At 33.9% G+C, this 72089-nt stretch overlaps 6 protein-coding genes and 1 non-coding gene across 9 annotated transcripts; 4 read left to right on the top strand and 3 right to left on the bottom strand.

Moving 5' to 3' along the window:
• Window positions 1-3759: 3759 nt before the first annotated feature.
• On the top strand, window positions 3760-6089 carry LOC145117359 (AUGMIN subunit 2-like). Its single transcript, XM_079053651.1, has 6 exons — window positions 3760-4039; window positions 4732-4854; window positions 4972-5076; window positions 5161-5229; window positions 5308-5421; window positions 5569-6089. Exons 1-6 carry the CDS (start codon window positions 3761-3763, stop codon window positions 5914-5916), a joined length of 1038 nt encoding a protein of 345 aa, XP_078909777.1. The 5' UTR covers window position 3760; the 3' UTR covers window positions 5917-6089.
• A 12315-nt stretch (window positions 6090-18404) lies between these two features.
• Window positions 18405-21739, top strand: LOC145111611 (uncharacterized). 2 transcript variants are annotated; one of them, XM_079047873.1, is made up of 9 exons: window positions 18405-18807; window positions 18907-18981; window positions 19186-19327; window positions 19423-19725; window positions 19811-20630; window positions 20698-20936; window positions 21030-21103; window positions 21209-21320; window positions 21436-21739. In XM_079047873.1, exons 2-9 carry the CDS (start codon window positions 18926-18928, stop codon window positions 21490-21492), a joined length of 1803 nt encoding a protein of 600 aa, XP_078903999.1. In that variant the 5' UTR covers window positions 18405-18807; window positions 18907-18925; the 3' UTR covers window positions 21493-21739. The 2 variants fall into 2 exon arrangements, with proteins under 2 accessions (XP_078903999.1, XP_078904000.1); XM_079047874.1 differs by lacking the exon at window positions 18907-18981 and having other exon boundaries at window positions 18406-18807.
• A 21897-nt stretch (window positions 21740-43636) lies between these two features.
• LOC145116057 (glucan endo-1,3-beta-glucosidase 4-like) lies at window positions 43637-46229 on the top strand. Its single transcript, XM_079052422.1, has 3 exons — window positions 43637-43773; window positions 44324-45652; window positions 45983-46229. Exons 1-3 carry the CDS (start codon window positions 43713-43715, stop codon window positions 46015-46017), a joined length of 1425 nt encoding a protein of 474 aa, XP_078908548.1. The 5' UTR covers window positions 43637-43712; the 3' UTR covers window positions 46018-46229.
• A 3901-nt stretch (window positions 46230-50130) lies between these two features.
• Window positions 50131-51986, bottom strand: LOC145116055 (large ribosomal subunit protein uL30w). Of its 2 annotated transcripts, none has more exons than XM_079052420.1 (7): window positions 51882-51986; window positions 51333-51524; window positions 51148-51245; window positions 50977-51034; window positions 50778-50857; window positions 50594-50696; window positions 50131-50514 (listed from the first exon to the last, which is right to left on the bottom strand). In XM_079052420.1, exons 2-7 carry the CDS (start codon window positions 51513-51515, stop codon window positions 50299-50301), a joined length of 738 nt encoding a protein of 245 aa, XP_078908546.1. In that variant the 5' UTR covers window positions 51516-51524; window positions 51882-51986; the 3' UTR covers window positions 50131-50298. The 2 variants fall into 2 exon arrangements, with proteins under 2 accessions (XP_078908546.1, XP_078908545.1); XM_079052419.1 differs by having other exon boundaries at window positions 51333-51535; window positions 51882-51981.
• Window positions 51987-53664: 1678 nt separating this feature from the next.
• LOC145113350 (uncharacterized) lies at window positions 53665-54168 on the bottom strand. Its single transcript, XM_079049451.1, has one exon. It carries the CDS (start codon window positions 54166-54168, stop codon window positions 53665-53667), a length of 504 nt encoding a protein of 167 aa, XP_078905577.1.
• Window positions 54169-54364: 196 nt separating this feature from the next.
• On the bottom strand, window positions 54365-64805 carry LOC145113349 (uncharacterized). The gene is made up of 6 exons (XM_079049450.1): window positions 64782-64805; window positions 64535-64666; window positions 64201-64269; window positions 64095-64104; window positions 54848-55597; window positions 54365-54714 (listed from the first exon to the last, which is right to left on the bottom strand). Exons 1-6 carry the CDS (start codon window positions 64803-64805, stop codon window positions 54365-54367), a joined length of 1335 nt encoding a protein of 444 aa, XP_078905576.1.
• Window positions 64806-69861: 5056 nt separating this feature from the next.
• Window positions 69862-70058, top strand: LOC145118227 (U2 spliceosomal RNA). Its single transcript, XR_013713192.1, has one exon. It is a non-coding gene; the product is annotated as a U2 spliceosomal RNA (small nuclear RNA).
• Window positions 70059-72089: the final 2031 nt, after the last annotated feature.

Raw genomic sequence — 72089 nt, 5'->3', positions numbered from 1 at the left:
TTTATGAGTTATTATCATAATAATATCGTGAGATTGAAAACCATAGGTGTCTCAACAGTTTCCTGACCCACTCAAATTATATGCATCACAGGTAGTGGTGCTAAGACTATTGGAACTTGATTAGGATGTCGAGTGAATAAGAGACAATCTACAATAGTATTTAGCACTGATATGTCTTTACGATGTAACTCATGTTGTGTATTGATTATGACATCCTTAGGGTTTTGTTATTCTAAAACAACATGTGTACTCAAAATATTTTAATAAACTGATATTTTCCGCAAACAAAGACAACATCCTTATGGTTTTATTATTCTGAAACAACATATGTCACACTTATGGGTATCTGAGCCTACTTATTCTACTAAGATGGCATATGCACCAAGTTCAACTTCATTAAGAGATAAAGGAAACGGTGTTGTTGGAACCTCGGATCGTAGAGGGGCCTCTGGTTGATTTAACTTGATTGATAAAGAAATAGAATAAGATATTGGATTTTCTGAAGATGGCGAGGAGGAGGGAGTACTTAGTATTGATGTTGCCGATGATGAGTTTTAGGCATTTTGGTTATTGATGATTTTTGTTATGTTTTGTATTTGTCTTTTTGAGATATGACATTGGTGTTTTTGCTTCTTAAGTTAATTATTAAATTGTACATATCATGCTCATATATAAAACAATCACTAATTTAGAGATAAAATGAATCAATGATCCGTGTGTGAAATGTACTTTGTGACTTATGCACATTTAGTGAGTAAAACTGGTAACTCACATTGGCCTTGACGAATCATTTGTTAACTCCAAGTTTCGGTCTCCCTTTAAGTTGTTAAGACCTCACCTAAACACATATATCATCAAGTTATTAAGTGCATTCAAAGTCTACAAGTTTAGCTCAACATACTTCAAATTTTATATTGTATTTCTTTATACTTCAAGCCATGACCATTGTTCAGTGTTTTGGTGATAAAACAGAATCTATAGCTCTAATTGGGATGAGATTAGACTTTCTGGAAACTAGACTCGATTTCCTAGAACGTCATGAGATTGGAGCATCATCAATTCTGCCCAGATTAGCAGCTATAGCTCTCGCAAGATGGGGCAAAGTTGTTGTGCAGAATTCCAACATTCACCAAAAATCACCATATGCTTTAAGACTTTAGATAAAGGATTAAAGTCACTCCATTTTACACACAAAAGGATTGAATGATAGTATTAAGACATCAATTGGGTACTTTATGAGAATATCAAATAGATGACACAAAAATGTTGAGAGTAGAATGCCTAAACATATAGACGAACGTTTAGAACAAAGTTCCAGATTTTGACCCGCAACAGCAACCTGTTCAAGGCCATTTCAGCACCACCAAGTCCTGCAAAATATACAGTATTTTTGTATATTCCAGTATTTTAAACTTTTATATTTTCAGGGAGTGCCCGCACAAGTCCATGCGATTTTTTTACTATTTTATATGGATTTTGCAAAATAGGATATCAATGAAGTTACTTTCTGACCAGTCAGTGAAAAAGACGATTTTCACCTTGGCTAGGGACAATATCAGGTCTTGGGAAAAATCATAGACAAACTAGACTCAAAATTAAAATGTAGAGAGTTTACGGATCACTAATACGATTTCCGATGATTTTTCTAGATTTTTTTTCAAAACAGGGGCAGAATAGTAAATTTTCAGAATTTCCTGGCAATGCATTTTAAAGGATTAATTGACAACTTAATCCATTAAGCCATAGCCAAAATCAACTAAAAAGATGAAAATTGAGTTCTTAACAGTAGCAACATGTCAATGAGTCAAAACGACAATTTAATTCTCAACCATGACTCAAAGTACATTGATTTAAAGGGGAGACAAAGTACATTGCTCGGATAGAAAACACCATTAAGGGCTTGAGTTTCCTCCACCATTAAGACACATATAAAGACCTTTAGGTATTGTTTTGAAGACCTTTTGGATGGTTCAAAATATGGTATTTTTTACACAAAAATACCCCATGAAAAATCATTAGAATTGAAATAGAAGGAATCATGAAATCTAGCAACAAAGGAAGGCATCGATTTCATAGTTTTGAGCAATTCATGAACATGATTAACAACACATTTGAGAATGTTATTAACATGATTTTGACAGCCATAAATCATCAAAACACAATCAAATATGCTTGGAGTTTGATTACATAAAAATCATAAGATTGAAGGTAGAAAGAAGTATGATCAATAACACCAAATTGACTCACCAACTCAACCAATTATCAAGAAATTGAGATGAAAACATGAGAAGAAGAAGAAGTAGAGTGTTTTACCAAGATTGGGATTGATTTCACAGCTCCAAACTTCCTTGAAAAGTCGACAATGACAGCCTCTTTCTTCCCTCCCTTCTTTCTCAATTCGATGCCTACTCCCCTCTCCGAACGATTGCTTTTTTCCTTCTTGTCAATCAACGAGCAACAGCAAAACCCAATAATGATTGGGATCGTTCCTTGATATGAGCGTATAGGACATGAAGGAGTAAAAAAACGTTCGAACCCGCATAACTCACCATAAACCGGTCGATTAAAACCCTTGGGAGTTTTAATTCGATTTTTACCTTCTAATCCCTAAAGTCTCAATCTTGTGATCCTTTTACCCTAATCCTAGATGTCATAACATTATAGGTTTCTTTTAATGACATTTCAGCCCCTCAACATCAATTTCACAATTCAAATGAATTACACTTAACCTAGTTTCCACAAAATCAATTTATTGAATTACATTCCTCTTATTTATTGGTTAATTCTTTTAGATATTAAATAATATTATTTTTATTTAATTCATTTTATTATATAACCTTAAAACCAAAATAATCCTATGAAATTAAATATGTGTCTAACGGAAGCTAAAATCATAAACGGAAACAAATTCGGGTCGTTACAAACGAGGAGGGAGAGGGGATCACATTCCAGGCGGTGTTTAAGATGGTTTTCAGGGGCTGATTTGGTGGCGGTTCTAGGCGATTTTGGTGAAGGTAAAGTTCAAAAATTAGGGGGATGGAGATGGTTAGCTTCGAGGGTGGTATAAGGCATATGGTAGTTGCTGTTTGGAGGCAATGGACAGATGATGTTCGAATGCTGCAGGTTGTACGAAGGTGGTTCTGACTGAAGTAGGTTTTTTCTAGTTTTGAAGGTAAGGTTTAAAGTAGGTTTGGTTGCGGTTTTCAATGATGAACATGGGTGCAACAAGGGTATACCTGTGGTGATGTAACCCAACAAAGGAGGAGGTAGGAAGCTGGTGGTAGGTTTTAAGGTGGTATAAGGTATTTGATTGAGGAAGAAGGGTGAAATTGGGAAGGTGGTGATGGAAGTATGGCGTTTGAGAGATGCAGGTGGTGTTCATCTGATGATTTGTTGGGGTGGGGGTATGAAGTGGGGCTCTATTGTTTTTTCTTTTATTTTTAAATTAAAAATAATAATTATAACATTAAATTAAATGGAAAAGAAATACAAAAGGGCATAATAGTCATTTTATGTCTCGTAAGAAATGAGGCGTGCAAATTTAAACTAACGAGGGATGAAGTGTGCAACTATTAACAAAACGATGGGCGGTCTGAGTTAATTTTTGAAAATAAAAACTAAACACGCATTTTGACATATGCACGAGAGACGATTGGTGTAATTTACCTAAAGTTAAAATATTGGAGGACGAAGATGGAGGGTGAGTGATAGTCAAGGGAGTGGACTGCACCATTATATTTAATAGTGCGGTTTAGCCTGGATGTTCGATTCTCAACGACCACTTCTCCTTTTCCAATTTCAAAATTCACGGAGAGCCGGCCGAAGTGACATCCACGACGATCAGGAAAACAGAGTGTTCATCAAGTGCTCGATCCAAAAAATCGGTGGAGTAAGAACGATTACTATTGAAATGACGTCGATTCAAGGAAGCGATAGTAGTTGGGTGGGAAGAAAACCTCTCAGACGACTTGGTGGCATGTCAGATGCCCTCTCAATCGCTGCCGACCTTGGTTTCTCTGTAGCTCCTCCTCCTTCCCAGGTCAATTTTCTTATCTGTGATCTTACACACATTCGCCTTAAATACATGTTGAATTTGTGAATTTAGGGTTCTAGCCTTCTAGGTGTCTGCAATCTCCAAACGAGGTGAAATTAGGGATTATTGTTTGTTAGTTATGTTACTTTGCTTATGGCTGTCAAGTTACAAAATTATTTAAGATTTAGGTTTACCTATTTGAAGATTTTGATCGGGGGTTTTGACGATAATTTATTGTGCGTGACATGTTTTTATATACAATCACTGTATGAAAACTGGAAGGGGCTCCTTTAGTATATTGTTAGATTTCCTGAATCTCTTTTATATGATATTTGGGAAATGTGTGAAAGATAGTCACTTATCAAATATTTGTAACATGTAGGTCTACTATGCAATGAAGAATATTAGCGTACTTGTGCTTCAACCATACTGATAGATTGGAAAATGTTTGTGTTTTCTTTATATTTCAAAAGAAAGAAATTAAGACTTACTGGTTGCCATCTGATTACTTGCAAATTGTGCATCAGGATACATTGTGGTCCTTTTCGCTAAAAGCAATCACTCAGATGCTTTTATGAGCATCTATGTGCTTATCTTTGAAGTTAGAGAAGCAGTAATTTATCATCACTGGTTACTTATATTGTCAAAATATTAGACTGCTTGCATTTCCCTTGATTTTTTTTTGTGTTCTTGTTTAGGAAGACTTGCAGAATTTATCAGGTGGAGGTGAAAAAGGCGATGACTTGATACGAGTCTTGAGGGAACTTACCTCTGTACAAAGAAAAATTGCAGATTTGCAAGTGGAACTTCAAGGTCGCAAGGTGAAGTCATCAATCTTTCTATATTGATTCTAGAATTTTATTTTGGGTAAAAAAACAACAGAAAAAAAAAACCCAACTTTCATTTAGCGAATGCCGATTTCTTTTTTGCACTTTCAGGAAGATAAAAATGTGGCACACTTGACACATGTAAGTGAAATGGAGAAAAAGATAGAAACTTTATCAAGAATCACTACTATATTAAAAGATGTTATCCAGAATAAGGTAATACATTTTCTGCCTTGTCTCAAATCTTTTTATTCAACACTTTTTTTGAGATTTCTCATTTGTACTTTATTCAACTTTCAGGACCGAATTATAGCCCGTCTTCAACAGCCATATTCTTTAGACTGCATTCCTGTGGAAGCAGAATATCAAGTGAATCTTTTAATACTTGCAATATTTTATTTTCATATCAAGAAAACTTTTATGTTTAACATTTTCAAAATTTTACAGAAACAATTCTCTGAACTATTGATGAAGGCTGCTAGTGATTATGGTGCTCTAACAGCATCTGTTGCAGATTTCCAGTGGACTCAAAACTTTAAAGAACCACCATCCGTTTGGGGGGTATGTCTATTACAATCTTTCTAGGGCTTTTTGTTATGATGAGGACATTTATGTCTTTTGAGTCACTGACATCAAATGTACTAGTAAAGCTGTTTTGTTCTGTACTGTTCTGTTTTGTACTGTATTGACACAGACAGTGTGATGCAGGAGATGCTACGGCCAATCCCTGTGGCGTTGGCATCATGTACGAGGTTTTTTGAAGCGATGACTGCCATGAGAGAATCTTTTGCGACGCTTCAAAAACTTAGGTTAGGACCCTCTGAGTCCGGAATGACGATAATTCCCTTGGGAAGTAACGATGTTTCTCAAAGAACAACATCAATGGATTCCAATTTTATGACTCCACCTCCATGGGAAAAGGAATCGAGTTTTGATGATTTGGGTCTTGGAAGCTCGAAAAGGCAAGAGCAAGAAGAGATTGGAAACAATAGTGATTTAGATGGAATGAGTAACCGAAGATTATCTTGGCCTTTGGGAAAGGCAACTGGTTTATGATAAAATTGATTTGAGTTTGTTTGTTGGTTTTATTGTGTATGTGTGTGTATTTTCACCATGTTTGATGAGAAGAAAGTGTTTGATTTTGCATATAAGATTGATTTATAGATATGCATGCATTGGTGTTGTAAAATTTACAAGAAGTATAATTTTGATTGATTATGGATGTCAAAGATTGATATGTGTATATAACATTTTAACAAACATCATTAATCATAACTATTTTATTCTTACCGGACTTAACAAGAAAATAAACAACAAATTAACACCCAGAAAAATCAACACCAAGGTCACTTAATGTTGATCATTTAAAAATTTTGCACTTCAAAAGTAGTTGACCAATGTTTAAATCACATATTTTAGCTTTGGGGTTTTCTTTCAATCTTAAGAAAAAAAAAGGTGAACATTATAAAATCACGGACGTTATTGGGAGATTGAGATAAGCATCTAGCTTTTGTGATATCAATTTTTTTTTTCATCTATGTAACGTACTTTTGTATACCAAATTTGTAGTTTCATATGAAATATTATATACAATAAAAAAATGATAAATCATCATCTGAAAAGTCCATGTCAATACGTCAAAAAAATCTACATGAGGTCAATCGTAAAACACTATTAATATTTGGATGTATCAGAGTCATTGGACAAAATTTTCATTCCTTAACTACTACTAGACTCCCACAAGGATAGTTTTATATGCAATAATAACCAATGTTGCAAAAATTGATTAAGAAAAGTATTAAGTTTGTTACACCTACATGGTTAAATCTTTATAAAAAGATAAAATTATAGTTTACTATATTAAACAGTTACTTAAAGATATTACTTAGGCTTGGGGGTGCGGTCTCACCACAGTGGCAGCGGAACACCGCCTTCTAGATGCGGTTTGGGTGCGGTCTCGGCCGCAGTGTGTCAGAAATTCGCCGTGTTTTTTGATTGGCTGGGGACAAATGGACTGTTGGAACGATCATTTTTTCAATTTCAAGTTTTTAGTTTTTTTAAGAAAAAACATCATAAATGGTACCTGTGGTTTCCCAAAATCTGAAGTTTAGTCCCCATGGTTTAAAAACATCATAGATGATGGTCCTTGTGTTTTCAAAACTTTTGACGATTGATCCTTATTGCTAACTCCGTTAAGTTTTGTCCGTTAACTGAAGGGCAGTTTCGTCATTTCACTACCACAGAGACCATTTATGATGTTTTCTCTTATTTTTTTAAAAAAGAAAAAATAAACTCTCTCTCTGTCCCGTCTCCACTTCCTTTCTTCCTTTGGATGCAACAATCTCTACCCAATCATGATCCCTAACCTTTGAAGCTTCATCTACCACCTAATCCTCCAAAAATGAAACCCACCTTCTTCGTCTTCTCCATCAAGGTCTGCTACCAGGCGCTAATCGCTGCTCCTTTTCCTCTCTATTACAACTGAATGATCCAAAGAGGTCTTTCTTTGAATTAGGTTTAAGAAACTTGAAGATCGCCATGGATGATGAAGAAAAATGGTCAACGACTCGAGGTTAAGCAAGATAATCTCAAATAAAACTGTCGATGACTACAACCCTAAACACGACCATCGACGCACACTTACACCCATGCTTTATCACTAAAATTCGTACCTGCCACCATCACACCATCACCGGTTGATGGAGATAGTATAGGAAACTCAGGAGGTGAGTAAAAAGGGAGAGTCTATCAAGGAGGAAACGAGTAGTTGGCTGGGAAATGGTGAGGGAGCGGAGGAAAAGAAAAGAAGGAACATGAAAGAGGTTCTTCATGACGACTGTGAACTGATTCTGAAATTGGAGCAGAAGAGAGGTGATCAACACCTCTGTTTTCCGGATGCAATCAATAAAAGCCCTATATAACCCATCTTCCAACTGGATTCATGGTTCATTTCTCAACCCAAGAAGAGATTTGTGTTGTCTGGGGGATCTTCATGATTACTATAAACTCCAACTTCTCTAAGAGATCAACACAATTACCATTAGGAAGACTCCAATGGTAATACCAAATCAAATTCGCAACAAAATATTCCAAATGAAGCATAGCCAAATCAAAATCCTAGGCAAAACTGCAGCAACATCAGCAGTCAAATTAGGAGAAGAATGAGTAAATTCGATAAAAAGAGGGAGGTAGAGTGGTGTTTACGGGGCAATGAGACTTGAGGGTGATCGATTTCAAGGGAATGCGGTCGGTGGGTGAGGGTCAGCAGTTGGTATTTGGGTTTGCTGACTTGAGGGTTCTGATTGCTGCCACGGTGGATAGCAAAACACGGAGGTGGAGAATGGTGGTTTGAAAGTGATGTTGAACAGGGGCTGTGCTACTGGGTGGTTAAATAATTATATTTAATTTTTCCTTTTTTAAAAAGAAATAAGATCCAACATCATAAATGGTCCCTGTGGTAGTGAAATGACGAAAATGCTCTTCAGTTAACGGACAAAACTTAACAGAGTTAGTAATAAGGACCAATCGTCAAAAGTTTTGAAAGCATAGGGACAGCTATGACGTTTCTAAACCACGGGTACTAAACTTCAGATTTTAGGAAACCATAGGGACCCTTTATGATGTTTTTTCTTTTTTTAATAAGTCTATATATACATATATTTTTTACCTAACCTTACTCACATTTCTTAATATTTTACTATCTTTTTTTTTATCAAACCACAATTCGACGCAAATTTTAATCCGTTTGATTTTGTTAAAAAAAACGTTATGTTAATCGTTTTTAATTTCTAGTTTTCTCTAAGTTTTTAATCGTTTGATGTGTGTGTAATTTTTAAGTTGTAGGTTTAAGATTTCTAGTTTACTTTTCTAAGTTTTTAAGTTTTTTTTTAAATGTGATGTTATGTTTTTCTCAAATAATACAATGTAATGGAGTTTTATTTTTATTTTTAAATTAATGAAATATTATGTTTTTTTTAAACTAAAGCTTTTATTTATTAAAAAAAAAAAAGACAAGTATGACACCATTCTTTAGGTGTGTCAAAAAACCATATTTTTATAGTAAAATATGATGTAACGCCTACGTGACAGTGTGTTAAAACGAGAGAGTGTGGCATAATTCTCTCCGGACTTAAAGATACCATTTATAAATAAAATATTATGGCAATATGGCCTATGCAACTATGCTAGTATGCTGCACGTTCTACTTCTATTTATCAACTAGGTGTAAAACTCATGTATTACATGAGTTTATTTGAAAGAAAAAATTAAACATAAAATTCTAAACATTTGAGAAGTTTGAATTTATAAGAAGTTTGAATTTATAAGAAAAGTGAGAAAAATATTGAATTATAAAAATTAAAGTGTTTTTTTCCCTTTTTTAAATTTAAACTAATAATTTAAATAAATAAATAATAAAAATTAATGAATCTTTAATTTAGTAATTTTAAAATTAGAAGTAAAGTTTATTAATGAAATTGATATGCATTTATTATTGCATTTAAATACTATTTGGATTTAATAAAATGAAAAAACCATAAAATGACATGTAGAATAAAAATTAATTTAAAATAACCACAAAATTACATGTGGCAAAATAAGTGAGAATGTGACATGTGGCAAAAATATCTTTATTTATTAGGGAGGATGGTTCAAAATATATCCTCACGAATTTTAGATTATACTTCAATTTTATTGCACAATAGATTTTAGTCTAACAACATTGTCTTTTTTTTCTTTTTTTTTTTGAGATCGAACGTTCAAATCCTGTTTAAGAAATTAAGAGTAGTTTAAAAACATATCAGATTTGTGGTTTGGGGCATAAGATGGAACTAAGAGTAGTTTAGACCATCTCCAACTCACTTCCATTTTTCCCTTCTATTTTTCCCTCCAAAATAGAGTAAAAAATAGGGTAAATAGTGTTTCTTCTTCAACCATACTCTATTTTTTACCCCATTTTTACCCCCAATAAATATATTCAATTCTTCTAACTTATAGGAATTGTCAAACGCACCCCTTCTATTAATTTGGTTTTAACAAAAATATAATCTATATTTTTTCATTACAATAATATTAAATAAATAAGATTATATTTATAATACGTAATTATAAGCTTTTGTAAAATCCGTTATTATGTTTTAAAATTTTAAATATGTATTTAAATTTTAATATGAATTTGTTAAACAAAAAACAAACTTTATATTTATAATTAATCAATATAATTTAATATATAACACAATATTATAAGTATTAAATATTACATTTAAATAATAATTAGTAAATAAAAAAACCAAAAACGTATAAATATATAAAACGAGGGAGTAAAACCGACAACTCAAAGTTCATCCCCATTTTGGAGGAAATGAATAGTACAACACCAAATATGGTGTTATACTATTTATTTCCCCCCAAAATGGGGGAATAAATAGAGTAGGGTTGGAGAGGAATAGGGGAAGAAATGGAGGAAAAAATGGAGAATGAAAATGGGTTAGATATGCTCTTAGATTAGTCGTTTGAGACATAAAATGAAGGGCTTTTGACACTATAGCACATCAATGTTTGGTCAATTTGCACATTTAGTCACTAACGTTTTTTTGTGCTCAATTGATTCTTAATGTTAGTAAATACCAGCCAATTAAAGGAATGGGATAAAATGTTACCGGTTTAGGGGTCACTGTTGACGCGTATTGGCTTATGTAGACAACCATTTGACCATGTCATCTTATAACGTGTAAACCCTCCTTAAATGAACCCTCATTCGAACCATCGACGATACATTGTTACCCCAAATTAGGTCAGTGCCTCTCTCCCGATACGCTACATTCAATCGATATAACCAGAGCAATATCTGCCTCCTCCAGTCGATCGATCAACCTCCTGCGTGTCGAAAACCTCTGTGATGATGAACCGTGTCCACCTTGCGATTGTAAAGACGCAATAAGCATGGAAAGGACTGCCTGGACCGACGATGATGTAGCTCGCAGGTTTTGGAACTGCAAAAACTCTTTGGTGAGTATTCCTTTTGTTTACTTACACCATATTTGTTATTTTGAGCTGGAAATGTACACATTTTTGTTAATCGTAACCCTATTCCTAATTCTGGTCTTCCCTTTTAATCAGGCAGCTGAAGGTCCAAAATGCAAGTTTTTTTTATGTGGAAAGACAAAGAAATGGATAAGGGTTACTACAAAGACCAGCTTCGCAAGATGAGGTTTGAGTTGAAAAGGAAAGAAGACTTCAGTGAAGTTTCGAAGGTTCAAAAGAAGTTGGTTAAGCTGCAACAAGCTATGGAAGTATATAAGCAAGTATTTGAGACACAATTGACGGAGTTGATGAAGCAAAACAATGCGCTGAAGTGGGGGATCTTTGTTATGGTCATTATAGTCATTGTCATGTGGTTAAAGTGCCCTTGAAAAGTGCAGCTGATCAAACATGTATTCATGGTTGATGGTATATAATTCCAACCTGATTTTTGGAAAGTGTATAGGTGGATGTAGAAAGTTGTTTGCTTTTTTGGGAAGTGTATGGGTACATGGTCATGGTTAGATCCTAGTTGTAATGTATAGTCAGGTTTTTGGTTGAATGCTTGTTTGATCAGTGTATGTATGGGATGGTAGATGTAATGGGATGACAGTACATAAGAATAATTGTAATGACTTTTTGTAGATTCAGTGAATGGTATGAAAGATCCTACTTGTTATATACCTTGCTAAATTTAATGATATGCATGTGCTCCTTTTAAAAGTTGAAGTGTGGGTACCACATTGTCGGCCATAAGGACCTCACTTGGTCCATTTAAAAGTGCATTGTGTTTAGAGTCCTGTGCAGGGGTCCTTTTTGTGCAAAAGTAAAGGCATATGGACCACACGTGGTATATAAGGACATAACAATGACAATTTAAAAGTAGCTATATGTGGAAATATATTCCCTTTCCATGCAGTTTAACCACACAAGTCCTTGCCATGTATGCGACTTCAAAATAACACAACAAAAAACTCAAATTAACAACCAACTTAGTTAATACAAAATACACATCACATAAACCAACATAGTTTCATACAAACAACCACAGTTGATAGCAGTTTCATAAAAATAGCAACAATACACCAAAACACATAATTTCACACTACATACCATGTTCATATCACACAAACCAACACTTAAACTTATTCTAGAGTAAGAGGTTTAGCTTCTGAATTCCCAGGTGCATCTGCATCACCAACTATCTTGCCCAGCTTCAACTTGACAATCCTTTCAGATTTCTTCTTCCTGATTTTCTTCAAACGGGCTGTAATTGGTGTTTCTCTAGCCTCCTGCTGTTGCACATTAACCTGACTAGGTTCTCCATTTCCTGATGCATCAAACTATAAAGGAGTGAGTTCCACCTCATCACAGTGTTGTTGCACATGCACCTCATTGACTGCTTCTCCACCATCATTTACTGCTCCTCCATCATCATTGACTGCTTGATCACCCTCATTCACTTTATCACCTTCATTCATTGCATTACCTTGATTACCTTCATTCATTGCATTACCTTGATTACCTTCATTCATTTCATTACCTTCATCACCTTCATTCACTTCATCAACCTCATTGACTGCTTGAGCACCACCCTGATTGATCAATATGAAACATTATTAGAAATTAAGAAAGAAATTGTAAAGAATTAACCATTTAAATACTTATTTACATGTTTTGTTTTTCTTCTAGCTTTGATTTTAGGAGGCCTTGTCAGAGTACAAGCTCTTTTGTTGTGTCCTTCAATCTTACAAAGACTACATTTTTGTTTTTTCCCAGCCTTTGGATACCTTTACCTGCTGCTTACCTTTGTTTTATGTTTGGGTACTCTTCTTTGATTTTTTTACTTGTCTGGTTTTCTGTTGCATCTCTTTTCCTTTTAGTTGCAGGTCTCCCACGCATAGTTCTACGAACAGGAGGTAAAGGTGGGGTATAATCAGTTGTAGGCCACAAGTTACTTCCATTCATAGGTGTTAACCTAAACTTGTATGCCTTCATGTAAGTGATGCTACTAAACATTTGTGTACATATGACTCTACATCCCTATTCATATAACTAATAACTGCAACAAAATGGAGACAACCCATTCCATTAAGCTGTCAAAGCCTGCACAAGCAAGTTCTTCCTTCAAGAACCACCTCATAAGCATTTGTAGTTCCTCTTACTTCAAACTGATTTAGTCCAACTGATTTAGTCCACTGGGTAACACTTGGTAATGTCTTTGAGATTTCTTAATCTCATTCACTAATTCTCTAATTGTTGGACAATTTTGGTTGCCCCATCCTTGACCCTTGGATTTCTTCTTGAACACCCTATCCATCATATACATCCTCAACTCCTCTATCATGTTGATAATTGGCTTCTTCCCAGCATCAACAATCACAACATTAAAACTTTCATACATTCCATTCTCCACAGCATCACAACATCTTCCTGGTTCGAAGTAGGCCCTTGACCATGTTTTGGGGTCTTTGTCTCTGTTGTTGCTTTACATGCCTTCCAGAATATGCTTTTATATTGGGCACCACTATACCTTTTCCTAAGGTTTTGGCTAATATGTTTGGCACACTGTCTGTACTCTACATATGGAAGGAGTTTTTTTTACAGCCTCAGTCAAACCATGTTAACAAATGGAAAGTATAGTGAATAAGGATGCAAATAGATAGGGAAATTAATTACAAACAATTAAATTACCTTGTGTTGATCCGATATTACATTGTATCCATAGCCTAAGTTAAGTCCCAAGTCATCAATGAGTAAATCCAAAAACCACCTCCAATTTTCCTTATTCTCCACACATACTACTACCCATGCAATAGGATAAATCTCATTGTTTGCATCCCTTCCAACATCACACAATAACTCCCCTTTACAGATCCCTTTAAGGAAACAACCATCTAAAAACCTATTATCTTCCTGCACCCCTCCTTCCACCCCTTCTTCAATGCATCAAAGCAAACATAGAACTTACTAATAAAGTAGTTCTTCCCATATGGCATACGATTTACATCAAGCTTCATAGTGGTACATGGGTTTGATCTCCTAATCTCTTATGCATACGACCATAACTTTGCATAATGTTCAACTAGAGTACCATCTATTAGTTGGAGTGCATATTTCTTAGCTCTCCTGCATTGACCAATACTTACATGAATACCAAACTTCTGTGACACAGCTGTTCTAAGCTTTCTAATACTCATTTTTTTTGTCTAAGTAAGAACTCTCTTGTATAATGACTCCCTATCCAAGCATAAGTGACCATGGACCCTAACTTGTAGTTCCTTATACATTTGTGGTATGGCTTTAAAGACTTAATTTGGAAGCTTGATTCATACTCATCCAAGATGCCCACAACCTGAATGTGAACTCACCCTTGCAACACTTAACCAACAATCTTTTCCTATCATTTTTCTCAAAGCAAAGTTGGTACCCATTTGCAAAAGCATATTTGCATAACATTGATTTTAATTGAGCTGGATCTTTAAACCTCATACCAAGTATTGGGAACTGCTTTTTCCATGGAACTAACTCATTAAAAATGGAATGTTGTTGAGTTACATTGGCATCCTCCTCACGCCCATCATCATCATCTATGTTGTGGGATGGTTAACTGCTCACTGACTTCAATCGGAGAAAACGACTTCGAAACCTAGGTTTAGTGCTTCGTAATCATTGAGAGATGAAAAAAAGGAAGAACGAAGAAGGAGTGCAGCTGTGGGTAAATAAACGTATTTATTTTGACTTCTAAATCTTACGTGGATAAAATAAATGAAATATATAATTTAAACTTATTCCACGTAAGCAATACCACCAGTTGTTCCGTTTACCGGGTGCATAAGGGGGTAATTAGCCGGTATTTACTAACATTAAAGATCAATTGAGCACAAAAAAACGTTAGTGACTAAATATGCAAATTGTCCAAACATTGATGTGCTACGGTGTCAAAAACCCTAAAATGAAATTAAGAGCATTTTGAAATAAATTAGATTTGTTGTTCTAAAAAAATAATATGAAAGCTTACATTATGTTGACCTTGACATATAAACTAATAAATATCGATAGAATCTATCAAATTCTTCTTAATAATACAAAATAAAAAAACTATTTGCATCAAGCTTCTCTTGTGTAGGACTTGAATCGTACTGAAAAATAATGATACCCACAAGTTGAAAGTCCTCCTTCACTAATCTTGAAGGTAATGTAAATTTCATGATCTATAAAAAAAAAACTTTCAAAGCATCGAAGACCTAATATTTGTTTAAAAACTACAATCTGAAAATAGATAATAACTATTAAGAAACAAATAAAAAAATACAAATCATGAAATTACGCATAAAAACTAGTGATTTATATAAGCAACTATTACAAAACAAATAAAAACTGACAAATCATAAAAAATTATGTATAAAAATAAAGATGTAAAAAATTATAATAAAAACGATCACTTAAAAAGCTATTTTTGTAAAAATGAATTCGTTGAAAATAAATTTGTAAAAAATGTTAGGAAAGTTGATTTTTTTTTTATAAAAAATATTAATTTAAAAAAAACATAAAAAGCTAGAAACTAAAAAGAAGGATAATTTAAATAAAGTTGTAATATGTATAAATGATGAAATTTTAAGGATTAAACTTGTAACTTTACAAAACCCAAAAACTTTAAAAGAAATAAGTATTTGCTATTTATAAATAAAAAATGAAAATGTAGGACCATTTCTACAACTCTAAACTCTGATATCAATTTTGTTCAAATACAAAAGCTGAAGTCGTAAAGAGGCATTGGTCCTTAAGTTGTTGGTTTTGATTCGAATGTGTGGATATGGTCTTTTTGGTTCCTACAAATAACATCCGTATTTGGTATGTTAAATGATTGTTCAATTACCATATACCCTAAATTTCAAACTTTTAATAAACTTCTATTTATTTGTTATTATTTTATTATTAATAATTTATTATTTAACCTAAAAACAACAATGAGGAGGAGTCTCCCATCCCCAATGCGTCCATAGGGTTAGGGAGGTGAGTGTTGGGACAATAAGGGCAAAGTGATCATTCTATCAAATTTAACAGACCAAAACAAACATGTTAAATCTAAAAACCCAATCCATGGTTAAAATGATCAATTATGTAAATTTGAAAGTCATTGTAGTGTATCAAAAGAAATCATCAAACCCCATAGACCGAATTTGAAATACGCTCTATTTATAAATTTGTGTTTTGTATGACATACTTTTTTATATATTTATAAATTTATAAATAATAGAATATAAGTATTAGTTGTAGCTATAAATTAATATTTAAATTCGAATCCTATGTATAAATAATAAGAAAGTAAGTGGGAAACATGGGGTTGATTTGTTTTGTTTTTCAAAAATAATTCACAATCACACCACATGCTTTCACAATTATTTCACTTCTTCATCGCCTATTAAAAAATTTAGAAACTATACGAGTCAGAAATTAATCAAAGAAGAAAGATGTTCTATTGAAAAGAAAAGGTAAATTTCACGTAAGGAATATATATTTAATTAACTTTTATCTTAGGAAGAGCAAATTTAAAGTGAACTTTTATTTGCCGATATCATAAATTTATAATTAAATAAATGATTTAGTTAGTTAAAATAGTTTTTAACTTACAGGTAACTAGATCCGTGTCCATATTTAACCCTAAACTTACAAGATTATTTTGTATAAAAAAATGTTTTGTGTAATATAAATTGATTAAGATGTACAAATGGTCCTAAAAAGTGGTTTAAAATTACACATTTTAGGAAAATTAATAGAAGGATAAAATTAAAAAGTGAAGAAAACAAAGACATTTAAATAAAGTGTGGGAACGGATTTTTCGTTGTATATTTAGTATTGAATTTAACAGTTTGTTCTTCATAATAAAACCATGCTAAATATGATGAAATATGAACATCCATGCATATATGTAATGTTATTTGTTTATTTAACACCATGAAATCGACAACTCAGATTCTTTAATTAATGATATTTATTTAGAATATATTTTTATGCAGGCTAGGCTCATTATTAATAAGAATATTGCAAACAAAAATTCGCAGCAATGTTTTTGATACCCAAGAAAGTTATATCACATTAAATGGACTTTGACATGTTGTAAATGTCATTAATAAACGACCTACCTAACGGTTCATTTACTATTGTACTTAGATAAATTTAAATGAAAGTTAAAAACTAGTAATTGATAGTAATTGGTAGTTGGTACTGATAGTATAAATTTTATTTGTTATATGAATGATTCTATATGTAAACCTTTGAAATGTATACAATTTTATAAAAGAACATTATTTAAAAATAGATAAATATATTTTGAAGGTAATTCTAAAAATTTTGTAAAAAAACTAAATAGTTTTTCTTATACGCTACAAGCTTTTAAGTTTTTTATTTAAAATAAAAATTAAATGTTCATACTTTTAAACAAAACTTTTATTAAAAGCTACAAAACTAGAAGATCTTAAATGTTTACTACCAAACAACAACGTACTTTTAAAGTATAGTAGATCTTAAATGTTTACTACCAAACAACAACGTACTTTTAAAGTATAGTGTTTAAGGAAAAGTTTTGTTTCTAAAATAAAATTTATATCATTTATTTTAGAAAAATTAAATTACCTTCTACCTTTTATGCCTACAATTATTCCTTTAATTTCTCTTTATTTTATAATTGATTATCTTAAAACATTTGACAAGACTTATATACAAATAAAAATATATAAATACAACTCTTCAAATGGGATGCATGATAAGGCATTCATAATTCAACATAATATATGTATTTGTAATTTGCTGCACGTGAGAAAATTCTCATACCAAATTATATATTATCTCCATTCTCCACAAACGCTATGTTTATGTCTAATTTTAATCATATAGATATATCTCTAATGATTTTAAAATCGAAAAGTAATTAGTTTGTTATCATCTTAACAAGTTGTTTTTTGAACCAACCAATAAAAACTGTTATATTTTTAAACTTTAGACGATCAGTTTAAAACAAAATTACAAAATAAATAAATAAAGAAAGAAAAAGTTTTTACAACTATTTAGCCGGGTAATTCCATAAGATACGAGTCCATAACGATGTAAACTCAAAATTGAACTAATAACAAATCTAGAAGGCAATTAACATGAATAAAGAGATAATGTCAGCTACTTCCCTTTGATTTGATAAAAAAAAAAAAAGAAGCCAAATTTAGGGTGTGTCTATTAAAATAAATATTAAAATAAGAGTGTATATTAGTAACCACAACGTGTTATGTATCGGAAAACCTATAGATGGGCAAAAAGGATGTCGATATGAACAATACAAAAATAAAAATACAAACTTTGAGAACTTATTACTTAAAATCCAAAAATACTAGTATTATTTTACGTAGCGTGGGCGCGGGTCCAGTATTATCCAGTGGGTAGTTCTTTATGCTAACATTTCTTCCTTATCCACGTCATCACACTTGATCCTATAACTCTATCCTACAGGCAGGAACAGGTCTCCGATCCCTAGGCTATATTTACTCTTCTGCCCCTATATCTTCGTAACAGTAAGCTTCTACCCATTTCCATTAATGCCCCTGTCGTCCTCTCGAAACTGCTTTCGTCTTCTACGTGTCGTCGCCGGAAAACGCCACCTCAGCCTTAGCGACGAAGTTATCCGAATTCGTCACTTCTAAATTTAGAGAGAGAGAGAGAAAGATAGAGATCGCACACAGACGTGTGCGTTGATTCATGAACGACTATGAATTTCAAAAATGTAATATCATATGTGCTGTATTTAATAATGGTTGCTCTGATAAGCATGGAGTGATCCATTCCATTGTTATGAAGTTCGACGGTGTTTTTGTTTTGCCGCTCTCTTCTTCTTCTTCTTCGCAGTTCTTATGCATTGTTCGCTTGATTGATCTCCATCAGGTTCCGATTCCTTTGATACTGTTTTATTGTTAATTTGCGAGCATTGGATTTATAGTTTAGGACGTTTGAGCTTGTTTTTTTGTGTTTTGAGCTAAGCAGAGCTTCGATTGCTATTTAAATGGCGAAATGCAGCACTGCTCGACACTTTTTTAGGTTAACCAGTCTTCAGATTGGGTATGAATCTTCGCGTCAAGCATACCTGATTTATTAATTTTAGGTTTTCACAATTATTTTCACTTGGTGCAACTTGTGAATTAAGATTTTGCTGCAAATTTGAGATCTATTAATTGTTCTATTTGTGGTATTGACGAAAGATTTTGCAACTTGAATTCATATCACGGAGTTAATTCTATGGTATCATCTTTTTGTTTCTTGCAGAGACTTGCAATCGTATCTTTCAGATCTTAGCCTCTTCTTAGCACCTGATAGCAAGACATTCTATGTATTGGTAGATAACAGACCATGGCTGCAAGACTTAGTATCACGTCCTGCACACCTGTGGCAATTAATGGTTACCAAGGTCTCTAAAAAAATCTAAAACATCATATTATTTCTCCACCTGTTATACGTCAAACAATCATATCATCATTATACTCTTCTTGATTATGTTTTCAGTCTCGGATGTCCCCTTTCGCGATCAGAAGAGCAAGAAACGCTAGGAAAGACGCCACCCAAAATTTCAATGAGTTGAAGTTCTCTTCTGAAACTTCAACTTCAACCCCATCTGAAAATCTGAGACGATGGTTCCTGGTGATTGATGCTGCAATTCTCTCAAGAAAGAGGGCCCTGCTACCTGTTGAGAAACTTAGAACTTCCTTGCTTGCAAGTAGCAAATTGCATAGAACCTTATATGGATTTATCGTTTTTGAAGTCGCCTGGAAAGATGTACGTGGCATTAATTACTTGAATGAACTTCAGGTATTTAAATCTCTCATCTTATTTCTTTATATATATCTTTCTGGTTGATTCATGATTTAAATGGGCTTACTTATTCTTTGAACAGACTGATACTTGTCTTGCTATAGAAGCAAAACATATGAGAAGATGGGAATTCGATAGTATATCTCAAGCTGCTAAAGGCATAACTTCATGGTTTCCAGGGACACCAAGTGAGTGTTCTCTTTTAAAACAGCAACTCAACTCCATGAATGTTGAGACTGATTCTCAAAGCGACTCATGTGAAGAGGTAGATGAAGCTACTGAATACATGGACGCATTACTTATATTTCGTTTCAATGATCATGATCTTCCTTTCGAATTACAAGACATAATTATGCCAGACTTGCGATTGCTTACTTTATTAGAAGCTGGACTTCCATCTTGGGTTATCTTCTTTCAATCTTACCCAGTATTCTGCCATATATATCGGCCATGGATGTGCCCTTTAGCAAGATTTTTATACGTGGCGATTTCAATTGTTACAGTTGTGATTGGCTTCTATGATTTGTACAAAAACATCCCTCTTCTTAAAGCAACCGCATCGCGTTTATGTGGGCCACTTTTTGGGTGGATAGAAACATGGGAGATGGTGTCGAGAATCAAGTATTTGGGGACTATGTTGTTTTTGCATAACTCTGAGAAAGCAGTTAAGTGGTTCTTGATGATGACGTGTACTCTACAATCACATGTTTCATTTCTGACTCGGCCATTAATGGTGGTTTTGGAGGTCCTTCTTCCCATTTGGAATATATTCATACAGACAGGGGATTATTTTTGCTCTTTCGTTTGGATTCTGATGACAACATTTTGGAATACATTTGAGAATCTAATCGATATCATATTGCTTCCTGTTTATTTCATCGCATCCATCATTTGGATTATTGGTAAGTTGATAACTTTATTTCAGGGTCTTGATAGTTTGAAAACTTATTTAAAATTTTAATATTGCAGCAACAGCAATCTTGTACCCGGTATTTTGGTTTGTTTGGGGGATACTCTGTGCTCCAGTTCACCTTGTTGTTGGGGTATCGAATTTTGTGGGATTTATGTTTAACCATATGTATAATTTGAGTGGAGTTATATGGATTTTTGTGAGCGGTATATTTAAGGTGGCTTCGAATACTGAAACAGCTGCTAGCGCTTATCAAGTTTCCATGTGGCGTGCTCTTTGGAATGATCTTTTCTCTCAGGTACATATACATATGGATGTATCATGTCATCAAGTTTCATATATTGTTTATGTGGTTAATAAATTAGTTTGTATATAATTTGCTTTTTTGTAGATTTTCCGTGCTGTTCGGAGCATTTTGAATGGGTTTGTTGCATTTTTCACAGCTTGCAATAGGCATCGACTAAGGTGCACTATTTGGATTAAAAAAAAAAAAAACAGAATTCTCCGATATTTATAGAAATTGATACAAATATTTATATTATATGGATGATGAGTATTTGCAATTTGCAGCATATATAATCATGTACAAGAGTTGATTAGAAGACTTGATCAGCCAATTACAGGGAGGTCACGCCTCTTGAATTCCATACAAAGAGTGAAGAAGTCAGGAAGCAAGACACTGGTACGTTTTCTTGTTAGTTTGTGTCAAAGTTTCCTACTTAATTAAAAATTGTATATGATATGATGGTTTGACCTTGAACGCGAATTTGTTATATATATATGGATATTTATAATAGGTGGAAAGCATGGATCGAAGGAGGGGATTGGTTGCTAAAAACATAAAACAGTGTTGACAAGTAACTAAATGTTGTATACAAAAAAACACCATTGGTATAAGATCGAGGAGTTTTGTTATGAAAGACGAAATTGGTAAAGACAATATCAGGCAGCTTGTTGTGATGAATATTTGTGGGCAACAACAAGAAGGCGTGATTTTGGAGATGATGAATTACAAGGTTTTGGAGCAGTAAATATACATATACATACATGTATATAATAATATCAAATAACTTATTAATGAATACACTGTTTTTGTTTTTATGATTTGCGTGTTATTTTTACTTAATTTTTGAAGAGATGCCTATTACCTAGTTCAAAGCTTTTGCTAAACTTGGAGCTAGATAATATTATGATGAATGGGTTAATCTGCAAAGAGCTAAATATTGGTGTTTGACTTTTTAAATATGATTTCCTTTTAATAAACTGACTTATCTACATAACGTTCGGAAAGTACCAAATTATCTTTAAAACCTTGATTTGGAAATACTTGACGGTACATATTTTCGAGGGAAATAGACTTATGAAAGTAATTAACTTTTCGGTTTGTTCACATTTGGGTAACTATCTTTTTTTTTTACACATCTAGGTAACAAACTTTTTTGAAGTGTTCACATTATGACCGGCTATAACAGGTTACATCCGGTTATAATGGTCATATGTGAACAATTCCAAAAAGTTCGTTATTTAGATGTGTACAAAAAAAAGATAGTTACCCAGATGTGAACAAAGCGAAAAGGTAATAGTAAATTACACGAATGGTCCCTATGGTTTGGGTAATTTCTGCGTTTGGTCGCTAACTTATTTTTTAACTCAGATGATCCCTACTATTTATTTTTGATATGTGTTTGGTATCTGTCTTACCTCAAAAGACTATTGTGCCCTTTTTAATTTATTTTTTAAATAATTTTCTTATTTATGTATTTATTTTTTATATATTTAAAAAAATTAATAGATCACACATAATTGTATCTCATCACTTTAAACCTGAAACCACATTTGAGAAATTTAAGCAGGTCCCATCAGTCACCATCTCATCTCTTATCCTCCTCAACTTTTATTTCTTTTCCATCTTTAGTGACATCGATGTCTTCACCATCCCTTCTTTTTCCGGTCCTTCAATTCAGACGAACCAACACCACAACTCACTGTCTATCTTCATTGAATTTTCCACCACCACAACCCAATAGAAGGGTTGTGTTGTTGGTTCGTCGGAGTTGAAGGACCGAAAAAAGAATGGATGGTGAAAACGTCGATGTCACTAAAGATGGAAATGAAATAGAAGTTGAGGAGGATGAGAGATGAGATGATGATTGGTGGGACCCAGCTTAAATTTCTCAAATGTGGTTTCAGGTTTAAGGTGAGAAAAAATACATATATATTGGGTCTATTAATTTTTTTAAATATATAAAAAATAAATACATAAATAAGAAAATTAATTAAAAAGGGCACAGTAGTCTTTTGAGGTAAGACATGGATCAAACGCACAACAAAAATAAATAGTAGGGATCATCCGAGTTAAAAAATAAGTTAGGGACCAAACACAAATTACCCAAACCACATGCACCATTCGTGTGATATACTCTTAACTTTTCGGTTTGTTCACATCTGGGTAACTAATTTTTTTTTTTTATACACATCTAGGTAACAAATTTTTTGGAAATGTTCACATATGACCATTATGACCGGGTGTAACCTGCTACAGTCGGTCATAATGGTAATATGTGAACACTTCCAAAAAGTTGTTACCTAAATGTGTACAGAAAAAAAGATAGTTATCCAGATATGAACACACCGAAAAATTAATTAACTTAATAAGTATATTTCCTTATTTTTTAAAAAGGAAAGTGATATTTCCTTTCCATACGGTACAACACATTTCAGTTATTTATGAAAAATAGTTGTTATATAATTTTTATTCTTAATTAAAAAGTTAAAAATATCTTTTAGTGGAAAAGGATAACAACAGCAAATCTACCAATTATTGGAAAAAGAAACATGTTTAACTAGTTATTATAAAGCTTTTTAAAGAATTTAGATAAAAAAAAGGTTTTTTTGAAAATAATCAGTACGTTGTAAATTTACCCTTTTGAAATATAAAAAATGATGTCGTTTTAATTTTTTTTACAGGTTTGATCTTTGAAAACACCAAGAAAAATAAAATAGTAGTAAAATTGTTTGCATCATGATTATTTTTTAAATATTTTTAAAGTTTTTTTGGTAGGAATATTTAAGACCATTTTCACATTAAAGATCGTTTTATATAATGTAAAATTGAAGTTTTTTTCTTTCTTTTTAAATCGTAGTATTTACCTATGCAAATTTTAAAAATCGTAGGTCAGTGATTCCTATTCATCTACAAAATCATGGTGTTTTTTTAGTCAAAAATAACATTTTTTGTGTTAGGAATTTTTAAAGGTTATTTTCAAAGAATCAACAGTTATTATACCAAAAAATATGATTTAACAATGAATAAAAATGTGAAAATAATGCATTATACATCACGGACTATTTAGGGCCCATTTAGACAATTTTGAAGCCATTAAGGCAGTAACCCATTTCACATACCATTTTTTAGACCTGCACAAAAGACCGGTCTCAGACCGGACCCGAAAAAAGATCAAAGTCAGACCGGTTTAAAATGAGACCGGACAGAAAAAAGACCAGTCCTAAAATAGACCGCACCGAAAAAAGACTGGCTCGAGACCGTCCAAGACCGGTCCGAGAAAAAACCGACCGTTCTCATATGGGTCCCAAAAAAACCTGACCGTTCCAAGATTGATAGGGGTGTAAGTGAGCCGAGCTACTCGTGAGCTACTCGGGATCGACTCGTTAAAAGCTCGACTCGAGAACGAATTAAACGAGCCTGAGCCGAGCTCGAGCCTAAATACGAGGCTCGTTTATTAAACGAGCTCGAGCCGAGCTTCAATTCATGGGCTCGCGAGCCTATATACACACACACACACACACACACATATATATATATATATATATATATATATATATATATATATATATATTTAGTTGATCTGAAATAGTTAAAAGAGTTTCATTCGAATAATTATTTTGATAAATAATATTTTGAAAACATTTTTCATTTGTTATCTGACTTGGAACTTTAACTAAAGGAGTTGCAATAATATATATATATATATATATATATATATATATATATATATATATATATATATATATACACACACACACACACACACATAGAGGCTCGTTTAGGCTCGATTAGGCTCGCGAGCCCACTAAATTGTTCACGAGCCGAACTCGAGCTTCATTTTAAGGCTCGAATCGAGCTCGAGCTCGAGCTTGAGCTTCCTCAAAATTAAACGAGCCGAGCTCGAGCTTGGTCAGGCTCGGGCTCGACTCGGCTCCTTTACACCCCTAAAGATTGACACAACACATATAGTCTGAGATCGACCCGAAACCGGTCTAAGACCAACCCGAGACCGGTCTGAGACTTCTCAAAAAAGACCGAAAGCCAATGTTTGTAAATATATCATTTTTGTGTTAATTACACAATTTTTAATCACACACTATCTAACTTCATTTCTTTTTTTCTTTTATTAAACTTTAGTTTATTATTTTAATAAAGTTTATTCTATTATTTTTGTGTTAATCGCACATTTATTAAGGAAAAAATCGAAACCGAAACTAGAAAAACCAACAAATACCGAAACCGGGTCAAAAAAACGCAAAAACCAAACTGAGCAAAGCGCACGGAAAGACCGTGAGACCGGACCGAAAAAGACCAAGACCGGTCCCAAAAAAGATCGGATCGAAAAAGACTGGTCTGAAAAAAGACCAAACCGAAAAAAGATCGGCTCGAGACCGGGCGAGACCGGTCCTAAAAAAATCGAACCGCTTCGAGACCAACCACAAAAAAACTGGACCATTTCGAGACCAACCCAAGACCGGTCCGCGACCGCACCATTTGCTAATTTTGTAGTGGATCCTATGAAATTAGTTGTTAATTTTGTAAAACCCTTAATTTCTGTCTAAGGGGGTGTTTGAGATTGCTTTTTAGCATAAAAAGTCTTTTTCAACAAAATGATTTTTTGTCTTATAGCTTTTTGCAAAAGAAGGTTTTAAAATGTGTTTGAATTATCTTTTGAGGGAGCAAATGCTAAAAAGCCAAAAGTCACAAAAAATTACAACTTTCTCGCTTTTAAAATTACCCCTTTTTCTTCTTACCAAAAAGTCATTCTAAAATAACTTTTAGAATTGCCAAATACCTTTTCAAACTTTTAATTTACTAAAAGTTCAAAAAGTCTTTTTGAAAAGTAATCTCAAACACCCACTAAAAATTCAGAAAAACAAATTATAATGAGCGTTTGGTTCGAAAAGTACTTCTATAATAAAAAGAAATTTACTTTGCATTGTTGTTTGGTTGACAAAGAATACAATGTGTTAGTTGGACCAAAATAACATTTTATTGATTTTTTAAAATTTATTATTATTTTTAATAAAAATGATAAATAATTTATTTATTAAACTCTTATCCGCTTAAAAGCAATGTTGTTAGTTGGCATGAGCGTAGGTGAGTGGGTCTGGGGTAGGCGTGAACGTTGTTTTGTACGTGTGGGTGTGGGTTGGGTAGGGCGGAATGTGCACATGTGTATATAGGTGTGGGGTAGGGTGGGATAAAATGTGGTAGAGATAATGATAATATTTTTTGATTCCATGAAAGATGGTTAAAATAAAGAGGATGTGGGAAGAACTTTTATTTTTGTAATAAAACATAAATAATGTAATCTAAAATCATTTCATTTAGCTAAATAATGGTAAATTTATTCCACACAAAATTTAATGGAATTTAAAGAGTTTAAATTCCCTTGATTTTGTCGACAAAAACAATTTTTTACTATAAGTTACACTAGGTTATAACCCGTATTACACGGTTGGCAATAAAAAAACTTATATTATAAGAAAAATCATATCATTACAAACAATTATATGTATATAATAGACAAAATTACAAAAATGGTCCCTGTGGTTTGCCAAAAGTAACAAAGTTAGTCCCTATTAATTTTTTTTTGATGCAAATGGCTCCTGTGGTTTGCAAAACTTGCACATATGACCAAAATAAGGGGTGGAGGATTCAAACTTGAGACCTCCTTCCCCACTCCTTATTTAGCCAAAGCTCTAACCAACTAGGCTAGAGGCAAACTTACTATATATTTCGGAAAATTAATTAATATTATATAAAAGCGTAAATAATTAATAATAAAAAAATAAAAAAATATTTAAAAAAAATTAATAAAACAAAATATATTTTTAACGTATTGTAAAAAAATATTTTTTACAAAAAATTTACTTGTTTTTTTTTACGTATTTGTTTTACATAAAATATTTTTTTAATGTATTTAAAAAAATACGTTTTCAAATACTATGTTATTACATTGCTATGATCTTAAAACATATTTTTACGTTTTCATATAAAAATACGTTTTTCTCTTTCACATAGAAAAAAAAGTTTTTTTACCTATAAAATATGTTTTTTATATATTTCAAAAATACATTTTCGTATAAAAAGTTTTTAAGTAAAAACATTAAGAACGTGATAACATAACGTAAAAATATGTTTTAAGATAAAATCAAAACGGCTTATATTTTTTACGTAAAGAAAACGTAAAAATGCGTTTTCATATAATATGTTATCACGTTAACGTTTTTAAGTAAAAAAATGTTACATGGGTGAGGGACCAATCACCCATACGTAAAAACGTCTTTAGTTTGCTTTACGTAAAAATATATTTTTACGTAAAAAAATGCATTTTTACGTAAAAAAAACGCATTTTTACGTTAAAAAAAACGCATTTTTACGTTATGTTAACGTCTTTACTTTGCTTTACGTAAAAAATATAAGTCGTTTTGATTTAATCTTAAAACATATTTTTACGTTATGTTATCACGTTCGTAATGTTTTTATGTAAAAACATTTTATACGAAAATGTATTTTTTAAATATATTAAAAACATATTTTATACGTAAAAAAACTTTTTTTTCTATGTGAAAGAAAAAAAGCGTATTTTTATATGAAATCAAAAAAATATGTTTTAGGATCATAGCAATGTAATAACATAGTATTCGAAAACGTATTTTGTCTTTGTTTTATAATTTTTTTGTAAAAAATATTTTTTTAAATATATTTTGTCTTTCTTTTATTAATTTTTTTTTCTAAATATATTTTTTTATTTTTTTATTATTAATTATTTACGCTTTTATATAATATTAATTAATTTTCAGAATTATATAACAGGTTTGGCTCTAGCTTAGTTGGTTAGAGTTTTGGCTGAGTAAGGAGGGGGGAAGGAGGTCCCACGTTCTAATCCTCCTCCCCTCATTTTTTATCATTCTTATCATTTTAAGACAGAATTACAAAAATGGTCCTTATGGTTTACTTAAAGTTGCGAATCCAGTCCCTTTATACTTGGAAAGACGAAAATACCATTGCTAATTCAGCCCCTAACGGATGAATCCTCCCCTCATTTTTTATCATTCTTATCATTTTAAGACAGAATTACAAAAATGGTCCCTATGGTTTACCTAAAGTTGCGAATCCAGTCCCTTTATACTTGGAAAGACGAAAATACCATTGCTAATTCAGCCCCTAACGGATGAATACTAACGGCGTTAGTAAAAAGGGTCATTTGTGCAAGTTTTGCAAACCATAGGGGCCATTTGCATCAAAAAAAATTAATAGGGACTAACTTTGTTACTTTTGGCAAACCACAGGGACCATTTTTGTAATTTTGTCTATATAATAATTGATCTATTGATAAATGTAAGATTGTCTTCTTAATAATTATCTAAAATTGTTACAAAAATTAAATAATATTATATAAATCATTATTAATGAGAAAAACATAACGGTGTAATATGAAACTTTTAAATTTAATATACTTAATATGAAAAAAAAAGTTATATATGATAGAACAATATAAAAATGAAACTCAAGTTATCACTATTCTCATTCATGTTAAAAACATGTGTAGTGTTTGGATTTTGAACAATTGATTGTAGTATAAATATTTTTGGATTTTCTATTATCCCTATATAATATTCTAAATTTGTTAATCCCTTTAAAATGAAGATGACATACAGTTAGTTATTTAAAGCAAAACATTTTGTAAGCATCAAGTTTATATGTTTGTGTAGCAAACGAAATACGTAGAAGCAACAGAAGTTCTTGTTGATCGATTCTATGGGCTGATGGTATATATAAGAAGAAATTTTAATATGATTTTGAAGAAAAAAATAAGATGAGTCCGTTTTTAATCCTTAATTTATGGGATAAAGCATAATTTTAGGTTATTTAAATTAGAATGTTTAATTAGATATCAATGAATTCGAACTTTAATTTAGGATATGATTTATATCAAACAATATTTCGGAAATTTAAGATACTATTTATTTTAAAAAAAGAATTCAAAATTCAAAATTAGGATATAATTTTTTTTCCTTTCAAAATTTGAACGTAAATTTGAAATTATAACAAAAATTAGTGGAATACAATTAATAAGAGCGGGAAGAACTTAGAATGGTGTCATGTGGCAAATAAGGATGCTAGAAAATGGACATGTGGCAAACTTAGGATTTGTTTATTAGAAGAGGTAGATTCCAATTTTGACTGGATTAACCAAATTTGTTTTATCGGTCAACAAAGTTTACAACTTGTTTACGTAATACAAATTATCATTGGATATTGCCAATGCTTTTTTTAACAAGATGGATGTATAAATCTTCATGTTATCTAAAAGCAAAATAATATCGAGACACATTTTCACTTTCATTTTATGTTTGCAAACGAAAAGCCGAAAGAAAATTCGAAAATAATGTCCAAGGAAAATATCTTTTACAGAATGGCGGTACCAAATAGAAGAACTGGTCAACGAATAAATTAAGAGATTTGTTAGTTTTGAACCGAAAGTATAGACATTGGGATATTAGAGTTGCTGATTAACAATTTGGGTAACCAAAAGGTGTTAGTAGAATTAAGACACACTTCCTATGTTACATGCACAGCAACAATATTTTACTAAAAATTGCTACTTGGCATTGGCGGAACCGGTAGGTGTCCTGGGGTCCCGGGCCATACTTGATTTCGTTTGTGAAGAGTAATTTTTTTTTTGTATTATTATGCAACATAAAAATAATTGTACAACTACTATTAGGTCCCACATAAATAAATATCAAAAAAAATTTGTCCCACTACTCAGTGGCGGAGCGTCTATAGGGCCAGATGGCCCCCCTGATTTTTTAATTATTAATGTCTGCATTATATATGCGTAAGATTACTTTGATTTTTCAGTAAGTTTATGGCCCCCCATCATCCGCAAATATATATATATATATATATATATATATATATATATATATATATATATATATATATATATATATGTGTGTGTAAATCATGGATCTAATAAGTAATTAACGGGAATCGTGATAATTGCTGAAAAAAAATCTAAATAAAACCCAATAAATTAGGAAAGTAAACTCTATGAACCACAAAAAGATTCTAATCTACAATTTATAAACTCAAATCTTTGAGAAACTATAAACCCTAAACTAAAGAATTATGCCGCCATAAAAAAAAACCTTGCTCACGAGATCATACCACCACTACTGCGGCTGTCGGAATGCTCAACAGTCCCTCTCTCTCCGCTTTATCTTCATCACCTACATGCGGTGTCTGTCACTCGTCTCCGCCGTTTGCCGACTGCTACTCTAACCAACGACCTCAGCAGCTGGTGCTTCCTCTTCGATAGATTTGTGCTGACCTTTGTTTGCTTGTTGTTTCCCTTCTCCGACATCTTCTCATCACCGGGCTTAACAGTAAGTCTTTCTCACTTTTCTCTTTCTAATTTCTTTTATCTTTCTCTTTTTTCTATCTCTCTTTCTAGATGTGATATAATTATTGAAACTAACTAGGCAACTGTAAAAGTAATAAAAAAGCTGCAATAATGGTTTATTATTTTTTAATGTTGGTCAAGTTATAAGTTATTGAATTGTTAAAACAAACGACTAGTATAAAAATCTTACCAAAATGCAAACATGAATTAGGATATTTTTGTTTTTTAAATGTATATGTTAATTGTTAGATTCTGTATATTTTTTACTGTTAATTATTTTTGTATTTTCATTAAATTATAATAATGACTTTTGTAGGTAAATCAAAATAGTTAGTTGTTTGAAGTTTGAACAAAAAAAATTTGTTTATATGTTTTTCTCTTGAAGTTTGGTTCCGGCCCCCTCACTTTTGATGCCTGTGTTCCGCCCCTGCCACTACTATTGAATGTTTCTCGTTCCGTTACTGCTAGTTGGTCTTCATCCTTAATATTTGACGTTTTTTATCTCTAAAATCAATATTAATGGTCTTTGCATCATACATCCCGTTATACCATCCCCATGTGGAATATACATGAGGGTAACACGCACGCATACACACACACACACACACTCTCTCTCTCTCTCATTATAATAATTAATATCACAAAATTACTTTTTATCTGTCAGCACTCAGCTATATCATTTCTGATTTCTCCCATAAAATCTTTGTCATCCATTAAAAAATCTCTTCATCACCAATTGATCTAAAGTGCGAATCATATTCACTAATCCAAACCCAAATCTATAGTGTTATGTTTTTTTTTTTTTTGTAAAAACAATGGTAGTGTTATCGAAGTTGAGAGCTACGATGGTTGGCATTAATCTCCATGAAGGATATGTTGCATTGTTTTGAAGTTTAATATGTCACTAATGAAGGATTTTGAACATTAATACACATATAATGAATCTTTAAAAGAAACATGTAACACTCGATTCCGAATTTGCTTCCTTATTCGAGGCTGTGGCCCAATCATCAGTTGCCATGAGGCTAAGGGCCTTGGGGAAGAAAGAATTTGGCCCTTTTCGGATGTGGGTGTTATGGTTTAAGTGATCCAAGTGTTCAATGGTGCCTTCGGATGTCAAGGGTATAATTGTAATTTGATGACTCAGTCTTTTATGGATTTTGGTTTTGTTCGGGAAGTTTTAAGGCTATGATGTGTCGTTAGAAGCGTAGGGCTTCTCGCCACCTTTCCGTGGATATAAGGTTCGTTAGAAACGAACCTAAGATGAGGAAGTTATGGCAATTTGGATTATTGGCAATAATGGCCCTTAATGGAAAAGAGTGGCAAAGCAGTCACATGCGTGCATGGTAAGGAGGGCACGTGCCTGGGTGAGTACCCTAACGTAAGCTGGGGTACTCCCAGGGTAATGAGCAGAGTGCCAAACCCTAATTTTTAGGGTTTGGGCACTATTTAAACATCTTTATGAGATCAAGGCTCTTTCATTTATCAACCTCAATTGTCTTTGAGCCTCATTTCGAACCATAATCCCCTTGATGGTGCATTCTTGAGCTTGGAGATGATTTTGAAGGTCCTTAGTGTTATTGCAAGGAAGTGGATCTTGGTGATCAAGCTTGGTGTAGCCTTGGGGTTATAGATCCAGAATCTTCACACTCTTGGGAAGCTTCAGGAGGTAAAAAGTTCTTACCTTGACTTCTTCTTATGTTAGTTTGAGTTTAGGGCAAGATTAAGGGTTTTTATGGTGTATTATGTTCTCCTTGTGAGTGTGAGCCACTCCAGGAGCTTGGAGTGATAGATCTTGCCTCTTCTGATGTTGTTAGTTCATAAAAATGCTTGCTTGATGTTTAAGAATGGTCCATGCATGTTCTAGTTGGATTAGAATGGGTCTTAATGGATTAAGATGATAGTTGGGTCCCAATGAGTCATGAAAATGCATAAAGGTGTCGACTTTATGCATTAAGAGCTTAGATTGAAGGTCTTCTGAGGTTTGGATGCAAGGACTTAAAGGATTAAGTCGTGGTTTGAGTTTTGGAAAATTCTCGGTTACGCCCCGCGTAACTAATGGTACGCCCAGCGTACCTTGTTTTGGTCGCGATCTGGTTTCACTGTGTACGCCCAGCGTAGCTGAACGTACGCCCAGCATACGTCGATCAGCTGGGCTTGGGTTTGTTATGCGTTGGACTTCGCATCTTTGGGCCACCTTGTTGCTTTGAGCCTTTTGGGCCATCTGAGATCAACTTTTTGGGACTAAGGAAATGTTGGGCTTAAGGATAAGGCCCATATGGGGGTTAGACCCAATTTGAAAAATTGGGCCATTAGTGGATCTTTTGGTTTTGGGCCATTAGTGGGCCTGGTTAGTTGGGCCATCTTTTGCTTCGACATCACAACATATAATAGATTAAGTATCTTTTGTTCTATAATGAGCATAAAAATGGCTAAAATAGTAAGATATGATGTAAAATATATATAGATATTCACATATCAGGAACAAGGTAGTGAACTTGGTCAAAGTGTAGTGGCAACATCGACAATGCTCTTGGTGGACTTAGGAGCTCGAGGATGAGATGCGTGAGCATTTTCTGATCTATTTGTAGAGGCTGACTTCGAGGACGAAGTCTGATTCTAGTGGGGGAGAATTGTAACACCCGTTTCCAAGTGTTTCCATTTTTAACCTAAAAATGAAATTATTTTGCAAATCTAGTCCTTACATCGGGCGTAAAGCTTTAAGTGGATCGCGACGGTGGTCGAGTATGTCGGGCATACACATGAGTACGCCGTGTGTACTTGTGATGCCCTTAAACCCTAAATTTTTAGGGTTGTGTCCCATATTTAAGCATCTTATTCGCCCTTGGACATTCTTATGATCAGCCTTAATACCTCTAAACCATAAAATTGAAACCCTATCCCTTGTGAGTGAGATTGAAGCTTGTGAGTGATTTTTGAGTGTTCTTGGTAGTGAAAAAAGATCATTCAAGAAGTGGTGTTGCATTCAAGCTTTTGGATCCAGAATCTACATCGCCTTGTTCATCTTTTGAAGGTATAAAGTTCATACCTTGGAGCTTGATTTGCTAGATCTTGTTTAAGCTTAGATTTATGTTTATTTGGTCCCAAAAACCTTGATCTTTGTGAGTATGGAATACTCCAGAGCATATGATCTGTCCTTTTAGACGTTTTAGGGTGCATAGAGTCATAAAAATGCAAGATTGATCCTTCCATTTCATCCATGAATGAGTTATGCAGTTTTTGGTGATGTTGGAAGTTAGGTTTTGGGTATTAAGCGCTCTTTAGCCATGCAAATGCATAAAGTAATAGACTTTATGGATTAGGACATCTTTTAGGGCCAGATCTATTGTTGGGGTAAAGTGTCTTAATGATTAAGACCTTAAAACTTGGATTTTGAGTTGAGATCGCGTACGTCGAGCTTACTTCTGGCTACACCCAGCGTAGCCAATTGCAAGTCCGATTACTTCTCTTCGTGTGCTCTACACCCAACGTAAAGTTGAGTACGTTGTGCATAAGGCCCAATGTTGATTTTCTTTGGCTTTTGGCTAATTATGCCTTTAAGGGAACTTGTGAGGGTTTTGGTCTTGGAAGGGGTATAATGGTCTTTTGCCCTAAATATGGATTAGAATTGGCTTAGGTACTAGTGGAGTGTGGAAAATTACCTTAATTATTAATTATGGTTAATTGGTGTAATTATTAGGCAGAGTCTAGTTTCGGCAGTTTCGGGTGTGAGTTCTATCAATCATCTGTGCAAGGTGGGTGTCCTCACTATTCTTACATGTGTGGTAGAATATATATATATATATATATATATATATATATATATATATATATATATGTGTGTGTGTGTGTGTGTGTGTGACGACCAGCTGGGTCTATGTGTTATTACTATGATATGTGTTACTGTGTGCTGAGACTTCAGTAGTCTCCAGGGTTGCTGATTACCCATAGTTGTTTATTTTATGATGTGTTGTATGTGGTATTTTGGGGAACTTACTAAGCTTCATGCTTATAACTGTTAATTAAATGTGTTCCAGGTACTTGTGAGGATCGCGGAAAGGCGAAAGATTGATTGTACACATTCACCTGCAGTTTATGATTCCGGATATTTTGGGACACTCTGATATTTTGATGATGATTTGTATTTGACAATCATGATTTTCTTGAGATGGTTTTTATGAACGAAGTTTTTATATGAATTTAAAAATGAAAATTTTGGTTTGAAAATTTGGATGTTACAATATCACTTTTTCCCATTTTTATCCCTTTAGCTCCAAAGCACAATTCAATGGCTTAAATCACATAACAAACATTATTAATATCTAATAAGGTCTAAACTTTATTCCCTTGAGGCCTAAGACCTTTACTCTATCAAGTTACGGTCCGCTATCCCAAAATTATAGACATCCTGAAACTAGATGTTACATTAGATATTGATGAGTTCTTAGATCTACAACTTAGGGATGAGATTTAGAACCGGAAAACCGGACCGGAACCGGAACCGGTATAACCGGAAAATACTTAAACGGTCCGGGTATTGGGTTTCAAAATTACTCTTATCCGGGTTCCGAGTATTTCGGGTATGGGTCCAACGGGTCCGGTTAATCCGGGTTTTTGAACCGGTTTTGTTTAAAAAATCGGAACCGGGTTTAATGGACCGGGTCCGGGTTTAGTGGGCCAAAGAACCGGATTAGGTTTAATGTGGAACCGGGTATAGGAAACGTGCTTACTGTAGAACCGGAATACGACCGGTTTCTTTTCCCGTGTTTGTACTTGGGCGACTAGAATCGACGATCTACTTAGGCGACTAGAATCGACGATCTACTACTCTGTGATCGGTGACTCGTTTTTTTTTAAACTTTCTCTATGGGCGATCGACGACAATTGAGGGCAATCAACAAAAACATTCCCGTCTTGTGCTTCAAATCCATCGAACTTCAAGTCCAAGTCAACGATCATCAAAACATCAACTTCCATTCATTCCCAATTGAACTTCAAATCAATCTCCTACAATCAATTAAAGACCAATGGTGGACAATTAGGTAGATAACAATGAATCTACACATGTAAGTTGTCAAGAATTTTGATTTCATGTGTTATGAAGTTTGTGTTTTTTTACTTTCTTGTGGGAATCACAGTTTGCTATTAGCCTATTACTTTCACTCTTAAGCTTAAGCCATGTAGTTTGAAGTTTGAACTGGAGTCGATAATTGAGTATAAAAACCAGGGCTTGCTTCAGTCAAATGTGTTGCTAGCCTATATCTTTAATTTGTTATTTAATAGAATTTGAGGATTTCTTCCGGCAAATGTGTTGTATGTTGAGTGTTATGTGTTAACTGTTACTTTTTGTGTTATTTTAATTACTTTTCTTCCGTCAAATGTGTTGCTAGCCTATTACTTTTCTTCCGGCAAATGTGTTGTATGTTGAGGATTTAAGTTGTGTTATTGTATTTTAATTGTGTTTTTATTGTTATCTATTGTAGTTTGATGATGATGAGGTGTTTGTTGACAACACTCAACAAGAAATCAATGAGGAACCAACACAAAAGAGAAAAAGAGTAGGGAAAACAAGGTCCGATTGTTGGAAATCATTTGAGAAGATTTTTATTGATGGAGTTCGGCATGGAAAGTGCAAATGGTGCGAGAGGGTTCTCAAAGCCGACGGGAATAATACTGGTGCGTCTAGCTTAAATAAGCATGCAAAGAACTGTAAGCAAAACCCCGAGAAATTGAAAAACCAACAAACATTACAATTTAAAAAAGAACCAACCGGGGAGGGTAGTGTTAGCATTTGGAAACATGACGACAAACGAATTAAAAAGGCTATGCTGAATTTGTTTGTAGTGGGTGGTCTACCTTTTAAATTTGTAGAAAATGAGGCCTTTATTGAATACACAAACGCACTAAACGGGAAGGTGGTTGTACCTTGTCGAACAACAATTTCAAAAAAAGTGTCACTTTATAATCAAGAAGAAAAAAATAAGTTGGTAACATTCTTATGTAATCCCCTTAACACGGTTCATTTGACCACCGATTGTTCGACAAGTCCGAGTAAAAGGGTGCATTATATTGTCATTACCGCACACTTTATTGATGATAATTGGGAGATGCACAAACGGATAATCAACTTTAAAGAATTAGATAGTCAACGGGGGGAAGATATCGGAAAAGAAGTGTTGAAATGTATTCAAGGGTGGGGTATTAAGAATGTCATGACTTATACGGTTGATAATGCAAGTTCTAATGACAAAGCAATAGAGTTTCTAAAAAACAAATTACCAAACTTGTACAATGAGGGAAAACACTTTCACATTAGGTGTATGGCACACATTATCAACCTAATTGTAAGAGACGGGATGAATAAAAATGACGAGAGTGTTAAATGTTTGCAAGACGCCGTAAGATATATTAGAAAGTCGACACAACGGATTGCTCTATTTAAAAAGTGCATGAAAGCCGTCGGGGTGGAATCAACCAAATTTTTGTGCAATGATTGTCCCACTCGTTGGAACTCAACTTACGACTTATTGAAGATCGCGGTGGATTTAGAAAAAGCTTTCTACGAGTATGAAATGGAAGGTAATTTTTTTTTTCTGCATTCTTGCTGAATTTTTAGCCTTATTTAAACTGTCATATCTGCTTCATTCGGAGTCCGTTTGGGCTGATTTTTTTTTTAAATTGTAGTTCACTGTTTGGCAATAGTTAGACTTTGGAAACACCTAATTTGCATGTGTATTGAGTCACTTACAGCCCTCCAAAAATGATATATCAAAGCTGTTTTGAATCTGTTAACGACATTATTTTAGAATTTTTCGTTAACTTTAAACTGTCATATCTACTTCGTTATGAGTCCGTTTGGGCTGATTTTTTTTTAAAAGTGTAGTTCACTGTTTGGCAATAGTTATAGACTTTGGAAACACCTAATTTTCGTGTGTATTGAGTCACTTACAGCCCTCCAAAAATATATATCAAAGCTGTTTTGAATCTGTTAACAGCATTATTTTAGAATTTTTCGTTAACTTTAAACTGTCATATCTACTTCGTTATGAGTCCGTTTGGGCTAATTTTTTTTTTAAATTGTAGTTCACTGTTTGGCAATAGTTATAGACTTTGGAAACACCTTATTTGCATATGTACAGAGTCATTTACAGCCCCCCAAAAATGATATATTAATTTATTTTTTTGTAACATTTTTTTGATAGATCGTTCCTTTGCACGAGATGTGGTAACCCCCGTGAGTGAAGATTTTGTAACTTGTCGAGCAATGGTCTCCTTTCTTGAGAAGTTCAAGGTCAAAACAGAATTGGTGTCGACGACTTCAAAACCATTGGCAAATCGGTGGAGAAGTATGTGGCATTTACAAACATATACGGGTTTGGTCGAAAAACAAACAATTTTATTCAATTGGGAAGGATATGATAGATAAATATCAGTAGTATTGGGGAGATTTTGAAAATTTGAATGACTACATGTACTTTGCGACTATCTTGGATCCGCGAATGAAGACAGAATTTCTTAGACATGCTTTTGAAACATTGATCATGTACAAGATGCCGGAAAATAAACCCCTTTCCGAATTAGATATTACTGCGAAGACTAAGTCTTTAATCAAGGATATTGAATCGAGATTTGAGAACTTTTTTAATTGTTACAATATCAACTCTAATGTACCATTTGAAACCGGTGGTAGTCAAGATGTCGTGCATATTGATGATGATGACGACTTTGTGGGTGACTATTTTGCTCAATCGGTGAATTCATCGGCTTCAAAGGAAACGGAATTAACACGATACTTGAACGAAGGACAAACCCAAGGCGTTAAGGACTTTGATATACTGGTTTGGTGGAAAAATAACGCATCTCGTTACCCAATTCTCTCGCGGATGGCAAAAGGTATAATTTTAATTACTTATATTTTTTATTATAATGTAGTATAATTTAACATTATATGTTTATGTTATTAGATTTTTTGGGCATTCAAATATCTACCGTGGCATCCGAGTCCGCTTTTAGTACAAGCGGTCGCATAATTGATAGTTACCGAGCAAACTTGTCCGCACCTATAATAGAGGCTTTGGTTTGCACCCAAAATTGGGTGAGGAGATCAAAGAAGCCGATTGTTGACAACACCGATGACATTTTAAAGATGATGAGATAGCTAAAGGTAGCAAACAAATTCATTTTATTATCTAATAACAAAACATTGGTTTTATGCTAACTTTCACATTAATTTTTTTTTCTGGTATGTATTAGAGTTGGAAGACGCCATACGCACCTAAAATGGAAATGGAAAAAAGGCCGATAGATATTAACGAGTAGTTATACTCTTTTTTTTTTTTTTTGATAAATGATTATTGGTTTGTAAGTGTTTGTTTTGGTTGATTAATGTTTTTGAACTTGAATCAAAATTTACTTGTTTGGTACTGTGGATGTGGGTGTAAACAAGTATAAATGAATGATATTTTAATCAATGCAGTGCACATCCACATTCCACTTTATTATTTTTCATTACTTTTATTTTAATAATTTTTGTCTTAATTTTTTATTACTTTTATTTTAATCAATGACGGATATTTTTGTTACTTTCGCATGCTTGTTATCAATGCATTTCGTCATTTTAATAATCATTTTAATGAATGTTTCTTTTTGATCCATGTTGTGGTAAAATAACAATGAAAAGAACATAACACAAGCGAAGAAAGGGACAATGGTTGGGTCCAAGTTTATGGTACCTATTGAACAATTCAAAATCAAAGTCTAATATTCAAAACAATTCAAATCAAAATTCTTAAACAATTAAGAACAAAACAACACTTATTCCTTGACCATCTTGTCGAGTTAACGCATCTTCAATCTCTATACATAAAACAAAAATAAACATATTTAGTATTAAAAAAAAATGTTACCAAATAAATTAAAAGCACAAAACTTATTACCTAGCTATATTATTCGGATTTTTGGCACACGTACGACAATGTCTATTAAGACTACTTGTACCGTGTCTTGATGGATCGGCTTTAAGTGTAGCGAAACAATACTTACACCTTGCTTGCCTTCGTTCAACCCCATCATCTTCTACTACCCACAACATATCAAAATGTTGCCAACATGTGGACCTCTCCTTCAAATTCAAATGCTAAACAAATTAAGTAAAAAAATCTAGGTAGATTTAAAGCATGTAAAAAAAAATAAAGTATCAAAGACATAAAACTAATAGATTCAAAACGGAACCTAATTGAAGTATAAAGACGTAAATTAGTCAATTACTTTAAATGCATATTTGCATAAAATTAAAAAGAAACATACTTGAATTGGGCGGTTAGCTTCCATGAATGCTCTTGAAAAGAAAAAAACAACTTAAAACCTTCAACTTAGAGAATAATAAGTTAAGTGAAAATGTAGAGGTGGAAGGCATATTTATAATGAGAAGTTGTGAGATGTTGACAAAACATGAAAATTAAAAGATTGCTAATGTCAAAAAAATTGTCTCTTGCTTTTATGTTCATATTTTTAAAGTTGAAGTCTTCAAGGTCAAAAATACAAAAAGACAAGTTGCAAATAAATAATTAATTAACAATTTAGAATTTCTACATATCTTAAATTAAAACACACAACCCAAAATAAATTATCCAATAGTCAAATACATAGTTTCTTAAAAAAATAAAAAATCAATAGTATCAACTATCAAATATGACGTACAGTACCTTCTCCAAAACTCATATTTCACAATGACCAAAATGTAATTTTTTTCAACCAACTTTGTTATATCTAGTTACTTTTTTTAAAAAAAATCAATGTCGTCAATAACCTAATAACCTAAATGTAATTTTTTGTTTGTTAATTTTTTTATAACGGTTGAAAGATTATGCGATTGAGGTAATTACAAAAAAAAAAGTCTGGGTTTTCCGGTTCTAAACCCATTTGACCCTGTTCTACCTTACCCACTTTCCTATTTCCGGGTTTTTCGGTTCTAGACCCACTTTACTCGGAACCGAACCGGAACCGGTTCCTATAAACCGGTCCGGTTTCCGGTTCTAAAAAATATCGTTAAACGGTTCCGGGTTTTCCGGGTCCAGGTCCATCTGGTCCGGGTTTGGACCCACTTTCATCCCTACTACAAATGAAATCATGGAAAAAATAGGTTAGTGGGGATGACATAATGTACAATCATTCTTTGATACATATGAATTATTGGCACTTGGAAATGGCCAAACAAATATGTATCGACATTTTTATACACTTAAGAAATCAATCCAAACATTTAAGCAAATTGTAATCAAGTAAGGATGGCAAAAATAGCTGAAAGGATTTCTCACTTGCTTTATGCAAACAATAGGCTTTTGTGGGACAATGGTCTAAGGTAAATGTGGAAAACTTAATTATGATTTTGAATTGTTTTTATGAAGTTTTGAGTGTTCAAATTAACTTTGATAAATCACAAATTTATAGGTTAGGTGTTGTTGAACCCCATGTGAAAGCTTTAGCATTGGTTACGAGTTGTGACTCATACTCGTTAACTTTTAAATAGCATGAAGTTTTAGTTGGGCTTAATATGTCTAGAATAACGAGTTGGGGCTCGATCATGGAGAAGTTTAAACAAAAGTTAAATGTATGGGAGGCAAAAATGATCTTTATCAAGGTAGATTTACACTTATTATAACGGTTTTGGGGTTTGTTATGTATCTATTATAGTTCAGTTTTTAAAAAAGTCAATTAAATTTGGTGATATGCTGGAATCAAACTTCTTTTTTTTCTGCGGTGTTAATTTAGATGATAAAAGAATGTCTTGGGTTAAGTGGTCTTCGAGGTTGGCTTCTAAATATGGTGGAGGTCTTGGTATCGGTAGCTTGTTCACGCTTAATGACTCGTTACTTATGAAATGGCATTGGCGTTTTGTGAATAACCCTGATATGTTTTGGTTTAGAGTTATTAAATGGACTCACGATGCTTCTGGATGGTTTGTAGAGGCTACATGAGGCTTAGTTGTGAAAGGTGTGTGGTCTTCCGTTGTTTCTTCTTTTGTTAAGCTTTGTGAAGGACAAATCATTCATTTTGATACTCTGAAAAAGTCTATATGTAATGGCATAAATACATTGTTATGGAAGGAAGTTTGGTAAAGAATGTGGTATTGCAATATGCTTTTCCTAGACAGTAGATTAAGAAACAGTTCCTGATTATTTGAATGTTGTAGAAGGGAGAATCATAGTTGGAGTTGCAGGTAGAGAAGAGAGTTGAGAGGAGGGCCCGAGTTGTCCCTAAACTCGGATTTGATGGAGTTTTTGGGTAAGATTATGTTTGTTGATCGGTTAGATAGCTAGATTTGGGATTTGACAAATGGGATTGAGTTCACGTTCAAGGATACCCGTCTGGTTATAGATGATTACAACCTTCCCCATGGATCACGTCATACGAGTTGGAATAACTTGAATCATATCATGGTGAATATTTTTGAGATTTCTTTCTAAATCGCCTCCAAACAAAATATAATCTCATTGATCGCGACATTGATGTCCCTTACATGCTTTGTCTGATGTGTGGCGATCATGTTGAAGATGTTAATCATGTTTTCGTATTGATCAAAGTTTATGGCTTTAGAATCTAATTTTGAGCACTTTGATACAATTGTTTTCTTTTTTTTCTAATAGCTCCTTACTACTTTTTTTAATAATATTCATTCTTTTTAAAAAAATAATAATAAACTAACACAAATATTGTTGAATGGTCATTGGAATGATAAATTTGTTTATTAATTTTAAGAATTGAGATGAATCAGGGAACATAAATTGTTTATAATTTTATCTTTCGTTTTTGGTTTTTAGTTTTTGGTTTTGCCTATTCCATTTATACTATGTGTTATCATTCAGTTATCAATAAATATCACAAAATAATCACTTATTTTGAAAAATAAACCGTAGAGAATTACATTTTCTTGCAAACTTAAATGTTCTAAATTTTTTACAAAAAGTTATATCATTTCACAAAATTTGACAACTTATTTTAAAATTCTTTTCTAATATATATGTTCCTAAATTAATTTCCCAACAAATATGAATTTTCTGAAATGGATACACATTTTGTAATGAACGTTCAATAATATATAGTAATTTCATTTTGAGTCAGAGGGAGGTTTGTATGTACTGACTTCAAGGTATCAGACATAGCCTCGTTAATAATATATATTAATGAACGTTTTAATAATATATAGTAATTTCATTTTGAGCAACATCCATTTTGGTATTTTAATGGTCAGTTTTTAATGTTGATAATTATAATATCATCAATTCTTTTGATATATAGTTAGGATTAACTTGAGATATACTTTGGCTAAAACCCGATATTAGAGATGCGGAATGCATACTAGATTAAGCTAAAATAAAATTGGAAACATAGCGTCCGGTGACATCGGCTCTGTTGGTGTGGGGCAGTGCCCTTATCCAAATACAGATCCTTATGTGAAAGAATTGAGTCATTGACCCATATGTTATTGCCCACCAAAAGGTCCAAAACAACTATCACAACTATCGGGAACAATTATGATTTTCCCTCAAAAAATAACCTAATTAAACTACCATCTTCTATATATATTGATGGTGTCATTTGTTACAGACACACAACATTCATGTCGTTCCTCTCCTAAATTGTTGTCTCACAAGAACATGAAACAAAAAGTGTATTCCGATTTATGCAATCTTGGATTTGTGTGAAATCCAAAGTAATTTATTAGATTATTCCAATTCTAAATTTGCGTAACATATACATAAGAGCGAATTACAAATTTCAAAAAATATATGCAGCACAATCCATATTTTTATCAAAGTCTTATTGATATTCAGAACCTAATTTACCAACATTTCATATAACCTTTATAAAGTTAAAGTTCATATAAATATTATAACAAAGACGTATTTTTAAAAAGATATAAATCTCTAATTTTAAATTCGATTTTTTAATCAGGATTTATGAACGTTAATAAATCGTACGTACAGTCGGCACAAACATTAGTCATATTTGTCGCAAAGAAAATGACAATGTTTCCGTTCAACAAACCCTCTTTTTATAAAAGTTATAATCTACGGAGACGATTAGATCAGATTCCACATGGCTGCAGATCCCTGTGTGACTTCCAATATCAGCAGATTGGTCATCTTGTCCACCCTATACGAACGGTCGAATTTCTGTAATCAAAGGCCCATAAAACTAATCGAACGGCCGCCGTTAAATGCCGGACAACGTGCTCCGATCAACGGCCACATTCTGCTATTGTCAATCAGGGCCCACCAATCCATCACACCCTTCTCAATTCTCCCCCATAAAACCCTGTCTTCCCTCTCCCCCCCTTTCCCATCTCTCTCTACTCTCTCCCACTATCCATGGCGACACACCTGTTCTGCTCCATTTGCGTCTTAGTCCTCGCCATATTCTCACTTGCAGGTTCATAATCTTCATGATTTTCTCTGCATTCATCATTCATATCTTATGATTTGTTATTTAAATCTATGATTTCTAGCTTAACTTGCCGGTTTCAGCTTGCGACTGTTTTTTAGTCATGAATAATGAATGTCCTACATTTCTTATCAACAACATAGATTTTGATTGTTAGTTTTACATCAATTTTAGTCATGAACTCATGATTGCCATACATTTATTATGAACAGTATCGTTTTTTTTGGTCGTCTATCGCAGACAATGATTTTGATTGTTAAGATCACATGGCATTGTAGTCATGATTCATGAATCTCGTACATTTACTATGAGTAGCATAGATTTCCATCGGTTTATGAAGAATTCGATTTTGATTGTTAGTTTTACATCTATTATATTATAGCTAGTCCAGGTACATTTGTTATAAACCGCTACGTCTTTTGTAGGAATTGATTTTAATTGTTAGTTTCACATGAACTGTAGTCATGAATGTCCTATATTTGTTATGAAGAGCATCGATTTTGATTGTTTTGTATGAATTTCTGATTTATACTTGCAGATGGAGGTTCAATTGGAATAAACTATGGTCGGATTGGTGGCGATCTGCCCTCTGCTTCCAAAGTTGTGAAGCTTCTGAAATCTCAAGGAATCGGTAGGGTTAAGGTGTACGATACTGATCCGTCTGTGCTCAGATCATTGTCCGGGAGTGGCATTAAAGTGACGGTGAACCTCCCCAACGAGCTCCTATACGCCGCCGCCAGAAAACAGTCGTTTGCTAACAAATGGGTCCAACGGAACATCAAGGCTTACTATCCGCGTACTCAAATCGAAGCCATTGCAGTCGGTAATGAAGTCTTCGTTGATCCAAAAAACACCACCGGATTCCTCATTACCGCCATTAAAAATATCCATCAAGCACTCGTTAAATACAAACTCGATTCTGATATCAAACTCTCATCGCCGGTTGCTTTAAGCGCTCTGCAAAACTCCTACCCTTCATCGGCGGGATCTTTCAGGCCAGAATTAATTGAATCGGTTTTCAAACCAATGTTCGAATTCCTCCGGGAGACAGGATCTTACTTGATGGTGAATGCGTACCCGTTTTTCGCTTACGAGGCAAACTCTGACGTGATCTCTCTCGACTACTCACTCTTCCGTGAAAACCCTGGTGTTCCCGACGCTGGCAACGGTTTACGTTACTTCAATCTCTTCGACGCGCAGATCGACGCTGTTTTTGCAGCAATGTCGGCGTTGAAATATGACGACATTCCGTTGGTCGTTTCGGAGACGGGATGGCCGTCGAAAGGTGACGAGAACGAAATCGGAGCAAGCGTAGTAAACGCCGCCGCTTACAATGGCAACCTAGTAAAAAGAATCCTCACCGGCGGAGGCACACCTCTCCGACCGAAAGCAAACCTCACCGTTTTCCTCTTCGCTCTCTTTAACGAAAACAAGAAAACCGGGCCAGCATCGGAGCGAAACTACGGGTTGTTTTATCCGAATATGGAGAAGGTATACGAGATTCCGTTCACGGTAGACGATCTGAAGAATTACAGGGAAGACGACAGTTCGCCGGTGTCCGGTGGTGGTGGTGATGCTGCTCAAGCGAGGTTTTCAACTCCAGTCGCCGGTGATGGAAACGGGTCGGGTTTTTCTTGGTGCGTAGCTAGGGATGTGGGAAAGGATAAGCTGCAGTCGGGTTTGGATTTTGCTTGTGGGGAAGGAGGTGCTGATTGCCGTTCGATACAACCCGGGTCCACGTGTTACGATCCTAATACTCTACAAGCACACGCATCGTTTGCTTTCAATAGTTATTACCAGAAAATGAGACGCGCGTCCGGCGCGTGTTATTTCGGTGGAGCAGCCTACGTAGTCACTCAGCCACCTAGTACGTATCCTATCTCTTCTTCTTCTATATCGTTCAATTACAAACCAGAAAATCCATATTAATTTAAGTTCAATAAATACTTTAAAAATAATTATATAAATATCAGAACTATTTTGTTAAAAAATTTAAAGGAAAATGAGAATTGTAGTGAGGACTAGTGGTAGTGGAAGCCAGATCACGGATATAGCACGTGCATGATGTTGACTTGCCTCTGACATTGTTCAATGTTTTTGAGAATATTTAATTTAAAATATTCTTTTTATTTAAGTAAAAAAAGTTTTAGAATTAGAATTAAAATTTAATATATCAATTCACTTTTTTTTTTTGCAGAATTTGGAAAGTGTGAGTTCCCCACTGGATACTGAAGAAGATTTGCAATGCAAGAAAAATGATGGGGTTTGAATATTGAAGGATGATGGCAAAATAACCCATTTATTATTATTATTATTATAGTTATTCGTTGTAGGTTTTATTGTAATTGGATTAGTTATGGGGTTGGGGTTAGTAGATTTTTTTGTAATTATTATTCAAATTTATATTTAATACATATGTGTTGCTTTTTTCCGTTTTGTCAAAACATGGTCACGATTTCTACAAGGTCATATTTTGTCAATTTCGTACCAATTATCCAACTGAAGTAAGTATCTTGTGTTTATGGCTAAAAAATCATATGTACTCGTGAAAGGGAATACAACTTTATGTGATTTAGTCATATGTGTTTATGGTGATAGGTAAAAATCTCTTTTTTGCTGTCAAAATAAATGTTTTGCTACAAAAGCTTGTTTGTTGGATCTACAGTTTGTGTAGGCCTTGAACTGTCGTTGTTAAATTTAATCTAATTTCTTTTTACCAACGATTTGTAGTATCCATTAGGTTGCTCCTAAATCTATATTTTTCATCTCTAAAAGCTTGTTTGTTGGATCTACAGTTTGTGTAGGCCTTGAACTGTCGTTGTTAAATTTAATCTAATTTCTTTTTACCAACGATTTTTATGTATCTGTCAACTTCTGAATAGGTACATTTATAATACATAACTTGTAATTTTAGGAATCTAGAAAAATAAAAAGTATAATCATAAGAAGTTGCGTTTACGTTTGTATTCCAGTTGGGCCCATTAGCATATAATTCATAATTATGAAAAAGTGGCACGTAGTTTTGGGCTAACCATAAAAATATAAAAAGAAAAATGAAAATCAATACTACGAAATAACAATATTTTTTAAGTTTATCACAATATAACTATAAGATTGTACAATAATGATCTCATACAATGACATTAACTTTGTGAAATAACTTTTTTCTGACCACAATTTTTTGTAAATAGTTTGTGAATTTGATTAACTTGGACAAACAATCCTATAGAAAATGTGGGGTGATAGTGTAGGGGATACCCGTGAAGAGTGACCATAGACATGTGTTTATTACATATGCAGACTGATTATTATGTCAGGAGTATTTTGTCACCCTAGTCAGCGGATGGAATGGCTTCAATATAAGCTAGTTGGGCTGGGTACCGTTGAGTCCATCGTGTCTCAATTTGAAGATTATTCAAATTAATATTAACTAGTAAAGAACGCGCGGCTATGCCGCTTTTGGGGTAATATGGAAAAAATCGGCAAACTTTAAAAGATATGTGCTGAAATTGTAAATCACCATAAATAGGGAAGAAAGTCGACAACTCCTAAAATTAGATGTCAAAAGTGTACAACGAAAAAAATGGACACTAGTGGAGAAAATCCAACATGTTGTGGCAATAATATTAAAGTTGTTAACGTTGGGAAAATATGTTGGCAAAATTTTAAAGGAGGTTTTTTTGTGTTTTTTATGTCAAAATGTAAAACTTTTGACTACAAGGACAAAAAGTGTCAAATTCATTAAAGAATTGTGGCAAAAACACCAAAATGTAATACCTTTGAATATAAGGACTAAAAGTGTCAAAGTCATTAAAGATTTGTGGCAAAAACCTTAAGGCACAAAAACTTAATCAAAAGGCAAAAATTGTAAAATTTTTGACTTTAGGGACTAAAAGTGTCAAGTTCAGCAAACTTATGTGTCAAAATCCTAAAGGCTAAAAGAATACTATTCCTAAGCTCCTTTGGATTTAATATATATATATATATATATATATATATATATATATATATATAATGTTTTAAAATCGTTTTTTTTTTCATGTTTTTTTTTCTTATTTTCATGTACACACAAGTTCAAATTATGAAAATACACGTAAAAACATGTTCAAAAATTAAAATTACACATAAAAATAAGTATAAATCACTTCAAATACATTACAAAATATATGTAAACATAAGTTTTACATCAATCCACATACATAAAAAAGGAAAACTAAATATAATACGAAAACTAAATATAGTTTTTGATGAATACATACATATCAAAAAGTTTATAACATTTATCATGTATTTTTATTCAATTTAAGAGAAATTTAAATAGATGTGAAATGACTATCAATATTTATATGCAAAATGTTTCATTTCTTTATATTTTTATTCAATTTGATCGGTTCAACTGTTTTGAATGGTTCTTTGTAAAAACCGACCGGTTAGTTCCGGTCTAGGAAAATACATAAAATTCATGCTAATTGAATTGATTCTCAGTTTTCGGCTCAACCGGTTTTTAAAACATAGGTTAACAGTCTCTCTCTCTCTCTCTCTCTCTCTCTCTCGGATGGTTATGCGTTAATTTTCAAGAAAAATACATAAATAGTCCATGTGGTTGTTTTTTTTTTCTTATGATTTTCACTTTTTGTTCTTAACTTTTTTTGTTACACGGATGGTCATGCTTCGTTAATCCCTGACCCATATAAAAAGATATTTATACATTTATATACTATATTTTATATAAAATGAGTAAGTAAATAACTCCAAATATATAAGGCAAATGATTACCTTTTATATACTATATTTTATATAAAATGGGTAATTAAATAACTACAAAGACATAAGGCTAATGATCATGCCTCTTTGCAGTAGAGATGTAGTAATCTAATGTGGTGTCTATTTTTCTTTTAGAAGCTCTTCAAACATCTTTTAACCTCTTAGAGCACCCACACCGGTGCAATGATAAGATCTTGCAAATGCTGTCACCTCACCATCACTTAGAATTTTTGGAAAGAAAAATTAGTGGGACATGGCATTTTATTAAAATAATGATACAATTACACTTGCAAGTTTTGCAAACTGTGAAAGACAAAGATACACATGGCATTTGATTCTTGTGATGTGGCATTGCAAACTAGTTTTGCAAGTTGCGATGCGGAAGGTCTTATGTCTGCAGGCAGGCAGATATTTTGGCTTGCAGATTGTTTGTTTTTTCGTAGACCGCAGACATCAAAAATTTTGTACATCATCTTATCCTTGCAGATGCTATACAAGCTCTTCTTGACTTAGCAGATATATGTGTTCCTCAGAAAAGGCTTCAAACCTAAAAACAAAAGGTAGTTCGTTCATTCCCTTTCTCACCTGCCTCGATTGTCGTTGCACCCTTCTCCAGCTCTTCCCTCTTTGCTCGTCAGCCTTCATCATCTCCCTTCTCCACTCCCGTTTAGCTATGGAACCACCACCTGAAGACCGGTCAAACAACGTTGACATAGACAATCTTTGTCGCCGCCTGTGAAATGTGAATAGCCTAGGTCGACCCTCTTTGCATTTTGTAATGTTGAGTTGAATTTGTTGAAATGTGGTCTAATATTAAGGTCGGCTTGGTAATTTTAAATTATAGTACCAACAAAATGTGAGGTGTGATGGTTGACTGAAAGGCTGCAATGGTTGTCAAGGGATGTGTCGGTTTTTGTGTGTATAAGTATTTCCAGAACTTTAAAATAGTGGTGTGCCTGTGTGTGTGGAGTTGATAATGAAAAATATATGATTTGAAGTGTATACAGGCTACATTTGTGTGCAATACCTCCTGTGCATACAGTATTGTTTGATTACTTTAGGTCACAACTAACTTGGTTCTCATCCAACGAGAACTACCAATGGAGACAGATTAAACTGGAGATGATTATTTGTCTTTCTTGCTATTAGAAAGTCACAAATTGCTACTTCTATTTGTCATTTATTTAGTATAGAAATGAAATATCTAAAAAAACTAACCTTGCTTTTTTTTAAATAAACTAATATTAAATCTGATGGTTGTATTATGTTATCGGATTATAAAATTAAAATGAAGAATATGATAGAAATCCCAACACCCTCCACCTACCACCATCCTACCTCCACCGCCTCCATCACCAGCCACAACCACCACCGTTCACCTACAACTCCAGTTTGAAGCAACAATTTGTAGATCTTAATGAAAGACAAGAAACAAAGAAGCGTAGAAGGCTTTATTACATATGGAGGATGTGGGTTTTGTTGTAGAACGCATAGAATCCATTCTTAAAACTTCTTGAGTTTTGTTTCAGTGGGCTTTGTGAACCAATTCAAATTTAGTAGATAACAGTTGAGAATCAAGGATGAAACCAAAAATAGTAGATAGAAAACATTCTTAATGATGTGACATTCTCTTTGCTTGAAAAAAATAAAGTATCCAACTCTCAAAAAGACATAAACATAAGTAAAACAAACTATTAATCCTCCTAACATTCAAAAACACCAAACATCAAAATGATTTTGCTTATTAGCTTAATTCATCCTCCTGATTAGCTCATTGATGAAGTTTTCACGGTTTCCAGCATCTCCACCTTCAACATAATGGTTTCTCTTCTTCTTCATTCCACCCAATGGTGCTTTCAGCTTAAATGGCCACAAGAAGTTGTTTGCTTCTTTAAAATGTGGTCCAGCAGTCAAGATTTCATGAATAAGATCTTCAACACAGATGATTCCAAATTTTCCAAGACCCTGTTCATTGAATTCAAAAACCCAAATCCATCATGGGTATCTTTCAAGTTTAAAAATTATTGTTTAAAAAAATATAAACCTGTTCAACAATGGAGTTGTCTGTTAATGGGATTCTTTGCTTGTTAAGCTTGCCATATCCTCTCTTGTAGATCAACTCCTTCACACTCTTCAAGTTCGGGTACCTGAGAAAAAGGATAGTTTTTATTTAATAATGAGAATAAAAACCAAAAAGTAAGTAACTGAAAATTTAATTCATTTATTACCCATAGGTGACATATGGTTCAACCCTGTGGAGCATGTTCAATGTGGCTTTGTTGACTTTCAAAAACACACCATTGAATATCTGTTTCATAAAGATAGAATTATAAACAATATGATGATGAGAAATTTAGCTTCTTGATGGTTTTATAAAGCAAACAACAAAAAGAAGATGTGATATTTATAATGGGCAAAGGAAATCACCTGTCTCAATCGCAAAAGCTGCAAAATCTTCTTTGACTTTGGGTCCATGGCATTGATACTATATGTTACAAAGTGGAAAAAAGAAGAATTATATCACAACTATATACACAAAAATGTTATATATCAATAAGGGAATCACAAATGTAAATAAAAAATGGCAACAAAACATACCCACGGATACGAATAATGAACAGCATCTTGGCTTCAGGGTTCACATAGAATCCACCCTTCAACCTTGCCTCACGCTTCAACTGGATCAACTCCTTGTCCTGCATTAAACAGAGATTTATACATGTCAATTATCAGATACAATCAAAGACGATAGAACAATGAAAAAAGGGATTAAAGAATGATACCTGAGCTTCATACTCCTTGCTGTACTGCTTAGCCCTGTTGAAGATCAACTTCCTGTTGGCAGCGTTCTTCTTCTTCAACTCTTCAACCTCTTGCTTCTTTGCAAGAGCCCATTCCTCGTTTCTCTTTTGCTTCTTCAATACAGACTCTGGAACGAGCTGTCCTGCCTTGGCAACTTCAGCCATTTCTTCAACCTGCTTCAAAACTTCGATTCATCAATCCATGAGAAACAAATATAAACACTTTTTATATAAATCATGTAAAGTGAATTTCGAACATTATTTCAAAGCAGTCGTTTCCATTAGAAAAACAAAATCTAGATACAAAACGAGACATATGCTGATTAAGTTTTCGAATCAAAAGAAACTGGCAGAAACACGGATCAAAATGATAAACATATAACCTCTGTATAGTTTCAAATTAAAGTTCAACGCCAGTAACTCATAGGGAAGACAATAACTTATGAAATCACCGCAGTAACGCCGGTATACTGATACGATGCTATGGTATATAACACATGCTGGTTCAGTGTAGAGTTTACAGAAGCATACCTTTTGGAAGCGGCACCGGCGACGAGGGGATTGTAGACGATGAAGAGGCGAAATAAGGGATTAGGGTTTTGTAAGAGCAGGGCATTTGTAAATATCAGTTCTTACTTTCGCGGGCTTGGGTTTGAACAGTGAATGGGCTTTCCTTTTAACTATTACAAATACTTTTGGGCTTTTGTTGATATTTGATCCAATTTACTTGAACTTATTTTCAAAGATAAGTTCAACTAATTTACGAAAAAATAATAGTTCATAATTCGTTTCTTCTTTGCTTCTTTAGAATGTTGCCAATGAGGGTTTGGGATTCAGTTTTGAAACATTAAATGTTTTTTGGTAAAAAAATAGTTTATTAGCTTATTTGGTTGGAAAAAAATTAAGTATATGATAAAAAAAATAAAAAAAACTATTTATATATATACAATGATCAAAAAGAAAATGTTCATATATTCCAATCTTTTTAAAGCAAAACCGTCAAAGTTTTCACATAAATTTACCATTACTATAAAGTTGAAATATATCTCATCTTTTGTGAAGTAAAACCGTTAAAGTATGTTCTGTATCAAGAAAACCATTTTTGATTCCAAATTAAGAGGCTTGCTAACCTTTTTTTTTTTTTTTGAAAGAGAAGAGGCTTGCTAACTTCAAAAAATGGAAATAAGAAAATAGAAATGAATATAATGAAATTAAGTGGCAATGACAAAAATACCTCTTTAACATAAAATACATATAATTTACAAATTTTTATAATATTATCCGGTAAAAAATATACTTTCTATTGTAATAAACACATCCCTATTCTAATAAACTAGGTGTAAAACCCGTGGGACCCACGGTTGATTAATTTAAGTAGAATCATAATTTTGATTACATAATAAAATAGGATACCATAGTTAAGAAAAAAAGATAAATACATAATAATAGTATATTTATTTTATTAACATTGTCATTTGTAAGTATTTAAAATTTATAAATTTTAAGCAATACTGAATTTTTTAATTATAACAATTTATTTAAGTAATGTATTTAACATGAATAAAGCAAAAACAATAAAATATTATAAGTTAATTAACATAAATAAATCAAACACAATAAATTAATAAAATTAAATCAAGTTATATAATTTAATTAATTAATACTAAAAATAAATAAAATATGATACAGAATAATTGATTATAAATTACCAAAAACTTCCTTATAAACAACATTGGAAGTTTTATTGATTAACCTACCATCCTTATCTAAAATTAACAATTTTAATCCCTCTCTGCTTTGAACTCTAGATAAGGCAACATATAATTAGCCATGTGAAAAAACAGGATCTTTGAGGTACAAACCAACCTTTGATAACGACTGTCCTTGACGTTTATTAATAGTCATAGCAAAACATACAGCCAATGGAAACTGCCTTCTTTGGAATTTGAATGGAATTTTTTTTTCTGATGGGGTTAAAGACATTCTTGGAATAAAAGTCTGATTTCCAATATTAGTTCCAGATAAGATACGTGCCTCGATAACACGTTTGCCCAATGATATCACTTGGAGTCTTGTTCCATTACATAAGCCATTTTTCTGATCAATATTTTCTCAGTAACATAACTGGAACACCGATTTTTAAAACTAACTTATGATTTGGTAGACCCGAAACTTTGAGACCATTTAAAACATCAAGTGAGTATAAATCTGCATCAAAATGATCATGGACAAATTCAGATTGGCATATACTATCTGAACTTAAATATTCAACCTCATCTCCTGGAAACTTCAATAGCAAACTGTCATTTATTTCCTAAACCACTTCATTCTTTGGAGCTAGTATTGCTCTTTCTTGAAAATAACTTGTATTGTTGTAATTTTCCAAAATCGAAGGATATACAAACTCAATTAATGAACCTACAGGATCATGTGTATCACTAATGAGAATATCATCCGGAATTTCAATAACTGTTTCGCCGTCATTCTGACCACCAAGTTTGCCTTCTCCTATAGCCAATAGCCATTTTGCAAAATCTCTAGTTTTTTCTACTGCAGACTGATCCCTTCCAACCGTTAGCCTCATGTTTTTTGTTAACTTATGGATTTTGCATTGTTGCCATAAATATGAAGAACTTAAAGAAGCATTAACAATGTTTTGTCTGCTGCCACCCGAAATAACATGCAAAATTTGTTTGAAATCTCCTCCGAAAACAATAACTTTCCCTCCAAATGGAATATTCGACTTGGTAGAATTTTCAGACCTTAATACATCTTTTAAACTTCGATCTAAAGCTTCAAATGCATGCTTATGGACCATAGGTGCTTCATCCCAAATTATCAAAGGTGTTTTTCTCAATAAGCTAGCGAGCTCACTACTTCGATTTATTTTACATACAGAATCCTCAGTAAGTTCAAATGGAATTATAAATCGAGAGTGCGATGTTCTACCTCCGGACAATAATAACGAAACAATCCCACTTGAAGCAACATTTAAAACGATATGACCATCACATCTAATTGTTGCAGATATTGTCTTCCATAAAAAAAGTTTTATCTGTTCCACCATAACCATAAACAAAGAAGACACCTCCTTTATTTTTTTTAACTGCACCCATGATATCAAGGAAAATGTCACGCTGCTCATTTGTTAATGCAAGAAACATACGGTCAAATTCAGTCTTTATAATGGGAATGTCATAATCTAGCTCCTCGGTGATAAGTCGATTGTTTGAAGAAGAAACAGAATCAACGTCCGGGTAAGGCATGTTTTTATAATTTTTGAGAGTGTTGTTGTTACGAAGTAAAATCTGTTCTATCTCGGACAGAGTTAAGTTCATAAGCCGATCTTCACTAAGAGTTAAGCCTGGAGGACAAAATATCAAATTAATTACATATATTATTAACAATATTTACTTATAATTAAAAATTTATCAAATGCATGTTAGAAAATAAATAATTTAATTTTTAAATAAATAATAATAATAATATTATAATACATGGATACTTGAATCTCTGTCGTTGATTATAAAGAATTCCATCCGCCAAATACTCCCATGTATTTTCCCAAACAACTTCTGGTTTAGACATACTGTTACACATCAACAATGTGGCAAATAAGAATCGTAGATAAAAACCAGATCCAGAATGACTTGCTTCTTTAATTGCATCGATGTATTTTTTGTCATCATCCAAGAGCCCAAGAGCATAACAAACATCTCTAAAAGACAAATATTCTTCACCATTTATCGCCCGAATCTCTTCAAATGATCTCGGACCTTTCACCTTATTTAAAAGAATCCTTAAGAAATAAGCTTCCCCCAAATTAGGTGAGACCGAATGAATTCTACCAATGCACTTTCCTACTTCCCTAGGCTTCCAAAACCTATCCTTACGATTCCAAACAAACTTTGTAGGAAATTCAACATACGTAAGCTTCCGTGCATCACGAGAAATTGCATTACACTCCATCCAAGCTGTTAACATTGAATCAACAACAGAAGGTTTGTCCAAAACATCATCAATATCATCGTCTTCCCCATATACAATCTGCTGTTGACCAGGAAGATGAAAAGGTAGTCTAACTACAGAAGGATACCTGTAATGAACATCATATTTAAAAACTCGCCATGATGCTTCACATGCAGATAAATATCTACAATTGTAATATTCATTTATCTCATCGACCGTTTCATGATTATCACAATCATTGTTGCTTCGTACAACGGCAACTGTAGCTCTATCAGGTCCTTTGTTTATGTATTAAATAAATGGGTTAAAATATGTGTTAACTCATTTAAAATAAAAAAGGTAAAAAGAAAATTAACTAACAATCACATGACTTAACTAAGTTCCAAACTTAGATAAAATTTCATAGAGGACAAAAGCATAATTCCAATTCAGAAATACAAATAAATTATTCAAATAACATTAAAAGTGTTTAAATTTGAATTGATTTTAGAAATGGCTGAGTGTTGGCATAAAAAATATAGGAATTAGAAATGCATTTTTTGAAAAACAGAAAAAATAATACAGCGTTATAATTTATGAATTCATACTTAGATTAATATATAATAATATTTAAATATTTATTAAATTAAATATAATTTAAATGGGGTGATGGATTAAAAATAAGTTACACGTTCTAAAGCCACTTTTTGTACTTTAGAATGTACACGAAGTTTTATCATGGTATGCTGTCACACCCCCAAACCGAACGGCGGAAACGTTCGGGGGCGGAGGATGTTATGTATAGTATCACAACAATTGAATAATAGTAATCAAAGCAACAACAACCATTGTATTAATAATATAGTGGTTACATTGTATTCAAATCACATAAAACTGACTCCAAAAGTAAATAGTAAAGTAAAGACTTGAAGCTACTATGCTCCATCTTCTAAGAACCCAGGCGTGTACCTATCTACTAGTGCCCTGAGAATACAAGTGGTTTTGAAAGAGTATCAACATTAAAGTTGGTGAGTTCATAAGCGTTTTGTTTTAGAAAACAGATTCTTTGTTTTTTGTAAAACATGATGTGTTTCTCCAGAAAATTCTATATTTTATTATGTAATGAATGATAAGTAAAATGACTCGTACTAGTTCCTTCTACGAGTACTTAGTGTATACAGGTCATATACAATCCAGATCGAACAGACAATCGATTGTGTCGTTCTGCCCCAAGCCCACAACCAAACAAGGAACAGGAAATGAGGCGGAGGCCACACATCACACTAATTGTCGAATTCTCATTGTATATGACCCTGACGTATTCACCAGGTATTTACAGAGTTAACTGTAATAGTCCTTTGAAATATGATTAAAGTGTTCCTTAAGAAAATCCTATATTTTCTTTGTATGAAATATGATAATACCAGTTCCTTTTATGACCACTTAGTTTATACTAGTTATATATAAACCAAAATCGAACGGACAATTAATTGTGTGGATCTGCCCTAAGCTCACAACCAAACAATGAACATGAAATGAGGCGGAAACCACACATTCCACTGCCTATCGAATATTCTTCATGCATAACCTTGATGTATAAACTAAGGAATTATAGAATTAACAATGATTGTTCGTTAGTTGCATGATAAACCGTTTGCTTGTAAAATACTGATGTTTGTCCTGGAAAATCCTATATTTTCCATAAAAGTGAGTTGTTGTCTTAAATGTTCCAAAACTGAGAAGCACAAGTATTTCCCCATACTTATGTTGTTAAAGTGTAGCTTTATTACTAAATAAAACTAGTCGAAAACGTGTTTGTTCTGTAAACTGGAAGTGATGTTAATACCCTCCTCTGATCACTTAGTACATACGAGTTAAAGAAATCTAGATCGAACAGACAGTCGATTGGGTGATTCTACCCTAAGCCCACAACCAAACAAGGAACAGGAAATGAGGCGGAAGTCACACATCCCACTGCATGTCGGATGCTAATTTCATATCACCCTGATGTATATACTAAGTAATCTCATAGTTACTAACCCTGATGACTGTTTGTTAAGTATATTATTACGTGAACGAGTCGTTGTTTTATCCATGTGAGTTCTTATAACCATACTGGTGGACATTAAACCATACGACGTGCTTCCGACGTCGTAAACGTTAATGTCGTTTGTCACCCAGAAGGAATGTAGCTAATAGTCAGGGCGCGAGATTGTCAGTCTCGTATAGATCTATACACAAACCCATGCTCTCCCTCCAGGAGACTCTGGTTCATAAGACTAGACTTCCCTTGGCACCTACGTAAGTACTCGAAGACGTGTCTCACAAATTTGATCCCTCAACAAATTCACGAATAATACAATGAAAACCTTTTTGTAAACAACGTGCAACCTTGTAAAAGTAGTTTGTTCGTTCCACAAACTATAATTAATATAGTTTATAAGTTTGTTTATGTGTTAAAGTCTGAGCTTGTAAAATAGTTGGTCTTAACATGTTTTGTAAATTGTTTGTAAGTCTAGTAGTCATAATGTTTGTCGTGTTTAATAAGTTTCACGTTCAATTGCATGTTAACGGTAAGAAAATATAATAAGCAAAATTATATTTTTAAACACAAGATTACTTGTGTTTTACTTGTATCCCCCCCTAAAAACATTAAAAAGCTTTGAAAAATGTGGGGGTATGAACTCACCTCTAGTGCGTGTGCTCGATCGGACTCGAAGTGATCGCAAATCCTCCTTGGGTTAGAATGCGTGACAAAAGTTGTATCCTAAAATAATTATACCCGACGTCGCATTTAAACTAATAATACATTAATTTAAATAAAGGGGTTAAATAATAATTTAATTATTTAAGGAGATGTAACACCCGATTCCTTGTACGTATTTAAATTCAAGAAATGTTGCAATTTACTCTGGAACTCGGCGAGTTGGAGGCCCAACTCGTCGAGTAGACTCGACTTTTGATCGGGTATTTAAGTGACCTACTCGACGAGTCGGAAGACCGACTCGACGAGTAAGAGTTGTCTGGATAAAACCCTAATATTTAGGGTTTGCACCTTATTTAAACAACTTAACTCGTCCCAAACCAGCATCCATCGTCCCTCTCACTTCCATAAAACCCTAACTTGAAACCCTAAACCCTTTTTGAGTGATTTTGAGCTCTTTGTGCCATTTTGTGCAAGTTAGAAGGTTGAAGAGAAGAAGAATAAGCTTGGGATTTTAGAAGGAGCAAGGAAATCCAGAGGTTTTGCTTCATTTCTTGTTTATTGGAGGTAAAAAGTCCAGACCTTGCTTCTTCTTTCATTAGATACTCTTTTTGGAGTAACTTAAGGTTTTTGGAAGCCATTTTAGAGCCATGCTTGGATGCAACCATGATTTGGGGATAAGGACTTCAGATCTAGAACCATTGAGGGTTCCCATGGCATAAAGGTGCCAACTTTATGGCCATGGGAGACCCATGCATCATATAAACCCCTTTTTATGGCTTTTTGAGCCAAAGGCCCCATGCATGTACATCAAGTTTGAAGATTTACGTATAAAATGGACCCTAGGAGGCCAGATCTATGGTTTTTTACGTGTTAAGACCCATTATAATCGATTGTATAGTTTTGAACAAAGAGGGACTCGACGAGTCACTTGGGTGACTCGGCGAGTCAAACGCTTTTTCCCCAAAAGCGTCTTCTGGAAATGGTTTTGGTTGAGTGGAAGGAACACTCAGCCTGCTAGGGGTTTGTCTTGGACCTGGAAATCATAGGACTCGGCGAGTGTATGAACAGACTCGGCGAGTCCAAGGCAATCTCCCAACTCATGAAGACGGACTCGACGAGTTGTTCATATAACTCGGCGAGTCATAGACTGAACACATTCTTATGAGGGAGATGAACTCGACGAGTTCAAGGGGAACTCGGCGAGTCGGTTGAAGATGGTCCCGATATTATGGTTGAAGAAGGACCCGTCGAGTTGTTGCTAGACTTGACGAGTAGAGTCGGGAGTTGGATCATTTTAGAGGAATAGGGACTCGACGAGTTGGTAGACCAACTCGGCGAGTCAAGTCAACTGGAGGTTGACTTTAACCAAAGTTGACTTTCACCAGGATTTGGGTTGACCCTTATGGGGGTTGTAAGTGCGAATTGATAACTTAGTAGAGTTGTCGTGTAGGGATTGAGGAGTTGAGGAAAGTCGATTTTCACGCCGGGAACAGTACAGACACTACGCGACATTGAGGTGAGTTACCTTCCAGTAGAAGTGGGTCTAAGGCACTAAGGCCGACCCACTAGTAGTTGATTACAGTTGAGATGATTGTCTTTGTGATAATTGTCTGGTTTGCTATTACTTGATATGTTCTATGTGCCAGTATGCTATGTTCTATGTGATAGTGGTAGTACGAGGGGAATAGTCCCCCGATCGGTTGTTAGGACCGAAGGGTAGGTCGGACACCCCAGATATGTCTGACAACATGTTTATGATAGTTTATTATGTGATATTAGTAGGGGTGAAATAGTCCCCGTGACCGGGTGAGATAAACCGGAGGGTAGGTAGGCACCCAGAATGGCCTGACACGGGTAGTCAGCACCCCAGAATGGCTTGATACGGGTAGTCAGCACCCCAGAAGGGCTTGACATGGGTAGGTCGGGCACCCCAGAATTGCCCGGCAACATGTATGATTGTATAGTATGTGGTATGATGGGGGAACTCACTAAGCTTCGTGTTTACAGCTTCAGTTTTGGTTTCAGGTACCTCTTCATCCAAAGGGAAGGAGTCGGCGGTGTAGCAGCGCATCACACACTCACATGACTTCCGCATTGAGTTTTCTGGGATTGTACTCTGATTTTTATTACTATTGATTATATGGTTTTGAGACACGTTGTTACGGTTTTATAAATTGATATGACATTGGCAATGTTTTTGGTAAACTAGTTTATTACTTAATTAAAAATGAAATTTTTGGCCTCGAAAATTGGGATGTTACAAGTTGGTATCAGAGCCTTGGTTTGAGGGATTCGGACACACCCTCGGGGGGTTTTTGGACTCAAATCGAGGGCTTGAAAGATTTTTACAAGAAAATAGTTTTCTAAAATCTAAGTTAAGGAATTTTAAGAAAGAACGAGGTGTGTGATGCGTGCGACCGACCGAGCTCAAGTAAGTTTTCCCCAAGATACCCATACTTGTTATGTTATTCTATATGATATGATTATGATAACTGCATGCTAGATTAGGGCTAAGGATCTAGGAGGATGCCTTGTATGCCTGTTATATGATTCTGAAAAATGCATGCTAGAATATAACTAAGGATCTAGGAAGGATACCTTATATGCCTGTTGTATGAGCTTATTGAGTTGTATGCTAGGGTTGTCCAGTCAGCAGTATGATAGCCTGAGTGGGTTATGTTTGATTTATTTACTCAATGCACGAATGTTGATTGCTTTATGCTTATAGGGGTTCTAGCTAGCCTTAACTAACTAGTAAGTGGATGTGTAATAGTATTCGCAAACTAGTTAGGGAAGGATGGTAGGGACTCCTTGAGCAACTGATGGCAGAGATTAGGTCGGAGAGGGCCCTAGGTCAAGCCTAGGATGAGATTAGTTTGGAGAGCAGATTTGGTAGAACGAATTTGGTGAAGTCAAAGCAGTCCTTGAGGAAAGTACGGATATATGTGGAAGGTAGTATGGGCCCGTACTACTGGAAGCAGAGGATCTGTACTCGAGTCAAGGGAGGCTGAGATGGAACCAAGGACCTGGAGAGCGTACGAAACCTCTCTAGAGTATGTATGACCCTGTCGTTTACATGTTTTATTTCAGAATGGTGGTTACGCGTCATGGAGCGTGAGGTTCAGGGTCTGGATCCGGTTCTGGATCAGGCTCGGGTGCGGGATCCGAGCAGGTTGATGACGGTTTACGCGAGTTCATCGCGTCTGAGATCACTAGAGGTATCCTTGAGTCGACCCCTATCATTTTCGGGTCGATCAAGGAGGGGATTATCGAGTTGATGGAGGAACGCCTCCAGGCATTCAGGAGGGACTCGGCGTCCATCCAGTCGGGTATGCGCACACTGTCCATTCAGAAGAGTTATTGATGACAACTATTTGTCGGATGGAGTGATAGTAACTAGATGGAACAAGTACCTTCCTCAAAAAGTAAATATTTTTTGTTGGCATTGTTGTCTAAACAGGTTTCCAACCAAGCTTAACTTAGTCGACAAAGGTATTGACATTCCTATGATGGTTTGTTGTATTCGCAGTTCAGATTTCGAAGATATTGGCCATATATTGATCTCTTGTGTAGTTGTTGAGGAGCTTTGGAAGTTTTTGAGCAAGTGTTGTGATATCTCTATTCCAAGTTTTCATGGGGTCGAAGACGTCATTGTTTGGTTATATTTTATTCGTTTATCTAACATGAAACTGGGAGCGTTGGAAGGCCTAATCATGACAATGTGATGGCTTTTATGGAATTTTTGAAATGGTACTCTTTTGATGATCAAATAGTTAGACGGAATATGTTAACTGATAGCTTGGTTGATTATTCTTATAATTGGTTTGTGTGCAGGAATACAAAAGTGAGTGTTAGTCGATTGTCGTGGTTTTTAAACCCTAATTTAACTATTTTGTTGTAATTGGATTTTGTTAGCTTTTTTTTAACCTTTTTTATTTAATTTCATTCAACCGTTAAAATAAGGGATGTACAAATAGAGGAGGCATAAACAAATAGGTAATTCTTACTTAAATGGAATACAATTGATTAGTTATTGTGGAATTTTCAAATTTTCACCAATATTTACCAAAAATTGACATGTATTTGATGTGACCTAGTATCAACCTTGCTTTACTTGTGAATTTTGGTAAGTACATGCACTTTACATCACGAGGTTAAAAAATGGTTGAGGTATATATAAGTGTCATATGAAAAAACCATTAATGAAAACTTTATTAGGAAAAATAAAATTTAGAATCTCTAAGTTGAGGAGACCATGGTAACTTATTTCACTTTTTGAATATTTTACTAGATGCGTTCCAGCGCGTTGCGCTGGTCGGAAATGGTGTTGTATGGGACAAAATGGTGCATGTGGATTGGAATCAATGTTGAAGTATAACATTATAACAGGAGGATGAAACAATAGACATACATATGAAAGTAGGTTGCTATTTATTGTATTTAACTAAAATTAAATGCAGAAATAACATATTTACTTGTATTTGAATAAACAACACTTAAACCTATATAATACAAATAATGAAGAAGTAAAAGCAAGTTCCTGCAATTCCATTGAATTTGAATTCAACAATCCTGTTATGATGTTGCCTGTGCCTCTGGTTGTACCTGATCAAAAGGGCAAGTTGTAGCTGTGTTGGGAGTCTGTCAACCAACCAACTATTTTTTATGTGAAATCTGCATGTGTAATAGCAGCCTAAATGATAAATAATTTTGTTTTCATGTGTCTACCCATTACATTTCCTCAAAAAAAAAATATGCACATAAATTATATATAATAATAAATACGTTAAAAAAATAATATGGTAAAGTTTGTTATCGAAATAAATAAGATTACAAAACACAAATACTCATTATTTACATCTTGAAAATCCTCATGTAAAAGAATACAACCATATAAACAATTTCAAAACATACAGACTTACCAGCAAAGATACTGATACAGTGGGCCGCAAATCCATAACCGCCATACCAGAAAACCAAAAAAACAAAAATAAAAACAATGATACTTATAATATTATATCAACATGTAACTTCAAAATATAGAAAAAACAAAAGATTATGAGAAATGCTTCACCTATATATCAAGATTCTGACAGCTCACAAGCTCAGTAGAGTCGAAACTCCTCGAAGCAATCACATTCCAGACATGTAGGATTTAGATTGGCAAAGAAAAAACACTTAAGCCATTTATCCAGTTATACAAAACACATTTACCCACATTTGGGTCCACAACCGCCTTCCAAACTACCTACTTGTCTTGATAAAATTTTTAATATGTTACAGAACCTGAGTAACATAAAAGTGAAACTAATTAGCAACCTAAAACCAACATGCCAACAAAATTTATGGCTTAAATTACAATATAAGTATGATCGTTGAAAGAGTGAAACCAAAAAATGACTAATTGAGCATTACACCAACATGGTTGTGTTATCTATATAGTCATCAAAACATTTCATGTACTACAACAGGATAAAGTAAAAGGGTGGTTAAAATTAGGAAAATGGGAAAAAAGAACATCAGATGTTTTTAAAAAAGGGTTGTGAAATCCCACCAGATATTTTTAAAAAAAATGATCTATGAACATACATGAAGCTCATATACATATGAATCATAATTAAAAGGAAAAATCTTCGCATCTGCAGGTTGTAGAACTACTAAACCCCAAATGCTCGTTGTTGTCATTTTTTTTTTTTTAGTTTTTAGTTTTGTAAATAATAAGTTGTATAATAAATTATAATGAAATAACATATCGAATAATGTTAAAACTTAAAACATACCTGCAACATGTGTATGAAACATTGGATAACCAAATTCGTTCATCCATACAAAGTCATCATACATTGAGTGATAAAATGATTAGCCTACAACAAACCATTGAAGTAGTTTTCGCTTTTCATCAGAATGTATTTACAAAAAAAGGGGAAAAGCTGTTAATTGAAAATATAGTGCTATTTACTGCAATTATAATCAATAAATGAAAAATAAACCAAATGCCAATGTATTTTGGGTTTTTGGTAAGGAAATTAAAAGAAATTGAAAAAAAAGGTATAAATACAAAACGGTTCGAGAATAAAACAATAAATTACCATGTTTTTTCTTTATTTCAATCCAAATAAGAGAACAAAAAAAACCACTCAAACAACATATCATTTGGAAAAAAAAAGACAGAAGAATAGTTGCATGATCAGTTACCTTTACAAAAATGGGTGAGAAGAATTGAGTCAATAATGGTGTCTTTTTTTCCTTTAAATCATCATCAGCCTGAAAGATCACAAGACATAATGGAATTTAACACCAACATTAATTAAGAATTGAAAAGCATGGAATTAAGTAAAGAATGGGACATAAGCAACTTCCCATCATGCTCACATATCAACCGGACAGCCAAATAAGTTATCAGTGTGAATGCGACCACCAATTCTATAATGTGATTCCAATTACACCGCCTGTATGATACCATTTTTTTAATATAATGAAAAGAAAAATAAAGCCAAATATGAACATTTTAGCGTTTCATAAGAATCACCTCAAAATCATTATGAAGCATATGAGCAACAACTATCCCTGAAATACCCCTTGCTATCACGATAACATAAGGTTTGGAAGTATGTCGTCTCTCGATATACGATGCAAACATGAAAAGGGCAATATGGGAATTCTGATCACCAATTTCCGTGGCAATTCAAAAAAATTCCCAAAAATTCATCTATCAATTAACAGACAACAGTTTATCCATATAATTTTTAATCTGTAAAAAAAAAACAGGACCTTACTTTATAGCCCATTTTATCAACCATTTCCTACACCACTTCATACATGGTTGGCCTGAAACAAAACAAAGAACAACAAATTCAATTAGTCGAGACAACATGATGAAAAGTCTAAAAAAAAAAGTCAAATCACCTTGCAAGGTACATCAACCTCAAGATCGAACTTGAATCAATCAAATAAAAATTCATTCATATAAGTTATAAAATAGGGAAGAAAGATTTATTTAACTGTAAATATTTTCCTTTCTTTTTGGACATATAGATACAATGTCATGTATATATACATACATGGACTGCTTCACTGGAGAGAGAAAGTGAGTTTTATGCTAACTTACTTATGCTTAATTGGGTCTGAAAACAAAGCCCATTTACTGTTAGTTTTAAAACTATGAAAAAACAATTAAAGTATGGAATATTGGCATACTCTTGCACATTATATTAGCTTCTGATAACTCCTGTTGTAGGGCACTTGTGATCCTACAAATGAAAGAACTGATAAGTAAAACTACTATAAATCAAGATAAAACATCGATTTTTTTTATCAATAAAGTAACAAATCCACTTCCTGCATTCGATTCAATCCAATTTCACTCCATTCCCTTCACATCCAACAACATTAGTAACCAAAGTCAAGGGTCTCTCATCCATCACTTCATTTATAATCCTAAACTCTTTCGCCTCTTCAGGAGTCATAAAACAATCTCTATCCATATTCTTCTGAATCACATAAACATTTTGTCCAGTATGCTTTGCATAAAGCCCATTCAAAGACTTCCAAACCCTAATAATCTGCTTCGTGTGAATGGCCATGTCTTTAGCCTGCCCGCTGTATCCACCGGAAGGTTGATGAATCATGATGGTGATATTAGGAAGAGAACGCCTTTCACCCTTTGCACCAGCAGCCAACAGCAAAGAAGCCATTGATGCAGCTTGACCTAAACATATTGTATTGATCGGAGATCGAATGTATTGCATTGTATCATATATTGCAAGACCTAACACCATCAAATTCACCATTTCCTAAATTAGATCACAGAGAAAATGGTGATAAAACCTAATTTTTGCATAGGGGAAGAAGTAAAACTGACAACCTACCTACTGTTACTTACCTATTTCCATCTTAAAAAGCACATAATTTAAAGCAATTAATATAAAAATTAAAAGAAATAGTATGGTACAGGATGTAATGAGATTTAAGAACACAAGCCTTTACCTCATGGCAAGAAGAAATTCAAATAAAGTAGAGATGGAAGCGGTCGAGAACCGTTGGGTTTATGGCGGTATCTTTCAGCACATGTCAAAAAACATAAATAACTTCTAAATTTACATCACCTGGCATCTGATAGCTCAATCACTCAATGGTTTCTTCTTCCACGTTAGCAAGCATTCCCTGCAATTAACCATAAGAAACATCACCTGGCATCGTAATGAACAAATGTCAACCACAATGACAGTGTTAAGGTTATAAACTCGAAATTTGTACGTACCTGACAGAAATACCCAACAAAAACATTTAGAATTATCAAAAAAATACATAATAATACACACAAATACAGAAAAATACCCAAAAATATACATCATTAGCTTAAACCTTACATCTGTAGGTCATTTCAGCATACCAAAAAAATGGTCCTGCAATTTGAAACACCGATGAGTCCCAGAAACATATACAATTGAACAGGGTAAGCAAGCATAGTCAGTAAATCACAAGTAATGATAAGGTGTAGAAAGTGATTTGTTTCAGTCGACTTTAGGGCTCCAACGAAGAAGACAGTAGAAGATTTTAGGGGTTTTTTGTGGAGGCTCGATTTCTACAGTCGATAGACGACGATGACGGAGGTGGTAGGACATGTCGTCGCTGACGATTACCACCGAAAGAAGGAGCAGGACGCCTATCACTTTTACCCGGAGCCGTCTCGTTGTCAGTGACGGAGAACGAAGCAATTACGATGCTATGATGGCCGGCATAAGAAGCTACGGCTGATGATGGTAGCATAACAGAGAAGACGAAGAGTGGAGACGTAGGGTGAGGTGATCATCAGCTTCGTCTCCATCGGTAGGACGTCGACCCCGGTCTGAAAATCGGCAGTAGTGTGCTTCATCATCGCTTGAGAGAAGATCGAGAAAAGAATGAAGCAGAAGAAATCAGATAAGGCGGTGGCTTTCTGTGTATAGTAGACTATACCAGAGGAATAGAGAGAGAGAGAGTTCTGGAAGGAGGGTGACAGAAATCGGAACATCATTGGTTGAGAAAACGGCCAGAGCCAAAAATACACGTGTCCGATAAGAATATAAACAATAACAAAAAATACCCTAAACAATAAAAAAAATACCCAATGCAAGTACCGGACCAAAATAGACAAATAAGTTGCATGTTAATTGTTGCTAAGATTCACTTCTTTAATTAGCCTTTTCTCTCACGCTAGAAATAAGAAATTTTACTTATATATCTCGCCTATGATTTTTTCCCTTAAATCCTCCCCTCATCATCGCATAATCAAAATTATAATCACTAAGGTCCAATGGAAATCATAGTCTTTGAGTCATTTGATTTCATGTTAGCTTCACCTCCAAAATGTTCTTATCATCGCATGAAAGAAACTTTTTGGGTGCTTTTTGAGTTTTCTTTCTTTTGCTACTTTGTTCCAATTCACGTAGATAATGTGTTTTAGCCTAACTGCATATGGTTTAAATTTAGAAAAATGGAAAATGGATTCAACCTCCTGAGTTGGGGTTAAGTTAAACTCCCAATAACATGTAAAGAATGGAGAGAAAAAATAACTTTGAATATCCTATAACAAGCCACCATTCATTCTAGGGGGTGTTTGACTTATCTTGTGAGAGGCCAAAAGTCCTTTTAGGAAAAGTTGCAAAAAGTCAGGTTTTCCTGACTTTTCCAAAAAGTTCATTTTTCTTAGGAAAAGATAAAAGGTAAAAGATATTTGGTAAAAACACTTTTAAAAGCTACTTTTGGATTTTGGATATAAGAAAAATGAACTTTTTGGAAAAGTCAGGAAAACCTGACTTTTTGCAACTTTTTCTAAAATGACTTTTGACATCTCAAAAGATAAGCCAAACACCCCATTATTTCATCAAAACGGAATCACCCTCCCCAGCTTGAGCCTAATCAATGATTTCTTCAAGTCTATTCAACAAAAATAATAGGTAAATATCGAGTTTTGATGGAAATTGAACAAATAAAATATGGTTGAACCCAAAAATTACTTTTGAATCGATGAATCACGATCGTAAAGCCTTAAACACAAGACATCAAGAAAAAAAATATAGAATCGGGATGGAATCACAGCCAAAAATAGTAGTGTGGAGGGAACAAACTTAGGTTTGCCTGAAGTTGTCGAAGAAGATGACTATCAATTTCTGATTCTCCGTTCTTCCATAGCAAGATATGTGTTTTATAGAGAGACCCAAGAAAAAAACGATTGAGGTAATATATGGAGTCGATGAATCTTAGTAAATGCAATTCAAATTTAAAAACGATTTTGCTTCCTGATTTCTTGGGATTCATAGTTGTTTCATTGATTTCGTCCAGGGTATGGCGTCTATAAGATCACAACAAGGGTATGATCGGAACTTCAGTTTTAGAATATATGCGGGAGAATAAGTCGGAGGGGGCTGACAAATTGCCATGTGGCATTAGATGCACTCTTTTATTAGAGTAGGGGAGGAGATAAGGGATTGAAACATGAAGATCAAATGAATTTGATATTTGGATTTTATATATGATCTTACTTGAGTGCTTATGCTTGAATAGGGTTCATAGGAAATGTTGCAAATGAATCCTTTAAATTAGGAACTTCATTAATGCGACCATGCTATTATAGAAGTTCAGTGTGATCTTAAACTCATAATAAAATTAAAAGTATGAAGGAAAGGCAATGTAAGAACTTGTAACATAGTTCTATCCAAGAAATGAAAAATGAAATTAACACAAATTTGGAATAAAATTTGTTACTTCATGCTATTCCATAGATACGTGCTATTTAGAGGCGCCTCCAAATCCAAGTCAAAATTTCATTTTAGAAGTACTGTGTTTGACATGAAAAACTCCAAATGCTTAACTTTGGGCTAAATGACCTCTGTGTTGTATAATTGAGTATAAGAGATACCAAGCCATGATCTAATCAACTGGAAAACAATATACCTATGCTGCTCAATTTCACATTTTTCTTCCACCAGAAACCAGTAGTGAAAACCCCAAAATACCCTTTTCCATTTGAGGAATCCAAACTCCAAGGGGGTTTGCCTCTTGTATGGTTCAAGTGACTCTCCATTCGATGATCTTGTGTGAACATAGCTCTGAAAGGCATACATACCCCTGACCAACTTGTTATTCCGGCATGGAAAAGCTTCTCAAGAACACATCCCAAGGGCATATCTGGCAAGAAACATTTTATTAATAATGCACCCAAAACCAAAAATCTTTTACCACTCTTGAATTCTAATCGGTTCAAAGTGATTGTAGTTTTATTAATTTAGATCCTCAGTGATTAGACACCTGTAGACTATAACTAACCAAATTTTTTGATGCTTCAAAAAAATGAAAGGCCATTCTCAGTCAAAGAGATATGTTTATGAGATAGCAACGAAGGTTAAAGTCCAGAAATTTCTTAGCCAAAAAGAATATTGAGAGTTATGAATACATATATTGAATATTCAGTGGTGATGAATGCCTTAACGCCGGCCTGTGCTTTATAGAAATCAGTTATCATGCTATTTCAAATAGATAGTTTTGTTTGATTTGAGTTGATTTCGTTGCAATTTGGAGGGACGAGGCTTTAGAAATCCGTAATTTTGTCCTTTATTTCGATCATCGATTGTTATGAAGAAGACGATTTTACTGCTACGTTATGTAACGATTTGGATAGTTTTGCTGATTTTGTTACGAATGTTGTGGATTGAAGACGATTGGATGAAATGTAGCAGTACAATAATAAAGATGATGATTTTTTATTAAGGAAAAGGCAAGAAGAAAGGAGCAGCTTTGTATCCCACATCGGATGAAACACACAAGAAGGCAAGAGAAAGCTGTGTATAAAACGAGAAGCCAAGGAGGGGAATAAGCATACCTTTCTCGGCCTTTTGGCTAAGATCAAGTGTAGTATCTGTTCTTATCAGTTTAATATCTGATATGTAGGCCATCGACCTACTCGGTATTAATCTTATTTTTTATGGGGGAAGGCCCATTACAGTAGCTTGCTGCTGGGGTTCTTCACGAGTCGCCTTGGTCTTACACTATTGCCAAGGCCTGGCTCACCCCTCCAATGCCTAGTTTAATTTTTATTTGATGTATTAAAATCATAACAAATAAACTCAACACGTACTTTGTGTTCATCTTTTCTCAGAAATATGGGAAGGTTGTTTACAAAAGAAATGACCAAAAATCTCCTGTTGCAGAGTTTGATGATGATGCTTACTTGCTTGGCTTGTAAGCACTTCATCCTATGAACTTATAACAATTATACTTTCAGATTAGTATTCTACATTTTTTTAAAATCTTGTTTAATTATTGTGGCAATGGCAAAGATTGCAAATGATGTGAAGGGTGCAAATATGAAACTCCTGATTGTTAAGCCTCGGGTTTATTGGACAAAATTTATCCTCATTACAACTGCATTTTCGAGACCTCAAATTGATGCCATAAAGTAACAATTTTTAAAATAATTTATATTTTATAATATCATGAGGTGAAAATTTTAATATAGTCCGTGTGCTAAATGCTAATCTTATCTTCTACCACATGAACATACTAAATGATCTAGCTGATATCAATATGGGAAATTTGCAACTGGAGATGCACGTACGAATTCAGGAACACTGTGGGACTTTGGGTGTTTGTGTGTAAAGTTTGTTGTCCCACATCGGAATAAGAGGAGGGTATTTTACATGTTATAAATTTACTTTTGTAATTACTTAAGCACAAGATCAACAGACGATGTGATTGGGTTTAGACCCTTAGACTATTGAGGATCTTATACTTTATTCTACTGACACTTACTTTATGTCAAATTTTACCGACTAGTACAAATAATAATTATACAAGACAAAGGACGTGTGTCTTCAATAATGACTTTTTACGTCATTGCTTTCGTCATTCCTCCCGCCATCGAAATGACAGATATTTTTGAATGATGTGTGCTTCGGTCATTGCTGTCGTTAGTCTTCCATGAACGGTGTTTCTTCCGTATTGCCTTTACAATGGCTGAAATTATGTCGTGGTGCATGCATGATATGTTTACAAAACTGTTTTTTTAAATCAGCGGGTAATTCAGCCAAGTGATGTGAAAATTTTTCGAACGGCTGTTCGAAAGTTTCAATTGCTTTTAATGTTTCTGGGGTTATTTCACTGTCTGTTAGAGAATAGATAACGAAGGTTTTACTGGCATAATTTACTCTGATTCTTGACTTTTGATCTTTACCATTGCCTACGCGAGATGATGCTAAATAGACACCGGCAAGTGCGAAAATTAAATGGTCTTGTGTAGGTATTTCATGGGGTAGGTCATCTTTTGTTGGTTTTGAGCCGTTGCTTATCCCCATATTTGCGAAAGTAATGCTTGGAACAAGTAATTGAGAATCTTCATCAAAAATTGGGTAACTTGAATGCATCTTGATAAATAACCCTCTTTCTTGTTTTGCAAATCGTGTTTTGTAGCTTCTGATTACTGTTTGAACAGCTGATGGGAATTCGCTGATGCAATGTAAATTTGTTCCATCAAGATAGATAGTGTCTATGAATCCATGGCTAAAATAGTTCCATAAAGTCATGGGGTCAGTGAGATTTGCTAGGAATACTGCTTTTGGGCCTGGTCGCCTGGCTACCGGGTAAAAGCCCATTAAAGAATGGACTTCGGTGTATGAAATGAGGCTGTCCCATAATCTGACAAATTTTTGAGCAGATGGTTTTTTCATAGCTTCTTTTTCTTTAGTTGATGGAATGACTTCAAGGGTAATTTTTGCGTTTAGTTGGTTAAGAGATTTTGGGATGGATACAGATTTTTGTGGGGTAAAGCTGGATATGGGTTTTTGTGGTGTAAGGAGAATTGTTTTCGAACATTCGACATTATCTTTTATGACTGCTTTGTATGCTTCGTTGTATGCGGTTTCTGCTTCATTTTTTGTTTTGTAACTTTTGTGAATGACATTTTTTCCAAGAATATATGAATTGGCAATTCCCCAATCGTCATAGATTCCCTGGTTTTCTCCATTGAAAATCACATACCATTTCTTTATGTTTTTATGATCGGCTTGAAGTGGTGGATATTATTTCTGGTTTGGTGTTACAGGTTGGTT

This window comes from Lactuca virosa, chromosome 5 (genome assembly GCF_052849685.1).
Source record: "Lactuca virosa cultivar CGN04683 chromosome 5, Lactuca_virosa_CGN04683_v6, whole genome shotgun sequence".
Lineage (NCBI taxonomy): Eukaryota > Viridiplantae > Streptophyta > Magnoliopsida > Asterales > Asteraceae > Lactuca > Lactuca virosa.
The sequence above is the reverse complement of the archived record's forward strand: the minus strand, read 5'-3'. Positions and strand labels throughout refer to the sequence as shown.

Bases quoted from the DNA above. Each gene is read 5' to 3' on its own strand.
- LOC145117359 (XM_079053651.1), top strand. From the start codon at position 3,761: ATGTTCGATTCTCAACGACCACTTCTCCTTTTCCAATTTCAAAATTCA. The intron at 5,077-5,160 runs GTAATACATTTT...TTCAACTTTCAG, and splicing joins AAGATGTTATCCAGAATAAG to GACCGAATTATAGCCCGTCT. The intron at 5,422-5,568 runs GTATGTCTATTA...AGTGTGATGCAG, and splicing joins AACCACCATCCGTTTGGGGG to GAGATGCTACGGCCAATCCC.
- LOC145111611 (XM_079047873.1), top strand. From the start codon at position 18,926: ATGGCGAAATGCAGCACTGCTCGACACTTTTTTAGGTTAACCAGTCTT. The intron at 19,328-19,422 runs GTCTCTAAAAAA...TTATGTTTTCAG, and splicing joins GGCAATTAATGGTTACCAAG to TCTCGGATGTCCCCTTTCGC. The intron at 20,937-21,029 runs GTACATATACAT...GCTTTTTTGTAG, and splicing joins GGAATGATCTTTTCTCTCAG to ATTTTCCGTGCTGTTCGGAG.
- LOC145116057 (XM_079052422.1), top strand. From the start codon at position 43,713: ATGGCGACACACCTGTTCTGCTCCATTTGCGTCTTAGTCCTCGCCATA. The intron at 43,774-44,323 runs GTTCATAATCTT...TTATACTTGCAG, and splicing joins CGCCATATTCTCACTTGCAG to ATGGAGGTTCAATTGGAATA. The intron at 45,653-45,982 runs GTACGTATCCTA...TTTTTTTTGCAG, and splicing joins CGTAGTCACTCAGCCACCTA to AATTTGGAAAGTGTGAGTTC.
- LOC145116055 (XM_079052419.1), bottom strand. From the start codon at position 51,966: ATGCCCTGCTCTTACAAAACCCTAATCCCTTATTTCGCCTCTTCATCG. The intron at 50,697-50,777 runs GTAATAAATGAA...CCTTTTTCTCAG, and splicing joins GAACCATATGTCACCTATGG to GTACCCGAACTTGAAGAGTG. The intron at 50,515-50,593 runs GTTTATATTTTT...TTCAATGAACAG, and splicing joins ACAACTCCATTGTTGAACAG to GGTCTTGGAAAATTTGGAAT.
- LOC145113350 (XM_079049451.1), bottom strand. From the start codon at position 54,168: ATGGTCCATAAGCATGCATTTGAAGCTTTAGATCGAAGTTTAAAAGAT.
- LOC145113349 (XM_079049450.1), bottom strand. From the start codon at position 64,805: ATGGTTGATAAAATGGGCTATAAA. The intron at 64,270-64,534 runs GTGATTCTTATG...GTGATCTTTCAG, and splicing joins TGCTTCATAATGATTTTGAG to GCTGATGATGATTTAAAGGA. The intron at 54,715-54,847 runs GTATTATAATAT...TTTGTCCTCCAG, and splicing joins ACAGAGATTCAAGTATCCAT to GCTTAACTCTTAGTGAAGAT.